This window comes from Camelus dromedarius, chromosome 3 (genome assembly GCF_036321535.1).
Source record: "Camelus dromedarius isolate mCamDro1 chromosome 3, mCamDro1.pat, whole genome shotgun sequence".
In the NCBI taxonomy this organism is placed as follows: Eukaryota; Metazoa; Chordata; class Mammalia; order Artiodactyla; family Camelidae; genus Camelus; species Camelus dromedarius.
The window spans coordinates 81,241,332-81,313,420 of NC_087438.1; positions in this window are offsets into that span (position 1 = coordinate 81,241,332).

Here is a 72,089-nt window from a genome sequence, read left to right on the forward strand (position 1 = left end):
TTTAGGAGGTGACAGTAATTTTCTGTTTCTTCACTGGGAGCTCTTCACAAGATCATGTTCACTTTGTCAAACCCTTTGAATTGTGCACTTAAGATTTGTGCATATTTTCTAAATATTCATATTTAGAAAAAGATTTAGGCAAAAGTCTTTCAGTATTTTAATATTATTGAATTATAAATATATCATTAATAACATTTAAATTATGGTCATGATATTTCAAATATACTGAATATGAAAAACTAAACCTCAATGACATATGTAATTAAATCACATATGTACTAAAAATGGTTCTAACAGTCATTTGTTAGAACCAGAAAGTAGGATATTTTCAAGAATTCTTGTGAATCACTTTAAACTGCAAGCCTGACTTTCTAAATTCACTAAATATGCTAATCTGATGTACAGGTTTTCTTTGTGCATGTATCCACTGTTTTTAAGGCTTTTAGAAATGCATGGTTAGCTCCTCAACCAGCTTCAGTAAGAGATTCCCCAAAGCTTTGCCTATCAGTGGGATATTCCAGATTATCCTTAAAAATAGGCAAGTGAGCATTCATGCTTGTGTGCACACAAACATACACATACTTCTCACTCAGTATATATATGTATTTTTAAAACATGCACGAGTTTGGATGTACGGGACACTTGGAACAGACAATTAATTAGATTTTAAGTGGGAATATCATCATTCTTATTAAACAACGGTATTTTTGATGTTTCAATGAGGCATGATACCCAAATCCTCCTTATCACGTGTTGAAGTTCTTGTAAGCAGTTTCACATGAAGTGTGTGTCATTTCATTTTCTCACAAGTCTAGGAGGTTGCTACTGTTTTACAGGAGAGGGAAATGTGGTAGACCAATGTTAAATACACTCTAAATCACAGAACTGATAAGTAAACCCCTTTCGTACATGCAGGTCATTCAACAAATACTTGTGATTTATTCCTAGGTATTTTATTACTTTGGGTGCTATTTTAAAGGGATTGTTTCTTTACTTTCTTTTCCTGTGGATTCATTGTTAGTGTAAAGAAATGCCACTGATTTTTGTATGTTAATCTTGTAACCTGCTACCTTGCTGAATTCTTCGATTATTTCTAGTAGTTTTTTTGTGGACCTTTTAGGGTTTTTTATATATAGTATCATGTCATCGGCATATAGTGACACTTTTACCTCTTCTTTTCCAATTTGGATCCCTTTTATTTCTCTCTCTTGCCTGACTGCTGTGGCTAGGACTTCCAGGACTATGTTGAATAGGAGTGGTGATAGTGGGCATCCTTGTCTTGTCCCAGATTTTAGTGGGAAGCTTTTGAGTTTTTCACCGTTGAGTTCTATGCTGGCTGTAGGTTTGTCATATATAGCTTTTATGATGTTGAGATATGTTCCCTCTATATCCACTTTGGTGAGAGTTTTTATCATAAATGGGTATTGAACATTATCAAATGCTTTTTCTGTTATCTATTGAGATGATCATGTGGTTTTTGTCCTTTCTCTTGTTGATGTGGTATATCACATTGATTGATTTGCGTATGTTGAACCACCTTGTGTCCCTGGGATGAATCCCACTTGATCATGATGCATAATCTTTTTCATGTGCTGTTAGATTCTATTTGCTAATATTTTGGTGAGGATTTTGGCATCTATGTTCATCAGTGATATTGGTCTGTAATTCTCTTTTTTGGTGGTGTCTTTGCCTGGTTTTGGTATCAGGGTGATGGTGGCTTCATAGAATGAGTTTGGGACTATTCCCTCCTTTTCAATCTTCTGGAAGACTTTGAGAAGGACTGGTATGAGTTCTTCTTTGTATGTTTGGTAGAATTCCCTGGTGAAGCCGTCTGGTCCTGGGCTTTTATTTGTAGGGAGGTTTTTTATTGCTATTTTTATTTCATTTCTAGTGATCAGTTTGTTCAATTGGTCAGTTTCTTCTTGATTCAGTCTTGGTGGACTGCATGTTTCCAGAAACTTGTCCATCTCCTCTGGGTTATCTATTTTGGTTCCATATTGCTTTTCATAATATTCTCATATGATATTCTATATTTCTATCTTATTAGTTGTATTTTCTCCATTTTCCTTTCTTATTTTGCTTATTTGTGGTCTTTTTTCTTCTCTGTGAGTTTGGCCAGAGGTTTGTCGATTTTACTTTTTAAAAAAACCAACTTTTGGTTTGATTAATTTTTTTGGATTTCTTTTAAATCTCCATTTTATTTACTTAATCTAACCAAAGAGGTGAAAGACTTACATACAGAGAACTATAAAACACTGATTAAGGAAATTAAAGAAGACTTTAAAAAATGGAAAGATATCCCATGCTCCTGGATTGGAAGAATCAATATTGTTAAAATGGTCATACTGCCCAAGGCAATCTACAGATTTAATGCAATTCCTATCAAATTACCCAGGACATATTTCACAGAACTAGAACAAATCATAATCAAATTTATATGGAACTACAAAAGACCTAGAGTTGCCAAAGCATTGATGAAGAAAAAGAAAGAGGCTGGAGGAATAACTCCCCCAGACTTCAGACAATACTATAGAGCTACAGTAATCAGCACAGCATGGTATTTGTACAAAAACAGACATACAGACCAATGGAACAGAATAAAGAGCCCAGAAATGAACCCACAGACTTTTGGTCAACTAATCTTCAACAAAGGAGGCAAGAATATACAATGGAATAAAGACAGTCTCTTCAGCAAATGGTGTTGGGAAAACTGTACAGCAGCATGTAAAACAATGAAACTAGAACACTCCCTTACACCATACACAAAAATAAACTCAAAATGGATCAGACTTAAACATAAGACAAGATACAATAAACCACCTAGAAGAAAACATAGGCAAAACATTATCTGACATACATCTCAAAAGTGTTCTCCTAGGGCAGTCTACCCAAGCAATAGTAATAAAAGCAAGAATAAACAAATGGGACCTAATGAAACTTACAAGCTTCTGCACAGCAAAGGAAACCATAAGTAAAACAAATAGACAACCTACAGAATGGGAGAAAACTTTTGCAAATGATGAAACCAACAAAGACTTGATCTCCAGAATACATAAGTAGCTCATATGACTTAATAAGAAAAAAACAAACAACCCAATCCAAAAATGGGCAAAAGACCTAAACAAGCAATTCTCCAAGGAAGACATACAAATGATCAATAGGCACATGAAAAAATGCTCAATATCACTAATCATCAGAGAAATGCAAATCAAAACTACAATGAGGTATCACTTCACACCAGTCAGAATGACCATCATTCAAAAGTCCATAAATGACAAATGCTGGAGAGGCTGTGGAGAAAAGGGAACCCTCCTACACTGCTGGTGGAAATACAATTTGGTGCAGCCACTGTGGAAAACAGTATGGAGATTCCTCAAAAGACTAGGAAGAGACTTACCGTATGACCGAGTCATCCTGCTCCTGGACATGTATCCAGAAGGAACCCTACTTCAAGATGACACCTGCACCCCAACGTTCATAGCAGCACTATTTACAATAGCCAAGACATGGAAACAGCCTAAATGTCCATCAACAGATGACTGGATAAAGAAAAAGTGGTATATTTATACAATGGAATACTATTCAGCCATAAAAACCAACAACATAACTCCATCTGCAGCAACATGGATGCTCCTGGAGAATGTCATTCTAAGTGAAGTAAGCCAGAAGGAGAAAGAAAAATACCATATGAGATTGCTCATATGTTGAATCTAAAAAAAAGAACATAAATACAAAACAGAAACAGACTCATAGACATAGAATACAAACTTGTGGTTGCCAAGGGGGAGGGGCTGGGAAGGGACAGACTGGGAGTTTGAAATTTGTAGATACTGACAGGCATATGCAGAATAGATAAACAAGATTATACTGTATAACACAGGGAAATACATACAAAATCTTGTGGCAGCTCACAGCAAAAAAAAAATGTGACAATGACTATATGAATGTTCATGAATAACTGAAAAATTGTGCTCTACACTGGAAATTGACACAACATTGTAAAATGACTATAACTCTATAAAAATGTCTGAGAAAATAAAACAAAACAAATACTTGTGAAATAAATGAATAATGGCAAAAAGAGGAAAGGTAATGAAGTTCGAGGAAGGAAGAAAGGCACATATACACGTGAACCACAAATTTATTACACAGTGTTAAAAGAATAGCTTCCTAATTTCTTTGTATCTACCTAAAGTTCTCAGAGCAAGTCAATGTTCTGTTAAATTCCACTAAAAATGACATTTTGTTTTCTTCTGCTTTAGCTTGATTTTGCTTTATATCAATGGTGCAAATACTCTGACACATTTTATATTCTGCTTAGCTCCTCTAATTGTATGTTTTGGTTAGGCTAGGTATTTAAATACTGAAGAACTTATCATGAAGACCAGCCCTAGAAACTCATTCTGAAAAGGGCACTGGGATAGGGCTGAATACAGTGAATGGGGAATAAGAGAGTCAAATATCCCTATAAGAACATCAGATGGAGTGCTTTTGAATGTTTCAATTGGGATACTCCCAATCTGAACGTACTGAAAACAGAAAACTACCAGCTTGACTCTATAACCTACTTTATATAAAATCTAATACATCATCCAGTTGAATAAATTAGGCTCAACAATACACTAGAAAATAGACTGCAAGAAATAATTTTGTTCCGACAAGTGAGTAGACTGGATGATACATGAGGTCTGATTTCCTTCCTTCATCTCTAATTTTTATTATTCTATGAGTCATTGTTTCCTTTTACTCTACAGCTCAAGAGAATGAAGACAATAATCATCTGTCCCTTACTTCAGCGGTCTAATTCACAGAAGAAAATTTAACAGCTGTCTAAGGACTTGGAGGGAATCACATGTTCAGTATTACTGAGGAAAGATTATGTGACGTTTATTCTCCTTCAGTCTTCTCTTTCTACCCTTTCACATTTTTTACAAACAATCCAAGGAAAGGACAAAGAAATTCACCCAGATTTGTATTTTGAGTGACTGAATTAATTGGAGGCAATTTAGTTAGTCTGATAAGTGAAATTATACCAAAGGGAGATGGCTTGCTTACAACTTAACTTACACTATTTGTACATTACCATAATAGTATCCTTGAGGCTAGAACAGTGTTTTTCACACCCGAGCACATAGTGCCATCACCTAGAAGAACTGTATAAACACAGATTCCTGGGACCCACCCTTAAAGTTTCTGATTGAATGAGGTAAGGTAAGGCCCCAGAATTTGCATTTCCAACAGTTTTCCAGGTGATGCTAATGCTGATGGCCCCACTGAGACTTTGAAAACCACTGAGCTAGTCCTTGAGAGCAGGAAATAGGTCTATATTCTATGGGAAAAAAAAGGTTTTCTACTAAAAGAGATTTCTTAATGCTGACTGAACAGCTAGGTTCATTTCCAGGAAATGTGAGTAGAATAAAAACATTATCTTTACTCCAGCAATGAACATTATAGTATTGATAAATTTGTACCAAAATAAATATCAAAGTCAACTTCATATGGAAAAATAAAGTACACATTCACATTAGTAAGTAAAAAGTAAGAACATTTCTCCCATGTTGGCATGGAGATGATGCTTGGGAAGAGGGAGTAGGTGGTAGTGTGGGATTTAGCAACCATGTGCTAAATCCATATAACAAGGTTCTATTTTTCACTGAATATTTATGAAGAAAGTATATTCTCTTACTACAGAGAAATGTAAAGAGTTAAGGCAAAGGATTCAAAGATAAATTTGATAATCAAAAGAAAAATAAGTGAGACGGTTCCAAGAAGGAAAACTGTGATAATGAGAAAAGATTAAAATATATGAAAACTGCTTGTTGGAATGGAGAATATGTTGGATTATTTAATAGGAGTTGGTCAATAGAATAACAAATGCTTTGGCTGGTTATCTGACCACTGGCATGCCAAACATTCTCAGTAAGAATATAGTTAGATAATTAGGCAATAAACTGTTAAACCTGGCCATGCCCACATATGTTAGATGCCAGAATTCCTGGTCCCATGTGTTTGCTTATTCAGTAAGAAGAGAAGTTGAAGCTAACATACTTGTAAATGTATTCAAGAAAAAGAAGCAAAGGTACATCAATTATGAAACATTATGACATGAAAGATACAAAAAGTCCTTGTACTAAAAAATAAAAAACAAAGGAACAAACAAAATAAAACAGAATAGAGTCATAGATAGAACAAGCTGGTGGTTGCCAGATGAGAGGGTGGTGGGGAAAAGAAAGAAATCACCGAAGGGGATTAAGAGGTTCAATCTTCCAGATGTAAGAAAAATAAGTCACAGAGACGTAATGTACACATCAGGAATATAGTCAATAATGTTGTAACAACTTTGTATGGTGGCAGATGGTAACTAATCTTACTAAGGTGATCATGTCATAACGTATAAAAATACTGAATCACTCTGTTGTACACCTGAAACATAGTGTTGTGTGTTAATTATGACCCAATAAAAATTTCTATAAAATGCACAGAAAATAAATCATCCATATATTTACCAAGTTAAAAAAGAAAAAACAAAAGAAGAAGCAGGGAAACTATCTATATAGCTGGAAAGGTTCTTATGTCTGAGACATGCCAGCAAGAAGAAGAGCTTGAGGTCTGTGTGAGCAAAGACTTAATGGGTCTTCTTTCTCAGTATACTTTCAATTCTGTGTGCAGTGTTTACTACAGAATAGACTCTCAGAAAATATAATATTTCATATGAGAATCTGATGAAATAAAATATTATAATGCTACATCCTCTATGAAACGTCCCTCTTGAAAATATTTAACCTGAACTACTCAATTCTCTAAATCTAATATTTGATGTAGATAAAATGCAGCATGGAGAGAAACAAACAAAAAGGCATTCAGAGATAATAATTGGAGAAATCCAAAAGGTAGAACATTCTCTAAGATAACTGGCTGAGTTTTTTTTTCTTCAAAAGTCAATAAAAGTCATTAAAAGAAACTATTATTTACAATTAAAAGAAACTTAATAAAAATTAAATATATCATGATATCCTTAATTGGGTCTGATCTGAGCCTTAATTTGATCTGTTCAAGATGTTTTTCATGAAACTGAATATGGGGTAACTGTTAAATGATATCAGGGAATCACTGGTAGGTATGACTGGTAGGTATTGAGTGGTATTTACCAAGCAAAGTGTGGGTCTAGCCCTGGGCTTCCTATTCTCTTCCATCAATGTGTGTACTCCTGTGCCAGTGCTATTCTTTTATTAGACATTGTTTTAAGTATTACAGTTATCAGACTGACAAACATCTTAAAATCCCAAAAGTGGCAAATGCATTAGAAGCTTTTATACGGTGCTAGTAGGGACATAAATCAATACAGTCACTTCAGGGGACAGTATCACTTTAGCATGTATGACATTGTTCCTTTTTATAGCTGAGGAGTATTCTGTAGTATATACAGTTTGTTAATGGATTTACTTTTGGATGTTTATTTGGTTTATTTCCAGTTTTTTGTTTTTTTGTTTTTTTGTTTTTTTTTGCTATTATGAGTAAAGCTACTCTGAGAAAATGAATAAATAAATACATGTATTGGGTGGCATTTACCATAAAGTCTTTATTTATTAGTAGTACCACACTGAAGTACATAGGGGTGAATGCCATGATTTCTATTTTTTACTATAAAATTACTTCAGCAGAAAATAGATGAAGCAAATATGCTAAATGTTAACAATTGTTAAATCCACTGATATGTGTATTGGTATTCGTTATGTAATTCTCTTTTTTGAATGTTTGAAAATTTTACAAGAAAAAATAAAATTATAGAAGAAAAAAAGAATTACTAATGGAGGGAGAAAGGTATTTCCTCTAACCACAACCAATTTATGAATTGACATAATGAGTTATCACCTCACACCAGTCAGAATGGCCATCATTCAAAAATCCACAAGTGACAAATGTTGGAGAGGCTGTGGAGAAAAGGGAACCCTCCTACACTGCTGGTGGAAATGCAATTTGGTGCAGCCACTGTGGAAAACAGTATGGAGATTCCTCAAAAGACTAGGAAGAGACTTACCGTATGACCCAGGAATCCCGCTCCTGGGCATATATCCAGAAGGAACCCTACTTCAAGATGACACCTGCACCCCAACGTTCATAGCAGCACTATTTACAATAGCCAAGACATAGAAACAGCCTAAATGTCCATCAACAGATGACTGGATAAAGAAAAAGTGGTATATTTATACAATGGAATACTATTCAGCCATAAAAACCGACAACATAACACCATTTGCAGCAACATGGATGTTCCTGAAGAATGTCATTCTAAGTGAAGTAAGCCAGAAGGAGAAAGAAAAATACCATATGAGATCACTCATATGTGGAATCTAAAAAAACAAACAAACAAAACAGAAACAGACTCATAGACATAGAATACAAACTTGTGGTTGCCAAGCGGGCGGAGGGTAGGAAGGGACAGACTGTAGATTTCAAATGGGGATTTCAAAATGTAGAATAGATAAACAAGATTATACTATATTGCACAGGGAAATATATACAAGATCTTATGGTAGCTCACAGAGAAACAAGTGTGACAATGAATATATATATATATATATGTTCATGTGTAACTGAAAAATCATGCTCTACACTGGAATTTGACACAACATTGTAAAATGATTATAAATCAATAAAAAATGTTAAAAAAAAAAAGAAAATGCACATCAAAACCACGATGAGATATCACCTCACACCTGTCAGAATAGTGATCATCAAAAAGAACACAAATAACAGACGCTGGCGAAGATAGGAAGAAAAGGGAAACTTCATACACTCTTGGTGGGAATGTAAACTGATGCAGCCACTGTGGAAAACTATGGAGGTTTCTCAAAAAGCTAAAAATAGAACTACCATATGACATGGCAATTCCACTCCTGGGTATATATCTGAAAAAAACCCAAAAACACTAACTTGAAAAGATACATGCAACCCAACGTTCACAGCAGCATTATTTACAATTGCTAAGATATGGAAGCAACCTAAGTGTCCATCAAGGTACAACTGGATAAAGAAGATGTGGTATACACACACACACACACACACACACACACACAATGGAACACTACTCAGCTTTAAAAAAAGAATGAAATCTTGCCATTTGTAGCAACATAGATGGACTTGGAGGGCATTTTGTTAAGTGAAATAAGTCAGATAGAGAAAGACATTGTATGATATCACATGTGGAATCTAAAAAACACAGCAAACTAGTGAATGTAACAGAAAAGAAGCAGACTCACAGATATAGAGAACAAACTCGTGGTTACCAGCTGGGAGAGGGAAGCGGAGGGGCAATATTAGAGTAAGGAAGTAAGAGGTACAAACTATTAGGTATAAAATAAGTTAAAAGGATGTATTGTACAACATAGGGAATATAGCCAATATTTTATAACTATAAATGGAGTATAATCTTTAAAAATTGTGTATCACTATACTGTACACCTGTAACATATAATATGGTACAGCAATGATACTACAATAAAGGAACTAAAAAAGTAAAAAAAAATTATGAATTGACATGTATATCTGTGCAGAATTCTCTAAAAGTCTTATCACCTTGATATATTACTTTCATTTTTGATGTATATGATTTATTCTAAGATGATTTTTTATTGTGTGCAATCATTACCCTCCTCCTCAATAACACCTTATAAGAATAAAGAAAGGGAAGAAGGAAGGAAGAGAGAAAGATGAACAGAGGGAAGGATGGAAGGACGAAATTATACTTGATTGTACGTAGCTAAAATTTCCCCCAGTTAAAAATCTCTTCACGGAGAAAGCATTTCCGAATCGCCCACCAGAGAGATGTAAGGGGCAAGTATTTTTCTGTTGGATCTTGTAGTCCCTATTAAATAAGGGTTGCCTGATAAGTTCTTAACTCTCTCACACTTGCAAGTTCATGAATGACTTAGAATAGCAGCCTAGGTCCCTATAGGTGTTGGACACCACGCGGTTTTGGCCATGTGTTAGCCCAGAAGATGTGGGGCAGAAGTCAAGATGGATCCCAGTTCAGTGAGCCTACTCCAACACTGACCTGGGCCTGGAGACTGAGACCGCTGAAGGAACAACAGAAAGGAACTCATAAAGAGAAGAGAGGTACTGAGTCATCTTTCCAGTTGTGCCAAAGAACTGAAGAAAGGGGGATGTATATTAGAGGAAACACATCAAGTAAACCATAAATAAGTTGGACAAACTGTCCTTGGGGAAAGGTGAATACATAGGACCAGGTGAACCCAGGCCATCTTCCTGGAAAGAAGATACAGTAAGCCCTCTCATGGCATCCTCACTACTCTTGTCCTTGGAGGGCCAGCTGTGTTGTTCATCTGCCTCCTAAGAAAGGACTTGCATTTCATTCTCCTACTACTGTAGCACCCAGGCGGCAAGACCTTCATAAAGCAAAGCAGTCCTGTCTGACAATTCCATGAGCAGGTGTTCACAGAGTTTACAGCAGCAGGGCTACCAGAGTCACTGGCACAGTGTATTTCCTCTGTGCATTGTCATCTGAAGAGCATGTCATCTCAGTACCTCTCACTGATGGCTTTCATCGTCCTGTATTCTTTTTATTGGCATCCAAGATTTCAGATCCATTATCCCTCGTCTCGTTTCATAGTGTCAGCCCACAGGCTCCTGCCAATTCTGTCATCTTGCTTGCCCTTCATGGTCTGTGCTGTTACAAAGCCTTTGCTCTTTGGAGCCACATGTCCAGGGTCCCAGCTGCCTGTTATATGAAGATGAATCCCTTGGGACCAGAAATAAGACTCCTGAAAATGTGTTTATATCATTTTGATTCCTGATAGTGACACCCTCTGGTTACAATTTGGAAAGGTTAACAGCCGAGGTGCATTGCCCATTCTAACAGTCTGGGCCTAAAGTCATTCTCAAGAGAAACCTGTCAAAGTGTTTTACTCCCCCATTCACATTCCTAGAAAAAACTTTCTGAATAATCAGAGACAAATTAACCCATCTTGGTTGCTTTTTTCTATCCCTTACCTTCTAATATTTACTTCAATGTTACAAAATGTTTCTATAATTTCGAAAAAAGAGAAAGACAAGAATGTATAGATATAAACTCCCAATTAGTTGCTGATGAAATCATGTTTCCCTCCACCCCATAGGCATTTTATTCAGCAAATAAAAAGTCTGAATTTGTACACTGAGTTCACTGAAGCTGAAACTGGATTTGAGCTTGAAAAGCTCATAGCATTCGGTTTTGCTTATAAATAGTGCCTGACACTTACCAAATTCAATTAGCTTCAATTCTTGCAAAGTCAAACTATAAGCAAAGCTTGAGTCTATAAGCCTATTTTAAAATTGCCTAAGTATATTCTGGTGTGTGAGATTTTATTTTTGCTTTACATTTTAAATTGTTACTACATTTCAAGGAACAGATTCATTCATTTTTTATCAGGCAAATAGCATTACTGGAAATTTGGGAGACTGGAGATTTTTGTTTGATCCTTTTCAGTCTTTGTACTCTTTAATAACTTGATTTCAGTGCTGAAATCAGGGAAAATATGATTCAGTTTTTCTTTCCATATGTTAAGCCAAAAAGTTTTGTTCAGTAGGCCTTACTTAGTATCTGGCAAGAAAATTCTGCAGAGAGATTTTCTCAGTGACTTTTTTCTCTTCAAGACTCACAACAGGTGTTTAGAATAAATATACTAAGCCAATGCCAAGTAAACTAAAAGCCAGGACTAGAGCTATTCAATGTTTCTGAAATGTTATTTTAAAATTTTTTTCCTAAATCAAACTTGGTCTTTATGAGAGATCCTGATTACAAGGAAAATAATTTAAAAGGAGAGCAAAAGGGGGAAGTAAAAAAAATCTTCTATTTATCTCTCATAATAAGATAGGTTCACAGCAGAACATTTAGAAAAGAGAGATAGGCAGGAAAACAAATAAACAAAAATACTGTATAACTGCAACACCCAAAGACAACTGTCATCACAAGTGTTGTGGGCACCCTTACTTACTCCTTTCCTCTGTATTTCTGAGACTACAAGAATATGAAAATGACTTAAAAAATGCCCAGCAGTGGCAGAAGTTGTCACTGTTGTTATGGCTATATTTAATCCACTCCATATTGAGTTAGTCATTCATAGATTCATTCAACATATATCTCTTCAGTATCTACTATGCTTCAGCAACTATTCTGGGAGATGAAGGAAAAGCAGTAGAAAAAGCAGATGACAATTGCTATCCTTCTGGAGTTAACACTCCAGTGGAAGAAGACACACCAGGGTGCGTGTGTGTGTGTGTGAGATAGACAGATGGACAGATAGAGCATCATAAAACTGCTCTATGCTGTGCAATCGTAAGTGCTATGAAGAATATAATGCACTGTAGAAGAACAGAGAGGCAACAAGAGACTGTGGGGAGGGGTTGCAATTTAAAATAAGTCCATCAGGGAAGCTACACTATCAAGGGCATGTTAGGAAAGTCTTAAAGAAAGCAAAGGAGAACATCACACAGAAGTTTGGGGGAAGAGCATTTCAGGAAGCAAGTGAATGCCATGAATATTTAGGAAGAAAGCCATTACAGCCAGTGGGACAGGAGCAGAATAGGTGAGGAAGAAAAGAGTAGGAGATTGAGTGGGGTGTGATAATGTTGGGTTTTACAGGCCACTAAAGGATGTGCACTTTGACAAATGAATGGAATGGTTTACCATGACAGACATTTCAACAGAAGAGTGGTAAGCTATGGTTTATAATGTCCAATGATCATCTTGTATGCTCTGTTGGGAATAGATTGTGTATGTGGGTCATGGGGGAAAAACTTGAGGGAAGAAATAAGGAAATTAGTAAAGAAGCTATTAGAATAACCCAGGTGAGAGAAAATGATGGCTTAAACCAGGGTGATAGCAGTACAGATAGTAGAAATGCATTGGGGCATGTAGAAATGCATTGGGGCATAGATAAGAGAAAGTATAATCAAGAATGAATCCAATCATTGGAAGGAAGATGTTACCATTTATGTTAACTACATCCAAATGTAGATATTGAGTAGGAAGGTGGATAAGTTTGGATTTCAGTGGAGCCTTTAGAATAAAGATGTACAATTGCCAATAATTAATTGACAGTCAAGTGGGTGAATACCATAGAAAAAAATAAGAAGAGGGAAAAAAAAAACAGGTTAGGGGCTGAGCCCAGGCAAACTCCACAATCTGGAGGTTGTGCATGTGAGGAAATACCTGCAAAGGAGACTGAAAAGGATCAGTGAGTGAGTTAAGAGCAAAACCAATATTGTTTGCTGACCTAGAAGTCATAAGTATTCAGTATTTCATACAGAAGGTACTAATGAATGCCACATAAAGGTCAAGGAAGACGAGACTTAAGGCTAGGCATCTGAATTCAGCTAACACACAACCACTGGCAGGAAGACCATGCGTCCAACTTGCCTGAGGCAGTCCTGCCTCATGCCCAGTGTCTCAGTCCTCAGTGTACTAGTCATCCCCGCTCCCTTTCACTCTCAGAGATACCCAGGCTCAGAACCGGGCCGCCAAGCTACTGAGGACCTTATGAGTTGTTTTATGGAACAGTGTGGCAAAAACCTGTTAGAATGGTATCCAGTAATAATGGAAAGCAGGACTTAGAGGAGTGAGGCAGGCTTCCTTTAGAAAGGTTTTGCTGTCAAGTAGAGCAGAGAATCAGGCTGGTAGCTGGAGGGGACTGTGAGATCAGTGGAGGATTCTTTCTTAGGTGGGAAAACGACAGCATTTTTCGCTAGGCTGCTAGGAATAATCTGATAGAGAGGGGGAAAATATGATGCAGAAGAGAAAGGAGAAATGCTGCAGTGAAAACGTGAGAGGGGCCGTATCTGGTGCACAAGTGGAGTGGTTGGCCTCAGATAGGAAAACAGAAAATTAATCCATACTAATAGGAAGAAAAGCAGAATATACAGATGCAGGTAGGTGGTGGGCAAAAGTAGAAGATCTCTTCTGATTCTGCTTTTTTCAGTTTTCTCCTCATGAGCCAGAGGGTGAGAGTGAGGAAGGTGCTGAGAATGTCTGAGAAGACAGAAAATAAATAGGAGTCGTCATCTAGGACAGCAGAGGGACGATGACTAGGGAGAGGTCTCCACACACTAATAAAAGCCCATTTAAGATTAACCATGAATTTAAAATGAAACAATATCAGCATTATTTTGTAGGGTTTGCTCTTCCAGACTGTTGCAGTTGGATTTAACTATAAGTGGACACTTGCTAGACAAATACAATAAAAGAGAAATGAGTAAGAAATTTTACTTTCATACAAGAAAGCAACTACAATGGAGAGTTACAGAATTTAAGCTGTGTAAGGAAAGAACTTGATGGAGAAATTACAGTTGTAATTTGTGTGGTCAACAAATTGATGGAATGGGGAAAAATAAGTGAGCTGGAAAAATTAGAAGTATCAGGCAGAGAGGCAGATTAAAACTAAGAATATCAAAGTGTTACATCAAAAGTTATATATCATCTATATTATGATCATAGGATTGGAGTGGCATTGGAGAGAGCCAGCAGATAAAATCTTCAAAGTCTGAGATGCGTATCACCTAGGGGTTGGTAGGTGATTGAGGTTTATTGGATTGTATGGTCTGGTGAATGATATTCAGAGCTGGTTTTTTGGAAGAAAGGAGGGAGGCAGGATACTCTGGAAATAGTAATGAAGAACAAGGAAGCTATCTGTTCTACTTCGAGTCCAGAAGTATGAGAGATGTGGGAGAAAAAAAAAAAGAGCCACCACTTGAGAGGGCATCAGCAAAAGAGTTCATTTAGGAAAAGTTGGGTTTTCATTAGAGAAAGAAGAGAAAACACTGAGATTAAGGAGGTGTTCACTAACAACTGACGGTTGCTTTTACCGAATACAGTAAAAGGACAGAAAGAATTAGAGAAAGGAGGGAGATGAGGAGCAGAAAAAAAGGACTATTCACAGCCTTACATAGAGTAGAATCCCGACTATAATGAAATACCTGGAAGTCTTGAGCTTCTTGCAACCACTGACATAACCAGCATCCTGTGGACATAATCAGTGAATCCTGTTGGTCTCAAGGCAGGGAGTGTGCTTGAGAATTAAGAATTAGATGTAGTAGGTGACCGGATAATTGCTTTTGGTTAGTTCTGTGTCAGGAACTATTTTTAAGTCATCAAATATGCTACGACAACATTGTAATGGATGGATTGTATTTATGGTATAGACACAAAATAATTCGTTAGTTAATTCAGTAAGAATTTATTAAGTGCCTAACAAATGCTAGTCACGATACGTATTAGGGATAGAGCAAAGTCTGATAGTCTTTGCCTTCATTGAATCTAAAATACAAGACAGCAAAACAGGGAACGGGAAGGGAAATGAGCATTCCTAAGTTACCATGGAAGCTCAGGAGAGACGGGCATGGGATAGACGGTGGTGAGAAGTGAATGAAGTGGAGTTTACTAGGCAAAGACATAAGAATGTCGGATTGAATGGAAAAAATAAACAGCACCTCAGGGGAAATAAAAGGACATAAAGTCTGACAGGATAGTGGAGAGTAGACAGTGGCATAAAGCAGAAGCAATCAACATGTGCGGAACACACGGCCTTGTAAACCTTGGTAAGAGGGGTTTGTCTTTGTTTTCATTTCACAACTATTACACACTTGGGTAGTTGCTACCCCTCCTCCGTTATACATATCATGGCTGTTGTTTATAACAACTGACTGTCTCTTAGACAAACCTTACTGTCAGATACATGATTTTCCCTTGGATACTCTCCCTAGAATTGAAATTGGTAAGACAAACAACAGGAACATTTGAATCTAATTTTGAAATATTGCCAAATTATGCTTAATCAATATTGCCTCTTCTTCCTCCTCACTTTTCCCCAAAATTTGTTTCATCATTTTAAAAAATTCTATATGGTAAATGAAACCTAAGATCTCATTTTATTTCTTTATTTGTGATATTAAACACTTCTTTTTCATTTAGGTTAGCTATTCTTATTTCCTCTTAACAGTCTAGTACATGTCCTTTAACTCTTTTTATTACAATATTTGTCTTTGTTTTTTTGATTTTGAGGGTTTATTTTTTACTAATACAGTTAGATTCTTACTTTTTGCTAGTAATTTCCCTGTTTATCTTTTTCTTGACTTTTGGTGTTTTTGCTATACAAAAATGTATTCATTTCTTTTTAAAAAGTATTACAGTCAAACTTTTATTAGTCTTTTCATTTATAATGAAATATTTTATGTTAGAAAAGATTTTCCCATTATAAGATTTGTGGGTTTTTCTAGTATATCTATTATTTCTTTGTTTTTATTTTTTATTATTATATTGTTTTTACTAATTTTTGTATAGCTAAAATAGGTGAATGGAGTCTGAGCAAGAAATAATTACAGATGTCCCTAGGATTGAAACCTATAGATTAAGAAGCTAAATATGCCATTTCCCAAGAGAAAATACGAAGATGGAGGTGTCGGGGAGTAGCCCACAGTAGAAGGGGCTTTGTTTGTGGGGCTACAAAGTTACTTACCTACCTGAATTCTCAATTTACAACTCCATAGAAAAGGACAAATGAATCAAACTGCCTTATAAGATTGTTGTGACTATGTTTGTAAAGTGCAAAACAAATGTTAACTATTTTTTTCATTATTATTTCAGCAGGAATGAATACATGTCTCTGAAATAATAATAGAAGAAAAACTTAAAAAAGAAAAGAGTAGAGTTATTTTATAATTTTAAATTCTCTATTTCTGTAATTTGGTCTATTAAAAAGTCTTGACAAAAATATATGACTTTGTTAGATAAAAGTCTGATTGACTAAAGAATCAAGATGTCTCAAAAAACAAAAAAAAATCATTTTAAAAAGAGTTCTGCTAAGACACCAGTTACATAAATTCTTTGTACAAATTGCTTCTAGGATTATCCAACCACACTCCTGGTAGAAGTCGGTGTAAATTATAAAGAAAATAATTTCTCCCATGCCCTCCATTAAAAGCAAGCTGGGGATATGCCCCAGAAAATGGCTGTGATACATCATAGCAGGCTGTAATTTAAGTTATATTTAAGGTAAGTGGTTCTGAAAGGAGATAAAATGAAAATTCATAAAGCCTTTCACAAAAGGCATCAAGCTGGTAATTGTAGTTATTAGTTCATATCCAAAATTTTTATGTGGACTTCTGTAGCTCTATTCTAGCTGCATATCTGAAAGTACAATAACCTTCATTTCCATACTGTAGTTCTCATTTCCATATTGTTCCATGTTTACTCGGACTCAAGAAGTGAATACTTTTGGGCAACACATGGACAAGATGCATCCAAATAATAATGGAAAGTCTGCATCTCATCACCATGATCAATACAACCTGGAACCTATGGAAAAAAAAAAAAAGCTGCTGTGCTTGATTAAATATTGGCATTAATATTTTAGTAATAGAAACTCTGAAGTGTCCTTTCTCTCCTTGAGTTCATTAAGCCCCCAGAGAAGCTTTATAGACTCATTATCTTACTCATGTTGGGCTTTTCATCTATGAATCTCAAAGAGCAGAAATGAGATTTAATGACTTTTGAGATCATGGTACTTTTCACACCTGTAGTATTACACAAAAGATATACATCATCTACTTCACTTTGACCTGCAATTTGACCCTGAACTTGCAAAATTTAAATTCCACAGAGTTCTTTTTTATTGAAGTATGATACAAATACAAAAAAGTGCACAAATCATAAAGAGATAGTACAATGCATTATCACAAATTGAGCACATCTGTGAAAGCCCACTCAATTCAAGAAACAGAACTTACCAGCACCTCAGAACACCACTTTCTTTTAACATAAAAGTAACAGAATCCTTTCTTCCATTCTCCCTCCCTGCCTCTCCTTCTTCCTTCTATTGTTTTAAATCTAAACTACAGTCTTCGTATTCACTGAATCTGGCCACATGCTCATAAACCTCAGGGAAAAGCATCTTGAAATCGTTGAGTTGGGGGAACTGATTATTTACATTTTCTATAAAATTCTAAATTCTGGCTTCAAATATTGCACAACTGAGTTGATTTCTTTTTCAGGAGGTATAAAGTTCTCCACTACTGGGATTCATTCAAATAGATGTATCTCATAGATTAAAAAAAACAAACAAGTTTCTGCAGTAAAGCACAGGGAACTATGTTCAGTATCTTGTAGTAACCTTTAATGAAAAAGAATATGAAAACGAATATATGTACATATATGCATGACTGGGACATTGTGCTGTACACCAGAAATTGACACATTGTAACTGACTGTACTTCAATTACAAAAAATAGATGTGTCTCCACATTATTAAGCAGTTGTTCCTTGAGGTTATAACTGTCTATAATAAACAATAAGCAATCCTCATATAATACTTTATAGCAACACAAAAATATTTCATTTGCATTTCAACAGCAGATATTTAAGCATTTGTGTTAAGTCTGAATTTCAAAACCCTAACTCTGAGGTGAGGGACAATCCCTGAGTTCTTTGACAGATCTTGTATGAAGTTTATTTTCTCCTATCTGACTGCTGGGCTGCTTTATTTACCTTCTCAAATGCTTTATAAATCCTTAATCTTACATACAAGGATAATTTATATTACACATTAATTAAGTCCCCAATTACTGAATGACAGTTTTAGTTTAAACTCATCTGTCTTCACCATAGGTAGTCACAGAGGCAAATTTGCGCATTTGATTAATACCTGTATTCGACTTACACAAATACATTTTTAATTATTTTTTAAATTTTAAGAAATTTCTAATTGAAAAATGGAATGTTTTTCATTTTTTGAACATTTTTTGAACAAAATGTTTGAATAAAAAAATTTCATTTTTTGAACAAAAATGCATGTTTCAGATGCAGCTATATCTCCACTCCTTATCATTTCTCCCTTTCTGCCAATTGGTACCTACACCCCTAAAGTTGTTCTCTAAAGTGTCTATATATTTTTATATTTTTTTCAATAGATGTTTATAGTAATCAATAAGATATTGGTTATATCATACTATATGTATTGTTTTACAATTTCGTTTTTTGTTTAATATACACACTTGTCAACTATTTTTCTGTAATAAATTCATCTTTATATTTCTATAACAATTCATCAAGTAAACAAACCACAGTTCCGCCATTCTCCTGTTATTAGGAAACAAAGTTATTTCCATTTCTTTGCTAATGTAACAGTGCTATAATGAACCATCTTAATTCCTATTTCCTTGTACACATGAAAGTTTATGCAAGATAGAATTCAAAAGTGTTGTCTTTAACTTTATTCGGAATTTCAAATTATTTTCAGGGTAGTTACATTAATTAGACTTAAAATAGCAATATGCAGTAGTTTTCCTCTCTTAAAACCTTATCAATAGTTGGCATTTTCAAACATCTTATTATCAAACCAGTAACTGGGAAATGTGTATTTCCATAGCACTGAGTAAGAGGTGGTCATGGAACTTGTTGTAGGCCCCCCAAAAAAGAGAAAACTTCTACATGCCTTAAACTTCTAAATTCAAGATTATGATTTAATGTCTTGAAAGGTGTTGTTATTAGGCCAATCACCAACACATAGAAGATTTCCCTTGTGTATTTATAACACAACATGCTACCTAAGTGCTCTGGAAATACTAATAAATATGAATGGATATTTTTCTTTAGGAGTATGAATATGAGTTTGTTTATTTGTAGCATCACAAATTAGTGGGAAGATGGTTTATCTTTTACACAAGGCTGCTACTCTTATTTCATAAAGAAAATCACAAATGTCAGAAACATATTCCCCCATATTTTGGCCCCAACCTCAATATTTATTCAAGTCTTTTTCTGTCTTTTATCCCTTCCTTCAGGAACTATGACACAGATATCCAAAATCTTATCTGATTCTTTCATCTGTATTCTGCATCCCAATTATTTTCTTCTTTTGCCTCAAGAACGTCATTTCATCCATCACTTGGCCTCTCCCCTGTTCTCTTCTCTTCTCCGCTTCCATGCGTCTTTGCATTGGTATTTCAACTACGCTCAAAACTCTTCTTTATTATCATCCTATGCTTCCCACCATTGCCCTAACATTCCTTTCCTTTACTGCTGAATTTCTTAAAAGAGTAGACTGCCGCCTTAATACTCACTCGCTGCTCACCTATTTACTGACATGTTATGTCTGCCAGAAGACTTCCATGTAAAAGGTATCTCCAGCCTTCTCTTCATTAAGTTCTAGTTGATATATTTCAAACTCTTCCTCACTAAAGTGTATGTAGCATTTGATATTATTGATTTATCATTCTATTGAATACAATACCATCTATTTGGTATATTTCTGAAAATACATTATACAGTTTATTTTAGCATGTTTCATACAGAAAGTTGTCTTTTAATCACCTGTAATACAACCATGCAGAGAGAACTACACTCAGTGTGTGTGTAGTTTGTTTTGTCCTTTCAGTTATATTTACTGTAATTACCTATAATATATTGATGTATACTGCCTTTTCACTCAGTATTTTGAAATTGCCATTAAGTCAACTTTGGAATTTTATTTTAAAAGGTAGTATCATTTAATGTTATATAAGCATGTAAGTTAATTTAGTAACCCTCATTTTTCCAACATAATGATATTACTATTGTAAGTAAAACTGTAATTAATATACATAAAATAAATCCTTGTGAACACCTCTCATTATTAATAGGAAACATCTGATAATAATATCATGAGGCAAAGAATAGAAAGTTTTTAAATCATTAGGTAAAACATTTAATTTTTTAAAATTTCACTATATAAAATTTAGAAAATATAAAAATATGCCTAAAGTTCTTTTTGAATGCACATATCATTTCTAAAGATAGTTAAATTAATACAATTCATACTAATTTCTCAACAAATACTATATGTAAACAATGGAAAAATATTGATCATTTCATAGCACATTAAATATTTTGCGAACAAAATATTTTTACTTGGCAAGTACTATTCTCTCATGTGTGCACAATTAGACTAGTCTTGCTCCAATCACAGACTGTTTTTAACTAGTATATTTTAAACTCTGGTATTGTATTTCCCATTATAAACTTTTTTTCAAAATGGCACTTATTCTAATAAATGAACTATATAAAGCAATATTGAGCAAAATTAATTTTTTGTTTTTAATTTAACTTACCAAAATGATTTCAAATTTAATGAGGAAGGATTTATAGTATTACAATACTGAGTCTTCAACTTTGACATAAATTTCATTTTCTTTTTTTTCTTACTAAGTTTTCAGTTTTTGTCATATTTATTTTGGTATAATTTATGTCTGTCTTCTTTGAAATACATATAATTTAGTTTTGCTATTGTGAATGGACTCTTTCTTTTCAATAATTTTCTAGGACGTTATTACTATTTTAACAAAGTCTGAAATATCTGTATAGTGTCTCTACTGCACTAGACACTTCAGTGGTTAATTCTTAATTATATTTAAATACTATTTGAAATCATGTATTTATTCTCATCTTCTACAACCTGTATACCTCTGTTACTGTTTCTTGGCTTACTGCTTTCTGTATAACTTCTAAAACAATGTTAGTTAATAATCTTGATAGCAGATGAACTTGGCTTATTACTGGTACCAATGGAAAGATGAGCTTTGGATCATTGTATATGATGGTGACAGTATTCTGGGATAAATGTCATTTATTATGTTAAAAGATACCCATCATTCCTAAATTATTAAGACTTTAAAAAGAAACAGAAATAGTTCAAGTGCCTTTTAAACATTCATTAATAAAGTCAATGTAGTAACATAACCAAAAACTGATACATATTAAAATATTCTTAAGCCAAGATTGGTTTAATAGACTAAACTTTACATTCTGGATTTCCAGATACTGGAAGGTAACAGTGGCCCTCCAAGATACTCATCTTTCAATAATCCCTTCAAAAAAAAAATCAAGAAAAAAATGCTATACAAAAGTAATGTCTTCAACATAACTGAATATAGAAAATACCTAAGCATCAAAATAAATATGAGTAAAAGAGAAAAATCAATACATCCCAGAGCATCATCTTACATATTCCTGCTCTATCTTGTCCCTGTCTTGAGCCTTTATAGCAGGCACAAGCTGATCTTTTGAGATCAAATAAATTAATAAATCCCTAGCCAGATTAACAATGAAAGAATAGAAAAGATCCCTGTTAGTAACATCAGGAGTGAGAGGAGTGACATCACTACAGATTCTAGTTATGGTCTTCAATGTGGAAGAAAGAGAGGAAAATATAAATTATGGAAAGGTAAGGAGAAGTCTACAGGGTTGGAATAAAACTGGAGTTATCAGTATGAAGTCATAGTTACGTTTCTCAGCTCTGTCCTCAACACCCCAGTATCAGTGAGCCCACCTAGCATCCAAATATTCCTTTCAAAATAAGTATTTCAAAGGCTGTTGCAGGATTTACAGTTACTGACAAACAGGTTGCGTAGAAAAAAATAACATAACTGAGACAAGACTGATGAATACAACACATATTTAGGCAAGTTCATTAAGCACAAAAATCAACTCTTAGAGTGTTTAGAATTCTCCCTCTCCAAGCCAGTTTTCAGTACTAGATTCCCAACCATGATGACTGGCCCAATGACTTAGAGTGAAAAAAACACAACAACAACAACACACACACACACACACACACACAAATGTCCACAGCCAACTCTCATAATCAAATCTCAAAAGCAGAGTTGGAAGTTATAATTCAGTCACAAGACTGAATAAACACCATACTGTTCCTTAACTTCTGAAGGAGATTCACATTTTTCTTTTATTTTTAAAACAAATGTTCATATCCACTTACTCTGTTCATGGTGATCCATTTATAGATATGTCCATTTGCCCTTGAATTTATCACTATTATCTATTTTAATTTGTCTGTTCCCATGAGTCAAAAGCCATGTTGTTAAATTGATCCATTTACTATTCAGCACCACAGATAATTTAATGAATTTTGCCTTAATGATAATGATGGTTTAAAAACACTACTAAATTGGAAGTTTACAGATTTGCCACCTATTACTTCTGATGGTCATTGCATTGATTGTGATGAACAGATGGTGTGTGGGGAATTGCAAGCTATTTCCTGCAGAGATGATACTCTTTCTCTGCTTACCTCAGCCTCAAATATCACATCACCTTATGGGTTTTTTTTCCTCTAATGATACATCTCGCCAAGCATTCCATTAAATTCTACCAGCTTTTAAAAATCTTATCAACAAAATACAAGAGGGATCAAGAACAAAATGTTGAAAGCATAACTGTCATATAAATTCACAGTGAGCATGTATCAAAGTTTTTGTTTGAGTCATTAACAGTGGAACCACGGAATGACAAAAATGGTTCAAGAGAGAATACAAAAAGACAGACATACAATAAGTGAAAACAAAAATTTGGAGAAACAGTTCAGCTAGATTTTTTAGAAATTATTATAAAATCATAACCTTGGAGATTATCTTCTCTGTAAGACAAAAATCAATAGCATTCCCACTGTACAAAAATAACTTGCACATTATCCATTTTCTTCAAGTTAATCTCTAACTTTATGGAATCTCGGTCCTGATTAATAGTAGACAGTAAGTCAAATAAGTCACATTCCTCTAGAAAGTCAGATGACCTAGTTTGATAGATAGCACCCTAGTATGACATTGAAAGAACATAAAGCCCTTTGTGCCTTATTTCCGGGTTTTCGCTAGGTTTCTATAACAAATTATTAAGTTTCTTTTTTAGAATTAAATACAACATAAATTAATGAATTGAATAATACACTACAAAATGCTTCTCTAAATTCTCATAAAAAGTAAATTACTTTCTAGTAGTTTGATTTTAAAAACTATATTTCTAACCTTTATACCCATAAGCCCTAGACATCTGAGGCCTAGGGTAAAGAGGCATAATTTTCTAGCTCAAAATATATGCATATAATACATATGTGTATATATATGTATATGTGTGCACACACATGCAAAAATACACAGATATGAATCTAAGTTTTCATTTTTGAGGGACACTATATAATCTTAATCTAGTCAAAAGAAGTGAAACAGTAAAAGTGAACATGAGAATAATGTTATTAATGTCCATTTGGCACTGTAAGATATAATACCTCTTTTATGAGCATTCAGGTACCACTAGGTAGTTCACAATTTCTTATCCTCTGAAGACTCACTGAAAAAAATTAGCATTTATACTTGGTCCACACTTTTAGAAAATACTTCTTGACACAGTGTTTTTGCATTTCAAATGCACTGTAGCTGAATTAATCTTTTATAGTTATTTTTAATTTTAAGAAAATTAATTTTTCAAATTGCTCTTGATGTTTCTGAAATATTGTCACCACCCTACTTTTCTAATATTATCGGTAGCTATGTTCTGTTTTCCTAGCCACGTTTGAATGCACATGTTTTTCCTCAATGATGTCAATTCATTTGTTATGATACTAACTTCACGTAAGGGTCACTGGCATGATTTGGTTCATTTATTTCCTTGATGGCTTAGATTTATGTTTGCATTTATTTGAAAAGAGAATACATGATTACAAATGTGTTACAAGGAGGAATATGTTAAAGTTTAGTTTAGGATACTAATCTTGAGTAAGTTCCTTTAAATTACTGTCATAATAAATCACTGCTGCTTTCTGAAACTGATCAGAACTAAACAGCGCAGCTATGGAGCAATTTCAAGCTTCAGACATTTCAGGGCATTTGAAAAGATGTCCTGTTTTTCTGTTTGGTCAGGTGATATGAAAATGCATTAACATCCATAAGATATATTTAATACATGATAAAGAAATATGTTTCAAGGCTTAAATAATTTTCCCTAGCTCTCAGAAAATTAAGAAGTTTTAAGTCATGTTACTGTTGATTAGACTAACATTTTAGAAAAAAGACCTGTCTTTTAGTTATCACTTGTTTTGTTAGCTAGGCACCTTCTGATTCTTTTTTCATGCCCTACCAAAACTATCTATAATAAAACACCCGTAAATGCACAATGTCTGTCTAGACTTTCCAACACAGCAGAACTAATCTGCAGTCTCTGAAATCACATCTACTCTGTTTTCAGCAGCTGAGCTATTGTTGACTGACATTACAAGACTATATACAGTGAGCTATATGCATCCAAAAAACATTTAGAAAACTAGAATTTACTTTAGGCTACAAATAAGGCATCCATTATTTAAAAAGTCAGAAATAATACACATCCCTTCTGAATCTACTTATTAGCAAAACCTGACATCAATGATAGATGGAGAAATTTTCTTCTTCAACCACTTGGAAACATAAACGTGTAAAATACGTATAAGCCACTGTTGTGCATGTGAATATTTAAATTTAAATCAATTAAAATTAAATAGCATTACTACATACAATAGCCAAGACGTGGAAGCAACCTAAATGTCCATCGACAGATGACAGGATAAAGAAGATGTAGTATATTTATATAATGGAATACTACTCAGCCATTAAAAGAATAAAATAATGCCATTTGCAGCAACATGGATGGACCTAGATATCATCATACTAAGTGAAGTAAGCCAGAAAGAGAAAGAAAAATACCAATTGATACCACTCATATGTGGAATCTAAGAAAAAAAAAAAAAAAAGACACCATGGACTCATCTACAAAACCAAAACAGACTCACAGACATAGTAAACAATCTTATGGTTACTGGTGAAAGCAGGTGGGAAGGGGTAAATTCGGGAGTTTGAGATCTACAAATGTTGGCCACCATATATAAAAATAGATTTTTAAAAATGTCTTCTGTATAGCACAGGGAACTATGTTCAATATCTTGTAATAACCTTTAATGAAAAAATATGAAAACAAATATATGTATATATACACATGACTGGGACACTGTGCTATACACCAGAAATGGACACATTGTAATTGACTGCACTTCAGTTAAAAAGATAGCACTAAAAACTGAGTTCCTCAGTCACACTAGCCACATTTGAAGTACGCAATAGTCACATATGTCTAGTAACTGCAATACTGTATAGACAGGTGATATGAAATAAACAAATGCAGAGCATTTCATCATTTCTGAATGTTTTGTTAGACAGTGCTGGCTAGAGCTGCCAGTATTCACTTCTCTGTTGGACTGACTTTAATAATGTGTTGACTAACTTTTATTCCAATTTTATCTGTATCAAGTGAATGATTCAACAGAGCCCTAATCAATGATGTTGAGATACATACATTCATTTTATTGATTAAAACCCTTCTAATACCACTTTTTTGCCTATTTTTTTTCCTGGCAAAAACTGAAAGTGATACATAAAAATTTACTACTAACTGGCTTCCTGTTCATTTCCATTTGAATGTTAACAATCTTTCCTTAAATGTTGTATTACTAATTTATTTACTGCATAGAGGCTGAAAGCTGTAGTAGCTTCTGACTGACTTGTAACTTTCATCAATCAAAAAAGTCAAATCTGCCCTCTCTCTAAAAAAAAATTCCAAAATGGTTATGATGCTCATCCTTGGTTGAGAACCACTGATATGTAGTAAAAGATATTGGAAAACAACGTCTCTTTTATTTCCTACTATGACTTGGAAGTTAGAATCTAGCTTTTAATTTTACTAGTGTATAGGGGAAAAAAATGTGTGCTTAATACTCCAAGCATCCATGCCAGCTTAATTCCTTGCTTCCACACCTGGAATCAGTGTTTAAACTAAACTGTATGATTCACTACTTCCCACTACATATACTGAATTCCCTGTCTATTTTCTTTCTTCAGCCTGTATCCTTTCCAGAATTTCCACCTCACTCTAGTCCACCTTTAAAATTACTCCAGATCTTAGCACTCTTAATACACATTGAGTCATTTTTATTCCTGTCATTTACTTACTTATTCTCCTATCCTGTAAACTTCTTGAACATGTGCTTTTTATAGATTACTGGTCTCTATATAGGTATTTACTAGGTGTTTAATATATATTAGGCAGATTTAATTGACCATTATCAAAGTGTCACTCAACAATGAGACACATTGATCTTTCAAAACAGGAAACTTAAAGAAAAGTAAGATACCAGTAACTTTTTACTTAATAAAAACTTAGAATAATATACAAAAAATACTAGGAATAATATAAGTTTCCATATCTGGCAATCAAATGCAAATTAAAGAACATTATTCTTTTACCATACTTGCTCCAGATCTTTTCTTTTTAAATAAATCATACATATCCAGTTGGATTACCCTTTAAAACCTTCATCAGTCTTATTTTCCTTCATCTTTTCCCCCAAGGAACTACTACCTGAAGTTGGTATGTCTTGTTATTCATGTTTTTCAATTTTCACAGCAGCTTGTTTTTCAGGTGAACTATTCTGCCAAAAACTCTCTTTTAGAGGTACTTTGCCCATGTGTACATACCATCATTCATGTTAATACTTTTCAAGATTCTAGTTCTCAGTGAACTGCTTTGCTTACCATTTAGAACCCTGAAGCATCAGAGAATGTTTCTTAAACAAGTAGATAATTATTTCTCTTATATTTTGTTTCTGAACTCTTTTAAGTTAAGGAGGAAACTTGCATTCCTTTGTGAGAGGTTTTTTTTGTTTGTTTAATTCCCTCTCATTGACTTCACAGATAAATAAACAGTGGCTGCCAATTTCACTTTCAGGATAATTGATCCAAATTACCTAAGCCAAAGCTCTTTGAAAAATGAAAACTGCAGTCAATCCTTAGAAATAGAATTGATTAAAGGTCTAAAAGGTTATGTGTTGATTTTAAAGCTATGTATTTAACTGGACCTGGACTGTGCCCTTTAAAGATACACAGAGTGCTCCTTTAGAAGCCTCATGACTGAATCAGTGTGTTAGGAGGGCATTTATTGAAGGTATTTTAATGGCAGAACACTTTGCCAGGTGTTGGGGATAGAGGAAGACAACTGAAACACTGGTGAACAATGCTTAACCTTGTGTGATTAAACCTAGAAGAGTCTTCTGCAAACTATAAATCCTGTTGGATTTGTGAGTTAAAAAAAGATCAATGAGACCTGAAATAACGGCAGAATATGTAATGAGAGAGTGTGGTTTGAAGAGTGAAGAGGATTTACAGATATTAAACCAAGAAGAGCATTCTGGGCAATGGAATGTCCTATCTGAAGTGGTTGCAGAGTACTGGAGAAGAGTGGAAATAAGTTTGGATTGAAACATAAAGGGGGAAGACAGTGGAATCCAATATAAACTCTATTTAATTTCTTTAAATGGGTTGAGTTTGATGATTTCTTTCTTTCTGGTCATGGTCTTGATGAAGTAATAATGATAAGCTCTCAATACCTTTGCATCCTTCTCTTTCACTTTTTAAAAAAGAGGCTTATAAAATTATAGAGATATTTTACTGTCAGGTGATAAAACTAACTTGACTCAAAACCGTAGGTGAAAATAATCTTGAGGGGTGGGTTTCCTTACAACCATTCTACCAGATGTGTTAGAAGAACATTCGCAAATTTATTAGGATGAGAAATGAGGCGTAGAGAAATAAAGCAGTTCAGCCATCAGCAAACAGTGCTTCTGGGACAGAGCGGAAGAGAATTCTAAGGTTGGAAGGAGCGCTCAGAGGTCATCAACTGCCTTTCTCATTTGACTTCTAACTGTGCTGTTCAGTGCCCCCTGGAGGAGAAATTTCTCTGTCCTTTTTCACTAACCTTTCAAAAGTGTACAAGCCTTTGTTAGTTATTTCTCCCTCAAACTACTCCTGCCTGACTTCAGCCCACTTAAACAGAGTGAACATCTCTCCAACAAACATGGTTCCTAGTATTTTCCATTGCTTGTACATAAAGCACAGAACTGCTACTTTTATTCATTTTCAAACAAATTTAACAAATCATCATTGAATGGGTGATTTAATTAATGAATCAACTTCTGAGAGTACAGTGTATCTTCTTGGGAATAATAACGGAGCAACTTTAGGTGTAAAACATATAGTAGCCCAGTATTTTACAACATGCTGGAAATTCACCGCAATGTCGTATAGCTCTGAGGTGAATGTATCTAGGACACTCACCTATTGTTTATTTGATATGCCTCCTGGGTAAATAAATGTCTGCAATGCTGGTGGGAACTAGCAGAAACACCATAAGGTTTTCGGAACCTTCTAAATTTCAGGGCTGTTCTGAATGCTTTCCTTACATATGGAAATGAAAGTAAAGTTTCAAAACTAGAATTCCATTTTAAGGAGGTTCAGTCATTATCATAATGATCCTGCCACATATTAGTTTGCAAGGAGGATAGACTGTAGTGCGATGTTCTTCTCAAAACACAACTGAGTTTTAAAGAAATTCCTGTTGACCTAAATAAGCAAAGACCTTATGCCAACATTAGGGTAAATGCCACTACATCAAGAATCCTAAGTAGCACTTAATCAGCCAGACTCTGTGACTAATGGGATGAGCTGGCCAAGGCCGCTAAGGATCCAGAGCTGCTTGCCAACCTGCTTCCCCTTGTCTAAATTTAGGGTGTGGTTGTCATCACAACAGAAAGTCATTGTGACTACACTGACCTCCTGGAGCAAGGTGGTTCAATTATAATTTTCCCCAAGGAGAAAAAGTAAAGAGAAGAAAACTGAAGAAACACATTTCAGATTCCCAGTTAAATGCTGATCATGCTGGCAGAAAAAATAAACATTTTGCTACTTCTACCTGTTCTTCATGAGAAAAGCACTTAAGCTTGGGGTAGGCACCTGCATAATGAACACAAGATTTTTCTCTCTAGAAATGTACAGGGGAAATATACAACCATGTCGTTAGCAATGAATAAAGCACTAAGAACAATATATTTGAAGAAAAATGTGTATATACAAACTATTATGGTTGGGACAACTTCTTTTCAAGTCTAAAGGAGAACCAAATTAAAAAAAAAATTCTAACAAATAAGTATTTACTACTGATAAATGTAAAATTTTTATATTTTAAATTTAAAACCATATGGAGAAATATACAGTTTAAGACTCCCAAATTTTAGATTTAAGTACTAACAGTGCATTTGTAATTATATATTCAATTGTGCCTATAACTTTAGGAAAATATTTTAAATTTTAAAAGTTAAAGCCTTCATCTTTGATCAGAACTGTAATCTCCTAAAAGGACTCAATTTTCTAACTATTAAAGTAAAGGTAACTAACTACTATATATAAAATAGATAAATGACAGGGTCCTACTGTATAGCACAGGGAAATATATTCAATGGCTTATAACAGCCTACAATGAAAAAGAGTATCACAAGGACAATATATATGTATATATATATGTACAACTGAATCACTATGCTGTATACCAGAAATTAACACAGCATTGTAAATGGACTATACTTCAAGTTAAAAAAAGAAACAAACCAACAAAAAAGAAAGTAAATACAAGCGGAATTAAAACATGATTGGTTAGAGAAAGGGTTTTTCACTAGATCTTATGTATGATTTTATCAAATTAAGAGCTATTAATAATATTTATAATAGTAAAACAATTCATAGTTAACATTTGTTAAGTGCTATGTTTTAAAACACGCAGTGTTTTAAGATTTTTCCAGATATATTCCCCTTTTATCTTTACTACCCACTCCCCCTCAGGAGTTAGTTACTATGATGATACTCATTTACGGGTAAGGAAACTGGGACTGAAAATTCAAATATTCTAGCCAAGGACACAGAACTAGTAGGTGATGGAGCCAGAATACTGACCCAGGTGGGTCCTCTGACCTCAAAGCCCATGTTTTCAATCCTACGGTGTTAACACGAACGATTAGCTTAGGGAATGAAAGGTTGAAAATCAGAGCTCCAGCAGTAAGTCTGTCTTGACGGTGCCAGGAGAGGCAGTTGTAAATTGTAAAATCCAGGCAATCTTCAGGTCATTTTCTCTCCCCAATGGCAAATAAACGGCTTGACTAGTAGTTTTGACAGAGCACATCACTTGATTTGGCATCAGCAGGCAAAGTCATTGTCTAGCTACTATATACTACACCGAGGTTCTTGGCCAGAGTCCTCGTCAGCATTGTTTCACAGCACTGTTAATCATGTACTCCCAGCAGAGGCTCAAGCCACAACAGAGTACATTGGATGCAGTCTCCACAGCTCAGCGGATTTAAGGAAAATTTAAAGGAGAGTGCTATGCCCTCTACATCATCTTATTGCCCTTTCAATGGATTTCCTCTTTAGGATTCTGGCTACCCAGAGAAATTCTTCAATATCCCAGGAAAGTAAATAGGCTAGTGGTAATAAAGCTTTCCTAAATCAAGTTTACATGCTGGTTGTTACAAATTAGATGGTGTTAGCAAATGTTACAGAACGGTTAGGTAACAAAAAGACTAGCTTTACAAAACTATTATAACTCCCTACCACGCACACACACACTACAGCAAATTTTTTTTTTTAGCCTCTGCATTCTCACATTTAGAGGGTTCACCTTCTCTTTCAGATTTAACTATCAGCTTTATGTGAATGACTCTCAAGTAAATTCTAATCCTGTAAACTTGAGTTGGCCTGAGCAACTCAACCTCTTGAAAGGAGACTACTATGTTGGCATCTTTCAAAAGTCTCTTGGGATATACTTAAATGTAGACATGTGATGTTGAATTTTAATGATATTCAGAAATGAGGTAAATAGCAGGATCATGTGCCCATCTACCCAGATCTCAAAGGTGAGAGATCAAGTATGCTCTCCAGGCTGATCTAATATAGGAATTAACCTGGCTGGAAATAGAAATTTGAGTCAAAGATGACTAGATGGTGATCAAACTTGTCATAGGGATACTGAAGAGGACATGACAGAAGAATCTGGGGAAATAACAATCTAAAGAGAGGAATATAAAGATAGCTGGAACCACAAGGATGCAAATGAACACTTCTATGTGTTTTATGCCTTAAAGGAGTATTAGTTATGTATTCTGTAGCAAATTACCCTGAAAGGTAGCAGCTTACAAGAACATGTATTGATTACGGCATAGTTTCTGTCGGTCAGGAATCAGGGCACAGGGCAGCTGGGGGCCTCTGGCTCAAGGTTCTCATGATGAGGTGGCAGTCAAACTCCCAGCAGGGGCTACCGTCATCTCAAGGCTCACCTAAGGCTGAAGAATCTTGTCCCAGGCCCACCCTCTTGGGCCTCTCCCTTGTCGGCCTCACAGCATGGCAGCTGGCCTCCTGCAGGGTGAGACATCTGAGGGAGAGAGACAGGGAACACACCCAGGCCCGAGCTACTGCCTCTTTGTAAACTAATTTCAGAAGTGAAGTCCCATCACTTTGTCACATCCCATCCAACAGAAGCAAGTCACTAGGTCCAGCTGATAGTGAATGGGAGGAGAATACACAGGGGAGTAAACACCAGGAGGGAAGATCAGCTGGGAACTACTATAGAAGCTGCCAACCCAAAAGGCTAAACAGAAAAGCTACAGCAAGTGTTACCCAGCCAGAAAAAAGCCCAGCGTCATTTAAATTTCATCCAAATAGTGGTCTTCACATTCCACTGTACATTAAAGTCACCTGGAGAGCATGTTAAACCCTTAGCCTTCCAGTCTCACCACCAGAAATCTCAATTCAAGAAGCTAGGGGCACCTGCATTTTTATCATTTCCCCTTGGAGATTAGAACATAAATGACATGGGATGTCAGACCACAATTTGGGAGACCACTGATCTAGATAAACATTATGTTCATGTCCTAAGCGCTGAAATTATGATAGTTCCTGCTCCCAAGACAGACACTCACTGAAATGTTTTTAAAAATAAAAATACTAGACTTTAAAATAAATGTAAAATTAAAACTAACAGAATTCCATTTTTTCCTTACAAATGCAATTTCAAATCTCTTTTTGAAATGTCACTCGAAAATATTCACCCCCTCAGTGTGAATGGAGTCTTGATTTCTTGCTACCTGCAGTCAGAGTTTGTCTATTGAATTGTCTCTAGGGAATTAGACATTGTCACTTAATGGGAAGGGTAGTCTGATGTTTCCGGGGATTGTTTTCTCAGGCTATCCAGTACTAGACAGGTGGACTGTTTCAAGTTGCCCAAGTACTGCTTCCTCATTTTAGAGGTCTGGGTAATAATATCCACATCCGTAAGACTATGTTATGAATTTAATGGGTTAGCCAATAGAAGTGGACCGATTAGTACAAAGTAGGTACCCAGTTTGCAACATCCAACAATAAATCTTAAACTCCATAAATGGTAACAATTATCATGATCATTGCGGCAGATGCTTTGTGGTTATAGATAATTATACTTCTCTTTTGGTTAATTTTCTGTTCTCATTTTAGTTAGGCAAGATCGTCACTGTTACATTATTGTGTTGCTTTATTTGCTTAATGTTTTATATATATCATTCAGCTTTAAATTTTTCAAAAGCATCCTTTAATCTAAATTTACCTGATTATCAAAGTCAAACTAACTGGTATCTGCTGAATCTCTTTTTTATATAAAACTAACAACTCAGCATGTTCTCACTGCCTTTTGATGACATGTCTGTTTTTTAACTTTTGTTAGTATGAGAGTTGGAGTTTGGGGTATGTGTTTGTGTTATTATTTCCTATTTTTGAAATTATTTTGACACTACTACTTACTGAAATAGCCATGTGTGCAATAATTATTCAGGCAATTCTATGTTTAAATGGCTTCAGTTCTCACCTCCATCCTATTAAGCAAAACATTCACTATTCATGAGCTTTACCTGAGTATAAAATGTATGTATACATATATATTTTTCAATAACATGTTGCTAATGTGTTTTTAAGGCTTTGTTTCCCCTACAAAATGTTGCATTCAGAAAAACAGTTTGAGTATAAACTTTGTAATTGTAAAACCTTCTCTTGAAACTTTGTAGTTACTTCTCCTTTATTGTCTCATATTTGTTGCTTAAGAGTAAAACTGAATTCATTCTGACCTCTCTTATTTGGTAGGTAAACTGTATTTTTAGTGCAGATGCTTGCAAAAATTTATTCTTGATCTTTGTAATTAATTGTTTTGCCAGAATGTGTCTAGACTCAGTGACCTCTTCAGATATATTCGCATTGTTATAAGCCATTTTAATGGGCTCTTACTGATTCTTTTTCTCTGCTGTAAAGCAGGGGTCATAAACTCCAGTAACTCCAATGTCTAGACAAGTAATGTAAACAGTGCAGTGGATCCTGAGAGAAAACACAGGCCCCACCTAACAGCAGCAGCTGCTCCTGAAACTTAAGAAATAGGTACCATTTGGAAATGGGGTCTAAGTGTGCCAAATAGTCTAATTTTTTCAAGAGAAGTTACAATTCTGAATGTTGTACGCATCTAAATAAGTCACACTATCTAAATGTTGGCTTAACTTTTTTTTTCTTTAAGTGACCTTGCACGGGCCAAAAAAAAAATATATCTGCCAGCCCTATTTGGTTACAGACTATCATTTGACAACATTTGGTTAGTTATCATTTATTAATTTTTCCTTGATTCATCCATTCAGCAAATATTCACTGAGTGACTAGGATGTGCCAGTCACGATCTAGGAACAAGGTACCTAGTCATTTCTCTCCCAGTGAATACTGTTGGTTTGAAATTTTCCCCATTGAAATTCCTCTGAACCTTTCAAGAAAAATCATGGTTTGGATACCATTATCTACCCTTTGCATTTTCATCTCCTTTCTTAGATATCTTTTATTTCTACTCTTAAGTTTATTTTCCTGTCCTGAATTCATTTTTTGCAATGTCAGATTCCCTTCTTTACCCACCATAAGGACTTTATTTATACCATGGTTTTGTCTCATTGCAATTCTTTATTTTACATGATCCCTTTTCAAAATCTTTGCTTCTACTTAGTAGAAGACATATCATCCTGATTATACTGAAAATCAGTTTTGAAATACTCTTCCTCGGAATATTTAGGGTTCTGTTCCCTATCTCTGTGCTATATTTGTTTGCAGGTTCTATGTTGGTTAGGTTGTTTTTGTTTTTTTCCTTTTTATTTAAATTTTTTTCCATTATTTGAATGAGAAAAACCTTTCTCTTGATCCTATGTTTGCAATATATTTCAAAACAATACTCTGCTAAGTGTTTACAGTTTTAGTGTGTATTTGGTGGCTGTGTTTGATCATGGTTGTCATGATTCTCATCACCATCAACATGAAATCATTTAAACCATGAATGGGTCACTAATAATTTTTTTCAATTAATTAATGTATCTTCACTATAATGGCAATAGGTACTTGGTTCATCTCTACTTAAGGCAGTGATGTGAAATTCCCTCCTTTTCTCCAAGCACACACTGATGAGAAAATGGGGCAAGAAAGTCCCCTGGAAGGCTGCTAAACTGGATGTTATTTTAAATCCAGAAGTCTGTATATTTATTTGTTCTAAAACACAGGAAAAAAATGGGGAAAATAAAAGAATTCTAGATTAAAAAAGACCAAGCAAAATAAAACAAAATCAGAAATATAAAGAATAATTAAGGGAAAAAATGAGAAAGGCAGTTTGGAGAAAAAGAGCTAAAGACTTGGAAGGACCTTTCGAGAGAGTGAGGGATGGTCCAGCTCAAACATTTTATCCCTCAGGCATTTATCAGCCACATGCTTACTCAGCATTGCATCTAAATGTGCCAAGAACTATACTGGGAATACAAAGATAGAACCCTGTCTTCCAAGGGTTTATAGTGCAGTGGACAAGATTAAACAAAATAAACAATCTTTCTCTTTTTCCATTTCAAAGTAAGCCTTCAGTATCCTGCACAACAGTATCTCAACTGACATATTCAGGAGGACTAAAAGTTCTGCGCCAACATGAACAGAGCAGCCAGATGGGATGAATACATAAAAAATAAAAGCACAAAGAAAGTCAAAAGTAGAAAAGGAGAACTCTACAATTAATCAGGCAAATAGCATGCTTCCTCATTTCCACCCCCTCCCTAAATCCACTAAGCAATTTACAGTACCATTTGGAAGTAAGTGTGAAATATTACAGGAAACAGAGAAGGAAGGAATTAATCATGTTTGAGCGAGGTCTTAAGGGAGTTAGTCAAAGTAAGCTTCAGACAAGAGGTGACACAAGAATTGTCCTCTTTAACTGTAAGATCCCCAGATGTATCCAAAGGAAAAGGCTATTCTAAAGACAGAAAAGAAATGCACAGGACTTGCTGCTGTATTCAGGAAGCATAAAATCACCAGTTTTGAATAGAACCTAAAGCCCACAGGGTACAAAGTTTGGGTGGCAGATAACACTGCCAAGAAACTGGCCACTAGGCAGCATCTGCACAGGGGTCTTAACTCAGCTCAGAGGGCAATGGGGAGCTACTGAAGCAAGGAGTGCCAGTAACTAACTCTCTTGCTCAGTTTTCTCATTTATAAAATGAGGTAAAGTACCAGTTTTTACTTGAGTTGACTATGTTGTTCTGGATTCTATTTTTGCTGATAATAAAAGGGGTAATGGTACAAGGCAGGTAAAAACTTAACCTGACCAATGAAGGAAAACTTGGTCTCTTGTGGTTTAAGACAGACTTTTTCAGGTTCATTTTTCAGACCGTTCAAAGCTCAAATTCAAAACTAAGATGACTGCTCCTTCTCAAAACATCTTTACCCCATCTCCTCTTCCTCAAAATTTTTCATGTACAGAGAGGAGAGCTCATCTCCTCTGACAGAACTAAGATGTGGGCTCCCTGGGTCACAAGCAAGCTATATTTTTAGGGTGTTGATGAATGTATTGTTTCTCAAACATTTTTTTCTCAGGATCCCTTTCACATTAAAAACTGTTAAGAAACAAACAAACAAAAAAAAGGTTTTTATTTATGTTGTTTATACTATTTATATGTTTATATGGGTCATCTTTTGATATTTACCAAATTAGACTTAAAAACAGAAAAAAATGTTAAATGTACATTATTTTTAAAATAAGAGTAAATACTGTTTATAGATTAACACATGTAATATTCTTATAAAAAAATGACTATATTTTCAAAAAAGTATTAGTGATAAGAATGGCATCTCTTTACATTTTGCAAATCTCTTTAATGTCTGGATGTCTGGCTTAATAGAAGATACTGGGATTCCTATAAATCCCTCAATCTGCTGAGATATGTTGTTTTAGTTGAAATATTTGAAGAAAATCCAGCTTCATACACATATTTTGTTGGAAAAGGAAGGAGTATTCCAACAGCCTTTTTGTGTAATTGTGGAAATTCTTTGATTTTGTAACAAAACCCAACTCAAGTGGCAGCATCTTAAAAGAAAGCAGTACCATAAGTGATCTGAAACCCTATCAATGAATATTTTGTGCTCTTCTTGTATCAAATTTATCTTGCAATTTGAATAGCTCTTCCACTCAATCACAGTTTTGTAACATCTCTTGAAAAATATTGGTTAAATAAATTATGCAGATCTTCCACGTGGTTAACACATTCACTACACAAGGTCAAAAATATTCATTAATACCACCACTGACCTCACGAGAAATATCTGTCAAACTTAAGGTAGCAAATAAGTTTTATCAGATGTGTGTAGTTTTCTATTGTTGTCATAATAAATTATCACCAGTTTATGACCTTACAGTTGTACAGTTTACAAGGCCCCTTGGACTTAGCTGGTTCAAGGTACTGGTCAGCCTGGTCTTTTCTCTGGACTCTTTGGGGAGAATCAGATTCCAGGATCATTCAGGTCAAGCTGTTGGCAGACTTTAGTTCCATGTGACTATAGGCCTGTCATCCCTGGCTCCTTATAGCCTGTCAGCCAGGAAGGCTGTCATCTCCTTAAGGACACCTGCATTGCTAGCCATTCTGCTCTCCCCATCTTCAGACATGCACTGCCTGTCATATATTCATACTTTGAACCCCTCTGACCTCCTCTTCTGCCACATCTCTTTTGCTTCTAGGTAGAAAAATTTCCCTGCATGAAAGGTTTGTGTGATTAGATTGGCCCCACCAGGAAAATCCAGGATAATCTCCCTATCTTAAGGTCGATAACTTTAATTATATTTGTAAAGTCCCTTTTGTCATGTAGCACAAAATATTCATGGAGTTTGGGTTTGGTGCCACAGGCTTGATTCACGCTAATGCACCAGCATTTTTGACCATCTGCACTTTTGCACCACTGATGTAAATATCAAAATGTATCTTAGAATTATATAAAAATAGTTTTGACCTTGTAGATTGCCTAAAAGGATCTCAGGGACTCCCCGTTCCACAGACCATACTTTGATAACTGCTGAGCTCAAAAACCTACATTTTTTTTTTGAGAAAACATGTTTGGCTGTAGGAAAATTAACTCTGAAATCTAAATGGCTTAATATATGAAAGGCTATTTCTCACTCAAAAAAATTCTACTCCTGGTATGGGTGATTCAACAGCAGAGCTCTTCTCTATGTAGTGATGAAGTGTTCTTGGTCTGTCTTTCAATTATCTATTGTATTGTACTGTCTCATATGGCTCTGTGGACTAGCTAGGCTCTGGTGGAGGGTTATCACTTGAGGTTTCTTATACAGAAGCAATCAGAAATCAGCTGAGTTTACAGGTGTCTCTAAGGGATTGACTGGGTTAGACGTCCTACCCTACCTGGCTCTCTCACATCACTGGATGAAGGCTCTTCTTGAGTGACAGCTCAGCTAAGCCTGTTGACCTGGGTGACTGGATTACCTTCCCCTTGTGGCTTGGGCTTCTCAAAACATGGAGACTTCCAGAGGGTGTGTCCCAAGAGTAAGCGTTTCAAGAGACAGGAAGAAAAATCTGTCTGCCCCGGAAGGCCTGGGTATGAACACTAGCAGTGTTATTTCCATCACATTATGTTGGTCAAAGCATTCACAGAATCTGACCTGATTCAAGGGGAGGGTGATATAATCCCCACCTTAGGGTGAAAGGAGTATTAGAAAATTGGGGCCATGTGTATTCCATTATAATGCTTGGCTGAATCTTGAGAAGTAGTCATGCCCACCACACTGTTCTATGGATACTCACTGGGAGACAGTCACTCTGGCCTGGTCCCTGGATGCCCTACTGCTAAATTTGTCTATCAGGGCATCAAAATTATGCCTGCTTTTGAAGTCCATAGTCCCTTACAGATTCCACTGTTATGATGCTTTGAAGCCCCCTTGTCTCAGACACCAGACCTTTTCTTACTCATCAATTCTTTCAGTACTTTAGCTTCTTGCCTCCAGGACATGAGGGTCCTTGTAAATCTCCTACAAGACTCTCAGCAGCTGCATATGTCAGAAAGGGTATCTCAGGCCATATCTACTGCCACCTTCTGCCTAAGTTGCTCTACAGCATTTTTAGAACTTTTAGGATGACGAGGTACCTCTTGGGATAAATATTTTGGGATAAGGTACCTCTTTAATGAGCTGTAATCTTCTTGGACTATTGGGAGACTATAACAACTCTTGTCTTCTGAAATCTTCCCCTCCAAGGCTTTCTAGATGTTTCTGTCACCCCTACCCTTGTGATTCCAGCTGAAATTAAAAAAAAAAAAAAAAAAAAAAAAAGGAAGAGCACTTTATGTCCAACTCCTTGCATTTGTATTTCTTTCCTTTCCTCTGGCTTCACCTCTCAGCTCCAGAAGGTCTTTCTACTTCCCCTTCTTGTCTTTTAGGAGTATCTCTTAAATCTGTTCTTCTACGCCATAGCTAATAGTAAAAACAATCTGTTTCTCCAGAACCAATTCTCGATAAATGAAATGAAGTATTTATAATTTAGAAGGGGAAAAAAACACTCTTATTTCTCAACTAAGTCTGAGCTGCAGAGGGTATTTTGTCACTGTGATAAAATTCAGCAACACCCTATTCGTTGGAGGTGGCAAACTATGGTGAGCAAGCCAAATCCCGTCTGTGGGCCAACTCGAGTCTAGTTTTGAATGGCCCATGAGCTAAGAATAGATTTTAATTTAAAAGGTGTTGTTAAAAAAAATGCCCACAGAAACCAAAAAACCAAAGAAGAACATGAGAAAGAGACGATATTTGTCTTAAAAAGCTTAATTGGTCCTCTACAGATAAAAGTTTGCCAATCCCTGTTCTACGTGGCATCTTCTCTCCTCCAGAAATGATGAATAACTTCGCTTAAATGCTTGGAAAAGCACAGTGAAGCTTGGTAAATGAGTTTAACATTTTAAAAAATCCCCATTTCAAGTATAAGAAAAAATCTGTTTCAATATCTGACATACGCTGAGTGTTTAATAAATGTTAATTTCCTTTCCAGCTCTCTTCTTCTCAGTGAGGAGGATGAGAAAAGAATAGATGTATGCAATCTAACTATCCAAAAGATTTAAGCATTGATGTTTTAGATGCTTAAAAGGCATTTAATTGTTTAAATGGAATTTAAATGTTTAAAAGGAATTTGGGGGGAAAGGAAAACAAGGTAAATTATTTTACAGACAAACTGAGCTTCTAATGGAGCTAGAGAGTCATTTGGAGACACAGAAGTTAATTTGAAAAAAGATTGTGTGTGGAGTAGATAAACGTGCTTCTCATTTAGGAAAACATGTACCAATTGGAACTACCAGAGTATAAGAGTCAAATTATTAAAAAGGACATCAGAAATGAGGAAGTCAGAAAGCTGAAGACCATGAGCAACTTAAGAGTAGTCAAGAGATAGAAAGGAGAATCCAGGGAAAGACCAGTCAGAGAGGCAACAATATAACCAAGAACAGGTCTTGCTGGATGCCAAGGGAATAATTAGTAAGGAAACTCACACCCAAAGAATTTAAGCAACTTCCCCAAGACTCCCCAGCTGGATGATCACAACAGAGTCATTATTCCAAATACCACTACTAAACCCTGACACATCTTCCCCTGACAACTTCAATTAGTCTCCTGTTGCTACTGTAACATATAAAGTGTATTTCCTCATAATTCTAGAGGTCAGAAGTCTGAAAGGGGTCTCCCTGGGCTAAAACCAACATGTCAGCAGGGCTGGTTCACTTCTGGAGGCTTTAGGGTAGAACTTGTTTCTCTGCTATTTGCAGCTTCTAAAAACTGCACACACTTCTTGGCTCATGGCCTCTTTCCATTTTCAAAGCCAGTAACAGCCAGTCATGTCCATCTTACATGGCATCACTGACATGGAAACTGCTTCTCTCTACCACATTATAAGGACACTTGTGAGTACTTTAGGCCGACCAAGATTCTCCAAAAGAAACTCCCTATTTTACAGCCAGCGGATTAGCAACCTAAATTCCACATGCAGCCTTAATTCTCTCTTGCTATATACAGTGACATAGTCAGAGGTTCCAGGACAAGTAAATAGACGACTTTGAAGATCATTATTCTTCCCACCACACTACTCCATTTCAAATACTTCCTATTCTTTAGTCATTCCATCTCAACACTTGGCAGCCACTTTTGTTTGAATTCTACTTTAATCAGTTACTAATGAAAAGGCTTCTTTCATTCATTTACCATTCACAAGTATGAAACAGAGTGACTTCAAGGTTCAAAGCATTATTTGTGATTTTCAAAAAGGAATAAGCTAGAGCACTTGTCTTCAAGGACCCAAAATATGCTTACTCCATTGCTGTGCTTGGGTTTTCCGTCCTCTATCCCTATCTTCATGTCTGAACTAGATCTTTATAAAATAGTACCTTGTTCTTCCTGTTTTCTCCTTTATCACCTTTTCCTTTAACTTTGCACACATCTAGTGGCTCAGTTTATTTGAATGTCCAGCCCACAGTCATGGTTTTACGTACTTGCCCCTTGAATACTTCAACATTTACAGTGTTTCCGACCAAGGGTTTATGCCACATGTGCCTACTATTCAAAAGTTATCTGACCTGAGACAGACCTTATAGCTATGTATGTATGAAGCCTGAAGGAGGGTATAATTCAAGTGATAGAGTGCATGCTTAGCATGCATGAGGTCTTGGGTTCAATCCCCAGCACCTCCTCTAAATAAATAAATAAATACACCTAATTACCTCCCCCCTCAAAACAAACAAACAAATGATCAAATGTGTGTATGAACCCAAATATATCTTCTTTCTCTTACTTTTTCTTGTGTCCAGATACTTCTCCAAGAAACTTCTGCCTAACTTTCAAGTGACCAAGAGAAGCAGAAACACTGCTTAGGAGTACTGCTTCCCCATTCAGAGGTCTGTGAAGAGATTTCTCTTAACACATCGAACTTTTCCAACACCCAATCCTATACCCCCAGCCCATATTCCATTATCAGGACCTGCTTTGCCTATGACCTCCATGACTCCTGTGGAATCACCTTCTACTGCAGGTAATCCATCTCCACACCTTCCAATCGTATCATGTTCATTCCAACAATCAAGGCTTTTGTTCCTGCTCCTATTCCTGTCTGGAGTAGTTATTTCCTACTTCTCCGCCCTGTCACAACCATCTCTGTATCTGAGGCGCAGGGTTCTTCTGCAAACCCTCCTTCAGTATTTTCAGCCTAAAGATGATGTAGTGTTTGCTTTTTGAGCTTCCACAGAATTTTTCTGTCATGATCATCAGCATGTTACATGACACCAACGGTTAGAAAATAAACCATAAATTTTAAAACAGTTGGTCAGTGGTTAGGAACAGGGATGGAAAGGGAGATGTTAGGACATTACACATGTACAACAAATACACACTGCAACATGGTCTCAGAAAATGTGCAAAAATTAGAATCAACAAACATGTTATTTTGATAACTAATACTACTCTCTATTATGTACTCTTCTAATCATTAAGGATATGTAACGTTAGGCATACCAACCGTATACACGGTTTTTCCAAAGTAATTCATGCCTCTCACACCTATGCTAAACTTGAAAGTTCATACAAGTTGGGCACATAATTGCCTATCATACAGTCAATTTAGTTGAACAGAATTAAACATTTTATTGATAGTTTTATACCTTTAGTATTTCATGGTAGAACAAAAGTTTTCTAAAATAATGTGAAATTCATACTTGGGCCAATTCACAGCCAAGCCATATTTATATCCAAAAACAATTTTTCTTGGTGAGTCAACTCCCAGCTAAAGCCAATTTACATCCCAACGTACTTTTTACTGATGAGACAGTGAAAAACTGCAACAAAAATCTGCCACCTTAGTAGAACAAAACAAGGCACTAATAAATTCAGAGGAAACAAACTGAATTAACAAAGCCAATGCCTACTTTAATAAACCGACAAGCAAGACAGGCAGAAGGAAGTATCAGCTCCAAGAACTAAATCAGACTATACAGAAGAAGTGGCCCATTCTGTCTTCTTCATGGTTCTGTGACCCAAAAAAGTCAGAATTAAGCAGATACAATGTTTTCACAACACTTCTAATCCTGACATCTTAGACCATTAATGGCCTTCCCAACTTCTGCTCTTAAAGAAAAGTCATTAGCACATTCACCTAAAGAGGAACAGGGGGGCAACAAGAGGTTCCCTGGGGGACGGTGCCTGTGGTCGTCCTTTTCCTCTCCCAAGGACCAACAATGGTAGCATTTCAAAAGCACTTGAGGGCTTGGGATCGAATAACGCAGTCTCTCTCCAGAAAAGCCATCTTATGTTCCAACATGTGAGAAGAATAAAAAAAGTCACAGTACCTCATGCTGCGCAGTACTGCTGAGTCATTGAGGAAGTGACGGTGCATCGCTGCAAGCAACAACAGGTTCCTCAGCCCCAGATCTAAAACAAAACAAGACAAAAGAAAACACTGAAAGAGAGCCTTTGTGCATGTAATCATGCTTCCGGTGTTCAGAGGGTGCCTGTGCAGCACACAGGTGAGAGGCACCAACAAGCCTGTCAGCTTTCAAAGGGTAAGACTTCTCTGATTCTCCACATCACGAAAAATTATTGAGCATATACGTGAATTCTGTGCCAGACAACTAAACCAGGAGCTCGTATATGTACCACGTAAACATAATTACCTTGCAGAATTGTGTTGCATATCATAAATCACACTATTTGAGATGTACCAAAATAAAATGCAAAGAATGGCAATAAAAATGTTTCCATTTTAAGTGCTGTTTAAAATTGCAAGACATGGAAACTATCCTGTGTTGATAAAGCACAAGCTCCTCTGGAAAGACTTCCCTGTTCTGCGTATTACGGAGCATCTCACTGGGAGATGCCAAATTTTCATTACTAGTAGCCAGATTGTTGTGCAGACATTTTCTCTTGAGCACCTTCCCAGAACTCTCCTCTAATTCCTTCCCAAAATAAGAACACTCAAAAGGACTGAGAGAGAAAAAAAATTGAAGGAAGAAAGACGGTCTTTGAGGCTAAGTATTCAAATATAGGTGCTTCATTTAGTTGTAGATTACTGTATTTTGAAATATGACAACCATCTCCAGCCAGCCCACCTTGAAAGTTCTTTGTGTATAAGGCACCGTTTATGTGAGTAGTTTTTAGTTTTTTCTATTCAAGCCTCCTATGCATCCCTAACAAAAATCAAACATCAGTGGAGAATGTGAGGTTTGACACTGACTACTAGAAAATGTAGGAAAGAGGAATGTTACTCTAGAAGTCACCTCAAACAAATACTGTACTGTGCTGATGGACTCCAACAGCGCATTAAGTCAAATGTTTCCATTGTGTGAGAATCATGATAATTTGGAAGTGATAACCCACTTAATCTGAGATCACCTGAAATGATTCTTTCTGGTATCATGTAAGAAAACAATGTTGAAATTTCCACTTTAGTGTTTTTTTGCTGAGATAAACTGTCTTGCTTCCTTCATTCAAGCCACGGGCTCACAGTACCGTATGTGATTGCCCCACCTATATGAATTAGGGCAAAATAGAAGATAAGTATGAAAAAGACGGTCCAAGATCCATACTGTTATTTGGATCACCACTACTGAGCAGACACATATGCATACACACAACCACACACAACATCTATATTCGCAATAAATACATTTTTTATATTCCCTGTATAACCTCTCCATCATTTAGAAAGTTTACCTGATAAGGTAAAGGAAGTAAGAATTAAATGATATCAGAGTAAACTACGTTTTTATGTAATTTGTAAAAATTAACAAAAACAGTACAGTGTTCAAAAATACATGTTCCTTAACTTTATAACTTGAGAGACACCAATCAACTCACCACAGATATTTAATTTCTATTGGGTTAGGTCATTTGTGTTAAAAACACTAAGCCACCTCAATAATATAGATTACAAATTCTCTCCCAATAGTTTTGTTATGAAAGGTCCTCTTTCATTAGTCATCTAAGACCAGGGCAACCTAGGTATGCAAGTCATTTCATGTAAACATCACTGAATTGTTGTTTGTTCTGGTGGCATTCTGTCAGGTTAAATCTTTATCACCAAGGGAGAATAAAGCAAATTGGAGAATGTTTTAGAGAAATTGCTGAAAGTTAGCATGGGTAACTCCCATTTGATTCATGGTGTCTATGCTTTTATTAGACATGTTGAAAAAAAGCAAAAAAGAAAACTAAGTATCTTTTCACATGGGAACGTCTTCAGGCTTCATGTTATTTTCATCTTAGAGAGTGATTTAATAATTCATAAATACTAATGAAACTAACCAGAGAGTCTAAGAAGACACCAACAGTTTATTTAAATATTCCATTAGGCACAGAGAAAAGATTCAGACACGTATGTTCAAATGCTGGCTTGAGCACTTACTAGCTGTGGGACCTTCAAACAGTGATTTGACCTCTATGAATTTCAGTTTCTGCATCTACCAATATATCTAGGTTTCACAGCAGTCATGAAAACGATGTAAGTTTACATATAAAAAACCAAGCATAATTAACATAATATCTAGCATGAGGCAGACAATAAATGAAGCACTTTTCATCCTTATTGCATGAAAAACACTACATATGATCCCAGTCCACCCTAGTTGAGCTATAATGAGCGTCATTTACACAGCGTCAGTGAGAAATACTGTGAACAGTCACAATAACAGCACGATTCAGAACTTTCAGATAGCTACTGATCAAATAAACCCAATTAAATAACACTGGAAGGAATGTTTAAATGTCTTGAAATTTGCAAGAATATTACCTTTAGTGACATCCTATTTGCCATGTAAAACTTTCACAGCCCCATGCATTCTCACATCCACTTAGATGCTGGCTATAAAATAAATGTTGACTTGGCTTAGTAAGACATAACTGAGGCATGAAAGAGCTATCACAAATTAAAGAATAAATCATGTCCATAAAAGATATATATATCATATATTGACTTTTTTTGGAATTACTCATAAGTAATATCAACTAAAAGGTTTTAAATGAAACAAATAAATGTTAAATATTAGGTACGTATTTATACTATTGTGTAAGAAAGCATAGTATATATTGAGATACTTCATAATGGATCATATATGATAAGAGAAAAAAGAATTTTCTCATTGGATTGAAGATGGAGATGTACATATATTCAGTATACTTCATGGAATCATCACAAATCAGTAGAGAATTTGCTATTAAGAGTCAATAGAGTGAGATTCTCTTTTAACATAATACATTATTTCCAAATGGATAAGACTTATAAACAAAAGCAGCAAAGAAACAAAATAAAACAGAACAAAAATACTGGGATAATATACAAATAAATAATTGTATAAACTTAACCTTTCAATGAACTTGATGGTATAATGATTGAACTTACAAAATAAATGTATTGATCAAACTAGCAAAAGATAATTTGTATAACATGCAATCATTTGTCTTGCATTCATCTATCTGGCTAATATTCTTAATATGTAAAGAGTTTATACAAATCAGTAAGAAAAATATCTTATTATGTCTTATTAGATAACATCAGAAATCATCCCAGCTCTCTATTTCCTTCATCTGTAAAATGGGCATTGTAGGAGTAGCACATTATTGTTGTGAAGATCAACTATATCAATACATGTAAAACTTTCAAACGAGTGTTCAGTAAGTGTTAGAAAAAAAATCTTGTCAATAGGTTCACACAGAATACCCACAAAAAATAAAAGTGCTGGTAAAATGAAACTGTTTAGCCTTATTACTAAAAAAAAAATTTTTGTTGAAATAATATAAAATGACTTTTCTATGAAATTCACATTTTAAAACAATAAAGTTTAATGTAACAATGGTACTATGCAACATATTCTCAGCAATTTTGCTGGCAGTATGAATTAAATACAGTCAATCTGAAGAGCAATTTGATAATATTTATCAACAACTTTTTAAAAGATATAAATAACACATATCAGACGAGGAAATCACTATTAAAAAGTGCAGGTAAAATGTTTACTCAAGGTATTTCATATTTGCATTTATTTATAATAAGGAATTATTTGGATGCCTAATCATAGAAAAAATGTTGCCTATAGAAAATGATTGCTTATATAATGGACAGTACACTTTTGTTGATGTCGTATTAAGGGACTACTTTAAGACATGAGAAAGTACTATTTTTTTTTTACTTATATACATTGCTCCATTAATTCATCAACTATTCATTATACTTATGGAATACATATCATGTGACAGAAACTGTATATAACTAAAAGACAGCACTAAAAAAGTTAACAGGCCTTACCCTTAACACATAGAGCATGTAAAATTTCAATATTAGTTAATTTTTTTTGGTATTTTCTACTTTCCATAGTGAGGAGAAATGACTTCTAAAACATTTTTTAACACTATAAACTAGCAGAATATCATTATATCAGGCTATTAAAAGCAAAAGTTAAAGCTTAGCGATATCTGAGTCACACTATGGCTCTATGCATTGTTTATAGGATCAGCTACTTAATTTGTAAATCAATAAGTGAAAGCTGAGTTGTTTTGAGCTTTTCCTTGGGCTTTGCTATTGCACTGGAGTGTAACTAGAATTGTTTAAAAACATTGATTTAAAACCCTGAGTTTTAAGAGTAAACAAAAAATCAGTCTTAAAAGATATGTTTTTAGCTTGTCACCACACATTCAACTGCAGCTATACAAATCTGAAAAATATAAACATACAGATTTGCCTTTTAAAGATCAGATTATGTAGCCCCCCTCCAAAATAGTCATCATTTGGTGATTCTCACTGCAAGTAAAAATGAGTCCATACATTCCTACTTGGAGAAGGATAAAGAGAATGGATTGACATCATCCTAGGGTCCTAATGTGTCCTGTCAATGGACAGGTAACCTCCAGAAACAGACCGGCTTTAGTCTGTAAAGAGAAACAAGGCAAAGAAAAGTCTAGTAAAGAGAAACAAGGCAAAGAAAAGTCTAGTGTGGCACACGCTGCTATCATTCAGCAAAATGTAGTCAAGAGCTGCCTCTCAGAGAATAACAGAAGGTTGCAGGTTCAAAAGCGGTATTTAATCAAAATAAATGGCACTCTAAAGTTAGCAGGTAGGACTCTTAAGAGATGTTTTGTCAAAGTTCAAATGATTTTGGTCTCATTTTAAATGTGGTGTAGCTTGAGGTTTGCCCAGCATGTCACAGAAAAGCAGTCTATGAAAAAAGGTGATCTAGCCCTCTGCCATTTATCACAGCGACTTGAGCTGTGAGCTGGTGTTTTCCAGTGATGATAGAAAAGGAATCTGAATGGCACCTGTGCAAAGTCTACAATCCATGAAAAGTGAGCAGGTACAAAAGAGCTCTAGGAAGCAGAAAATGTGAAAGATCCTAAGTCCAAACGTGGCATAGGTGTTATGGAAGATTTTTACAAATGAGGATAGCATGGTCAGATTAGCATTTTAGAAAAAATCATTTTGACTGGAATATAAAGAATAGATTGGAGTGGTCAACAGAAGAGTCAGAGGGATAGGGTAAGAGATATCAAGTTATGACTGCCTAAGCTAGGGTTGTAACAGTGAAATTGGAAATAAGTGGACAGAATTGGGTGAGTATAAAGGAGTGGGGGGAAAAAAAACTCTTGGTGAATGATTGAACTTGGGAGATGTAACAGAGACACAAAAATCAAACTTGATTCCTGGTTATTCTTGGACAAATGAACATGTTGATACTCACTGAGACTGGAAACAAAGGATAGAATAGGTTGGTCGCAAATGGACAAGAGGAAAATGACAGTTTCAATACGAGAAAGGTGGAGATATCTAACAGGAAAGTAAGTAAAAAAGGTTTTGAACTCAACAGGGATTTCTGACACAAAGAGGAATTTTTGCCATTGGTGTGAAAAGGGATTGTCTAGAAAGAAAAAAATAAAAGAATCTGATGTGAATAAAGAGAGGCTTAAGAAGGAGCAATCACAGAGATGGAAGAAAACATGATGATGGTAGTGTCACAGACATCAAGGAAATAATATCTTAAGAAGAGACAAATGGTCATCAATGTTAACTGTTATGCAGAAGATAATACTGGGTTTAAAAAGTCCTTTAAGTTCAGAATATAAAGGGTCATTGGTGACCTCATTGAGAGTTGTATCAGTGAAACAGTGAGTGAAATAAGGTAGGTAGATCAAGAGTAACAATTACTCTTAAAATTTTGGATAAAAATATGAAAAGATGACTATGCTGAGGGATGAAGTAATTTATTTAAAATAAGGTAAAGAATGTAAACATCAGTAGACAGAGAAGTTGGAGAAAAAATAATAATTCAAAGAGAATCTGTAAGAGGTTAAGATCCAGAGGACAGGTGTAGAGATGAGTCCTATTAATTCACTTAGAGTATTATCATTATAGTAATGTATGCATGTAACTGTGATTTTTTAAAGTGAGATGTGTTGCATTTTATAGAAACAGTCAAGGTGATATAGTTGATCAATCAAGATGGTGGAATAAGAGGACATGAAGCTCATCTCCCCCCATGAACACATCAAAAATATACCTACATATGGAACAATTCTCACTGAAAACTGGACTCCTTCCAGAAGGACTCCTATACAACCAAGGCTGTAAGAAATACACACATGTAATCAAGCGGATAAGAAGGAAAGAAAACCAATCAGGTTGGGAACTACACCCCTGGCAGGGGAACCACAGGAAAAGGGAGAATACTTGGGCAGACACTCGCCCTGGGGAGTAAGTGGTGAGAGCCATTGTTTGAGTACCACAGCCCTGGGGTCCTATGAGGGGAGACAAGCCCCTTGGCCATTTGGAGGGCTTCCAGGACTAACAGGAGGGCTACAGGATACTTGGAATCTGCCACTGAGGAGATGTACAGGGGTGCTGGCTTACCACCAGGAAGGGCAGAGGGAGGTCTGCTCTAGTGGCTGCCAGGTTTCTAGTAGCTCAAGCCAAGCAAACAATCCAGCTTCACTTACTCCATGTTACAGTGCAGCACTGCTTCTGGGGCACCCATGATCAGCAAGAATACTCAGCTATGGGACACAGATGTGACCTGTTCTGGAGTGGAACCTGGGTAGGGAAGTGGCAGCCAATGTTGATGTTAAAGCAAGCAGCTCATCAGAAGCATCCCAGATCTCTGACAGCAGCTGCACCAGCATAGCTCACCCACCAGTTCATACCAAGAGTCTTTGTGGGTGCCCACAGCCCTGCAGTGTAGCTCCACAATAGGGCAGGGGTAGCAGAGGCTGGGGGCAATGATGGGCTGTGAGGGACAAAAGGAACTTGCACCTGAGGCTGAGTCTGAGCAGAGCAAAGGAAACAACTGCAGTTGCCTACACAGGCAGCATTATCAGAGACAGCTTGGACCTGTGTCTGGAGCCAACACAGGACAATAGCCCACATGGGCCTCACTTGCTCCTGCACCTCCCCCAACCTGAGGCAGGAGTGCCAGTACAGGGAGAGAAAACACACTTGAAGAGAACAGAGCCAGCTAAGGCCATACCCAGCCCTGTTGGGCTTCTCCTCCAACAACTTGGGATCAGGCTCCTGACAGAGTGGTGATGGTCACTGAACAGAGGGGAAACCTCACCTCACACCCAGTTGAAGCTCTAGCCTGTCCATCTCCAGCTACACCCACTACCAAGGTGACAGCTACCAATACACTCTGAGGAAAGACATGACTTGCATCCATGTCCAAATCAAGCTCTCCTACCAAGGGTACTGAGCACAAAGAGTCAGTGTAGGGACATAAAAAAAAATCTTCAAAACCACAATAGGTAAGTGTTTCATCAAGGCAAAAAGAGTTGAGCAAAATGAAAAGGAAGAGAAGCTGGTTTCCATTGAAAAAGCAAGAGAAAGCATCTAATGAATAAATAATAAAACAGAAAAAACAATTTAGTAGATTAAGAATTCAAAGCACTGATAATAAAAATATTGACTGAATTAGCATGAAGAATAGATGTACACAGTGAATATTTAACAAGGAACTGGAAAATATAAAAAGACAAATCAGATATGAAGAATTTATCACTTGAAGTAAAAAATACACAAGAAGAAACGAATAGAAAACTGATACAGAAGAATGCATAAGTGCTCTGGAAGATAGAAAAATAGAAATCACACAATCAGAAGAGCAAAAAGAAAACCAAACTTAAAAAAAAGTAGTATAAGAAATCCACATTACAGAGGTCCCAGAAGGACAAGAGAGAGACAGGGGAATCTAAAATGAATTTCAGGAAATTATGGTTCAAAAATTCCCAAACCTGAAGAAGGAAACAGGTATCTAGGTATAGGAAGCACAGAGGGTTCCAAACAAGATGAAACCAAACAAATCCACACTAAGACACATTATAATTAAAGTGGCAAAAGTTAAAACGACAATTCTAAAAGTAGCAAGAAAACAGAGTCATATACAAGGGAACACCCATAAGCTGAATCCTCTGCAGAAAATCTTCAGGCCAGAAGGGAGTGGCATGAAATATTCAAAGTGCTGAAAGGGAATACCTACAACCTAGAATGCTTTACCCAGCAAGGTTATCTTTTAGAATCAAAGACAGATAAAGAACTTCTCAGAAAACAAAACGAAAAAGAGTCCCTTAATACAAAACCTAGCCTAAAAGAAATGCTAAAGGGTCTTCTATAAGTGGAAGAGAAGTCAGAATCAACAGGAAAGGTAAAATCCCACTAGGGAAGACTGATATATAGTTAAGGGCTCAGGATCAACCATTACAAAAGCCAGTACAAAGATTACAAAAATTTTAAGCAACTATAACTACAATAAATAATTAAAGGATAAACATGAAGATATAAAATACAACATCAGAAACACAAAATATGGGGGAAGAGAGTAAAAATGTAGATTTTTTTAAAATGTGTTTGTAATAAATGACTACCAGTTTAAAAGAAAAGATACCATTATATGCCAACATACATGACCTCCATGGTAACCACAATTCAAAATCTACAATAGATATACAAAAACTAAAAAGAAACATAAGCATACTACTAAAGAAAATCATCAAACGAAGATGGAAGGAACAAAAAAAGAGATAAACAGAGGGAAACTACAAAAACAACCAGAAAATAAACAATAAAATGGCAATAAGCAAACACTTAATACTTATATTTTAAATGTCAGTGAACTAAATATTCCAATGAAAAGATGTAGTGTGGCTAATTGGATTTAAAAAAAAACAAAACAGACATGTAAATGCTGCCTACAAGAGACTCACTCTAGAGCTAAAGACACACAGACTAAAAATGAGGAGATGGAAAAAGAATCCATGTAAATGGAAATGAGGAGAAAGCAGGGACAGCAATATTCATATAAGACAAAAGAGACTTTAAAAGAAAGGCTACAACAAAAGACAAAGATGGACACTATATAATGATAAAACCATAGGAGAGGATGTTACACTCATCAGCATATATGCACCCAATACAGAAGCACCAAAATGGATACAGCAAATACTGGCAAATATGAAGAAAGAAACTGACAACAATACAACTGTAGGGAATTTTAACACCCCTACATCAACGGCCAGATCATAGAGACAGAACATAAATAAGGCAACAGCAGTCTTAAGTGACACAATAGGCCAGTTGGAATTAACAGATATCTACAGGGCATTCCATCCAATAACAGCAAACTACACATTCTTTTCAAGTGTACATGAAACATTCTCCAGGATAGATCACATGCTAGGCTACAAAACAAGCCTCAAGAAATTTAAGGAAACAAAATTATGTCAAGCATTTTTTTTCTGAGGACAGAGGTATGAAACTAGAAATCAACTACAGAAAGAAAAATAGGAAAGAGTAAACATATGGAGACTAAACAACATGCTACTGAAAAAACAATGGGTCAATAAAGAAATCAAAACGGGAATCAGAAAATACCTTGAGTCAAATAAAACTGGAAACACAGCACTCCAAAGTCTATGGAATGCAACAAAAGCAGTTCTAAGAGGAAAGTTTATAGTGGTAAAGGCCTTCCTCAATAAACAAGAAAAATATCAAATAACCAAACCTACCACCTAAACAAATTAGAAAAAGAAGAAACAACACCCAAGTCAGCAGAAGAAAGGAAATAATAAAGATCAGAGAGGAAAGAAATAAAATAGAGATAAAATAGAAATAGAAAGCATCAATGAAACAAAGAATTGTTTTTTTGAAGACATAATAAGAAATGAAGGCGGAGAAAAAACTATTGATACCACAGATATAAAAAATTGTAAGAGAATAATACAACCAGTTGTATGTCTACAAGTTGAATAACCTTGAATAAATGGATACATTTCTAGAAATATACAACCTGCCAAAAGTGAATCCAGAAGAAACAGACAATTTGAGCAAACTGATCACAAGTACTAAATTTAACTTGTAATAATAAAAACAAAACAAAACAAACAAACAAACAAACAAAAATTCCCAGCAAACAAAAGTCTAGGACTGGATGGCTTCACAGGGGAATTCTACCAAACATATAAAGAAGAGCTAATACTGATCCTTCTCAAATTACTCCAGAAAATTAAAAAGGATATAATATTCCTAAATCCACTCTATGAGGCCACCATTGCCCTGGTAACAAAACCAGACAAAGACATTACAAGAAATGAAAATTACAGGCCAGTATCTTTGATGAATAAAGATGAAGGAATTCTCAATAAGATAATAGCAAAACAAATTCAACAATATGTAAAAAGTATCATACAATATGATCAAGTTGGATTTCTTCCAAGGACTCTTGGATGGTTCAATGTTCACAAATCAATGTGATACACCACATTAATAAAAATAAGAATAATATGATTATCTCAATAGACACAGAAAGGCATTTTAAAAAATTAAACATCTATGCATGATAAATACTCTCATCAAAGTGGGTATCATGGAAACATACCTCAACATGATAAAAGGCATTTATGACAAACCCACAGCTAATTTCTTCCTCATTGGTGAAAGACTGAAATCCTTTCCTCTAAATTGAGGAACAAGACAAGGGGCTCACTCTCCTCACTTCTACTTAACATAGTATTGGAAGTCCTAGCCACAACAATCAGGCAAGAAATATAAATAAAAGGCAACCAATTTGGAAGGAAAGAAGTAAAACTGTCACTATTTGCAGATGACATAATATTGTATATAGAAAACCTTAAAGTCTCCACCAAAACACTATTAGAACTAATAAATGAATGCAGCAGAGCTGCAGGATACAAAATGAATATACAGAAATCTCTTGCTTTTCTATACATTAATAATGAACTATCTGAAAGAGAAACAAAGAAAACAATCCAGTCTAAAACTGCATCAAAAAGAGTTACATATCTAGGAATAAATATAACCAAGGAGCTGAAAGTCTTATACTCTGAAAACTGTAAAACACTGATGAAGAAAATTGAAGATGGTACAAAGAATTGGAAAGATATCCCATTCTCTTGGATTAAAAGTATTAATATTGTTACAATGGCTGTAGTACTCAGAGCAATCTACAGATTTAATGCACTCCCTATCAAAATACCCATTACATTTGCAAAGAACTAGAACAATAATCCTAAAATTCATATGGAACCACTGAACACCCCTAATTGCCAAAGCAATCTTGAGGAAAAAAAGAAAAAGCTGGAGGTATAACCCTCCCAGACTTCATACTATACTACAAAGCTACAGTAATCAAAACAGCATGGTACTGTCACAAAAACAGACACGTAGATCAATGGAATAGAATAGAGAGCCCAGAAGTAAACCTACACATGTCTGGTCAATAATCTACAGCAAAGGAGACAAGAATACACAAAAGAGAAAAGACAGTCTCTTCAACAAGTGGTGTTGGGAAAACTAGACAATGACATATCAAAGAGTGAGATTGGAACATTCCTTCACAACATATATAAAAATAAATTCACAATAATTTAAAGACCGAAACGTAAGACCTAGAAGAGTACTTAGGCAGAACACACTTTGACCTAAATTGTAGCAGAATTTTTTGGAGCTATCTCCTAAGCCAAAGTAAGTTAAAGCAAAAATAAACAAATGGGACCTAATTAAACAAAAACTTTTGCACAGCAAAGGAAGCTATCAACAACATGAAAAGACAACCTATGGAATGGGAGAAAATATTTGCAAATCATGTGCCTGACAAGGGGTTAATAACCAACATAGACAAACAGCTCATACAACTCAACATTAAAAGAAAAAAAAAAAATCAAAAAACGAGCAGAAGACCTGAATAGATATTTGTCCACAGAAGACATACAGATGACCAACAGGCACATGAAAAGATGTTCATCATCACTAATCATCAGAGAAATGCAAATCAAAAATTTCACTGAGATATTACCTCACACCTATCAGAATGGCTATCATCAAAAAGACCACAAATACCAAATGTTTGTAAGGATGTGGAGAAAAGGGAACCCTCATACACTGCTGATGGGAATCTAAATTGGTGCAGTCACTATGGAAAACAATATGGAAGTTACTCAAAAAACTAAAAATAGAACTACTGTACGAACTACTCAAGAAGATCAACAGATGAATGTATAAAGAAGTGGCATGTGTGCGTGTGTGTGTGTGTGTGTGTAATATTACTCAGCCATGAAAATGAATGAAAATTCTGCCATTTGCAGCAATGTTGATGCACCTAGAGAATATTATGCTTGTTGAAATAAGTCACACAGAGAAAGACAAATACTGTATAATATCACTCATATATGGGATTTAAAAAATAAAACGAATGTACGTAGCAGAACAGACTCACAGATATGGAAAACAAGCCAGTGGTACCAATGGGGAGAGGGGAAGAAACAGGGGCAACACAGGGGCATGAAATTAAGAGATACTAACTACTAGGTATAAAATACATGAGCAGCAAAGTACAGGGAACTACAACCATCATCTTGTAATAACTTTATAATGGAGTATAATCTGTAGAAATTCTGAATCACTGTGCTGTTCACCTGAAATAATACAACATTGTAAACTGACTATACTTCAGTAAAAAAAGAAAAACACAAAGAAAAATACTAGAATTACTATTAACATATTAAAGTCCTCTATTTCTTGTAAGGAGCCCCTTTTCACCTCCACATTCTTTGTGATCATGAGCTAAGGTACGGCCAGCAGTCTTCTTTACACAGGATTTCAGAAAACCACAGAAAGGGCTATTTATACCTAGAGAGTAAAGAGCAACAGATGAATTAGAGATCTAACAAGTCTGGAATCCAGTTTTACAAACAGAGTCTAAACTATCGATTAGGAACACTGACGTAGAGAAAAGAAGAGCAGCTCAGTACTGTATTGGGGGAAATGGGTTTTCAAATCAAGGAAGACAATAGAAATTGTAAAGTAGAAGAAAATACCAGCTTGTTGGTGTATTTGCTTAGCTATAGATGAGCATTGCAATTATCTAACATCACCTTAGCAAACTGCTCCCAAACCTAGTGGCCTAAAATGACAACATTCAATAATTTGAGTCAAAAATAATGCAAGTTGGGTCAGACGGCAATGGAGACAGTTCATCTCAACTCCACGCAGAACCAGCCAGGGCAGCTGGACTCTGGTAGGAAGACCTGCAAAGGTAACCATTCAGTGCTGGCGGCTAGCTGTAAACTCACCTAGACTTGTGATGTGGGGGCTCCGTTTCATTCCACAGGGGCCTCTGCGCTTCCTGAAACCTGGGTTCCAAAAGCCACTGTCCTGAGACACAGAACATGGAAACTTTCTATGTCTGTGGACTAGGTCTGGAAAGGGACACAAAATCACTGGGCAATGTTTTATTGGCCAATGTAGTCACAGAGTCTGCTCATTTTTAAGGGAAAGAAACACAGATCTCCCTTTTTCGATGAGAGAAGAATCAAAGAACTACAACCATCTTTAATCCACCATCATACATATATTTTAAAAATTCTCTACCAGTAGCAGATCGGGAAATTTCCATTCCTTCACATTACTACCTTTTAGGAAGCTATCATTTTGTCTGACCAATATTTTAGTATATATGTAAATTTAAGATCATCATATGTATGTTTCCCTTTCAAATGGGTGCAGGGGGGTTCTATTTTTAAACAAATCTGCCAAAGGATCATTTAGGAGGTACAGATTTCTGAAGAACTCTACCAGATGTTCAGTCTAATGAATATTTCCCCCAGGAAATCCTGATGGGTCTATAACCCCTCTTGTGTGTACATCTGGCTTCATTTGCAGCTTCTTGGTCCCATCTCCAGCATAACTGTTAATTTTAGTGATGCTGCCCATCGAGCTGATGTCTATTAAGGCCAGCCAATTACATTACTTTGCTAATTGTATTAGAATAGTTAACCAAGCAGAGCCTCTTGCTGTTTTGACAGATAGATTGTACACCATAAATAAAAGTGTTTATTCAAAGTGGCAAATCTGTTTTCCGATTTTCCTAGGAGATGGCAGTTAGCATATGACCCTCCGCTATTTTTTTTAGGATTCACATTCTGCATTTTCTAAACGCTTTCAAAGTTCCAAAGCAGGAAACAATAAATCCTTTGCCAAGAAATTCTTTAGCAGAATCAGCAAATCCGCCTCCTCCCAATGGCAGAAGGATGCAGATCCTGGTCATGTTTTTATTATCCTGCTCTAATGAACCGAGTCCAAATTTCTAAAATGTAAGTCATCTGTTTCAAACTTTGGTCCCTGAGATTTGTAATCCTAAATGGGTGCCAGGGACTGTTTTCCTATCAGCAAAACAAGGGAAACCATATTTGCAAATTCTTCAAGATCTCCCAAGCCAATCTGTTATAAAAATGAAAACTATGATTATGACAGGACTTAGCCCATAATTTATTTGTTGTGCCACAGTAATCTTCTTATTTATTCTGATTGAAGGCAATCACAAGCCTGCTCAACACTCAGAGTGAGTGGAAGTAAGCCAAATCCAGGCTGAACACTGAGAACGGAAAGCACAGGCGCCTGGGTGATTTCAGGGTAAATGCCTGAGTGTGCAAGATGACACAGGATGCTGACCTTGAGTGTACAGACACAGCTGATTCTTGTACTAGAATCCAGAAACTGAAACTTCATCCCACCCCAAAGAAAGGAGTTCAACTTCATCTGCTGTAAAGAGTAGAGGTCAGTTAACATGATCAAAAATGTCCTGGGTTACAATGTTAGTTTCAGGTGTACAGCAAAGCAATTCATTTGTAAATGTAAAGGTAAATACACACACACACACACACACACACACACACACATTAAGTCAACTCCACTTGAATAAAAAAATTTAACTGTTTATTTTTAAAATATTAAAACATTAATTAAATGTTTCTATACCCTTCATATCTCTTTCTCCCTCACCCCCACTTCATCCCCCAAAACAAGAGAACCCACTGAGCTGTGAATGAAGGTCTTCAACTTCTAGAAAGCTGATAAACAAATGAATGCTTCTTGTTTATGGTTTCCAATGGCATGCTACCTAAACCAGTCAAAAACTCATATTCATATATCTGCTTTGATCTTTTCTTCATTTAATCCAAAGTTCATCCAATTCAACAGCTCAAACTTTGTGATCTATTTCATGTTATTTTAGGACAACCTCTTGAGGACAAATGTACAAATTTGGAGACCAAAATAACTTTAATGGATGGAGGCTACTGAAAACCTGACCTGTTAAAACATTTAAGCTAATTATCACTTGGCATGAAGCCATTGCTCTCCTTCTAGGTTGAGTTTGGGGCAACTAAGGAGCAAACATACCCATCCTCACAGACTGTAATCTCTCTTTTTATAATTTCTACAAATACTCAAGTTTTCTTAGAAAAACCTTTTTTCTAATATGAAAACTTACGCCTTTGGAGGAAGGACGACTCTCAAGAATAAGTACAGTGTTAACATCATTACGCAGGCAGAGCAGTGAGAAGCCAGAAACAGTGAGGGAGACCCCCTCAGATATTTAGGTTGTCAGATGTTGGAGCCATCTTGATTGAGAAACTATTCTGAAGAGTATCTTTGTGCGGCTTTTTCTTTTTATAAGCCTATCTGCTTGAGGGTCACCTGCAATCCTCTTTATAAATGCTTTTAAAAAGGCATCTGATGACATAAACTGCCCATCCTACCCTGACTCTGACACAGACAATAAAAATGTAATAGATGCATATTTCATTCCTTTCTTCCTTCCTTCTGTCTATTTACCTAAAGTATATTTTTAAATTAGAAATGATTAAAATTGAAATTAATAAAATATAAGATGCCAGCTGTCAAAAGATTTATATTGTTCTCAATATTTCTGTTAATGTGGTTTCAGAACTTGGTCACAAAGCTTCAGCCAATTGCAATGGAGATTTTTTTTCTAAAAGAAGCTCTGTACCCAACGCCCTCATTTACTCTCTCATTTCCCGCCTGCAACATACCTCATTCAAACTAAAATCACTGTTGTCTATCAATCAGCAGCAGCTATTTTAATGGCTGCACCATTAAATCTCAGACCATCATTTGCCTTGTCCCAGTGCTCAGAAGAACCGTGTGTGTCTCCACATTTTAGATCAAGCTCACTCTCCAGGCTGTAACTGAGGGTCAACTCCTTAAATTTGTAACTGAGTACAGACAATCCCAGTGGCTTCTCTCCTGCCTTCTTCAAATCTTGTGGGTCTCCATTGCTTGATACTGCCTTCACTTGACTTAACAAGGAAGATGTCTCTGAGCACACCCCTTGACTCCTGTCTCCCTCCCTCCATTCAAATGCCTGAACTTCTGGAGAACCTTCCCACTAACCACTGTCTTTACAGTCCTTAAGAAACTATCTACTTGCTCCTCGGTGTCACCCATAACCTGGAGGGGCAGCAAACATCATAAGAAACAGAACCCAAAGGATTCCGGCCAGTTTACAATGTTGACGGCTAGTTAAGGAAAGCACTAATTAAGGGAATGTGAGGCTGAATTACATAGAACCAGAGCCAAAATGAGAAACTGAAACAGATTCCCTAGGGATATAGAGAATTAAGAACAGGTCCTCAATTTCAAGATAAAAGAAACATAAAATCCTCCGATAGGGCAGGGAAATTAATACCCCAGAGACTGTTAGACCGGCACCAAGACTCTCACTTGTCAGGACTTGTGTTTTTATAGATGCATTAGGGATAAAAGAGAAAAAAATAAATGCACTTAGTTTCAGTCTCCCCCCCCCCTTCACCTTCTTTGATTATGTAACCAGTTTATTCTTGAATTTCAACTTGTTGAAAGAAAACCTAAAGCAAATTTTTTCAAACTTCTGCCACCTGTATTATATTCAATCTCTCTTCCTATAGGATAGTGATTTTGTTCATAAGTGTTGAGTTTTTTAATGCTCTCCCTTTTTTGGCTATTCATAATCTCAATCCATTTTTACTGAGACTCAGTTCCATAATTTTTTATACTGTAATGTTACTTTCAATTAAACAACAGAACTTTTTCATATCTTTTTTCATTCTCCATCACTCCTACCCCTACCGAAAATACTCTCATATGGAGAATTCGGAGACTGAAGGGGCAGTTTCCAGGAGGCCAAGGAGAGGAAGGCAAGGTTTCTTTTCACACACACCCTGTCTGCTGTTGGGGCAGGTGTGGGTAGGGGAGGCAGAGCTTTTCTGTGTGAAGACCCAGGGCTGCTATGCAACATACTCTCTGTTAGTTGCTTTTTGTGAGAGTTGCCTTTCTCTGACAATATATAGATGCCTGCTTCTGCTTGAGGTGTGTTGTGTTTGTGGGTTCTTAGAAGAGCACCCCACACACACCCCCGCTGTGAAATCTGGCTTGGGTTTGATCTTCTTCCCCCACATTCAGCCTGGGCCCCTGGCAGTACAACCCATTAGGATCTCACGGCGGCCTTAGGATTCTGGAGTACACAGAGGAGAAACAGGACACTGTGAGGACCCTTTACAGTGTCCACTTGACCTAATTTAAATTTGCCCTGTAAATATGTGCATGGGTAATAATTAATCAAAATGAGAATCTTAGAAATCTGAAGACACATGTGCACGTCAACAGATTTTTTGGTGTCTAACAATTGCTCTTTTAATGCCAACTGCCTCTTCTACTGAAGATGGAGAATTAAATTTCCACTTGTAAGATCTTGATATCTTGTTTAGGAGATAAAGAAAAGCAAACAAAACCATTCTCCAGACCCTCCTTTTATGCACAGAGCAGCACAGATCCTGTTCTGCAGGTGAGTAGCTGAACTGCTCTCCCTGAGAAGGTTGGGAATTGTCATGATTTGGGAAAGTGGATGATTTCTGGTGAAAGATATAAAATTTATGAGATTCCAGGAAATCTGAAGTTTGCCGTTCTCACTAGAGGCTTAGGAGAGTGAAAAATAGAGACACGGGAGATCGTAAACTTTTGATGGAGAGCCACAAAAATCCTGAAATCATGATAACCCCTAACATTTCTCTAGTCATACTTGTATATAAATGCCTTATGATGGCTGTTTATTGAAAGGAAAAAAAAAAAAAGGCTAATGGATTGGAAACAAATATCAACAACAGAAGTTCAAGATACTCACTTTCCCTTGATCAGCCTACACATCGCAGTAAAGAACAAAAACAAACAGACAAAAAGCAGTGCAAAAAATTTTTTCTATTGTCATTTCACTGATGTGGAAACAGAGGGAGATTTCTTTTCTCTTTGTAATAATACAGAGTTTCTAATGGAACCAAGAATAGTTAAACTACCATGTGGTATACATTAGGTTAAATTCTTAAATCTTATTTAAAAAGTGATAATTAAACCTAAAGTGCATATAGTGAACCCTTATGCTATAAAAACATTTTGAAGTCCACTATGAAAGTCTCCAAGTACATTTTCCATCATCTGGTCAGTTACTGTTTCAAAATGTTTTACTGCACACCTTTACAGTCAAGTAATAGACTGGCAAAGGCAGTGTCACAGTGGAAGACAGTAGAATATACAATCTGAACTGCTCTGAATACAAAACAAGTTTGTAGACTAAAATGAGACAGTATCAGAAAATTTTTGGTGAACTATCTGAAGCTTTTCAAATATAAAATCTCATTACCTTGTATACTACCCATTTTTCTTTTGCTTGGGATAGTCTTTGATGCACCCAGACATGAGCAGGGACAAGAGAAGAGGAAATTCTAGTTGAAGAAGCTGGTAACACTTGAAACTTGATTTCCAATTGTTGTCAGAGTGGTAAGACCAAATATTTTTAAATGTTCAACTTGTTTTGAAACAAGCCTCCCTCTTACCCTCTGCCATTAGCTTAAAGAAAAATGGTCTTTGAATTAATTGTTTAAGACATGCTATCTATTTCTGAAATTAGCAGAAAGGACCAGCCTGGGAATTCAATTACATGATCTGTTTTAATGCCACAGAAAATAACAGAACTCGGCATTATAGCTCTTCTTAAACATGGAAAGTCTGTGGATAAGACTGTCAGACTTTGCTGTGCTCAGTCCCATGATTAAATCCTTATAACTCTATATGCAAATGCCATGCTTATAAGGGATCTTCATCTGTAATCGAACATTTTCATTTTAAAATGAGCTGGCTAAGGGCTCTCTGAGTTCATTTTTCCTATCTCTTTATTCTCATTCACATTATTATATTAACATTATTCTATTTATGAGAACACCTTTCAGCTAAGGATATTAAAGAGCTTTGACAAGAACAAACAAAATCTCCCCTAAAAACTAGATTGGCACAAAGCTAAGACAGAATGATAGGTGGATAAGACAAAAACAATGTAGACTTTAAGTTCCCCCAATCAAGGTCAATCAATGAAATACTCAGTGTCTACTCTATCCAACAGTTTACCCTTTGCAAATGAAGGCCACAAGTGTTCAAGTGACACTATTCAGACAAATTGCTTGCAAGGCTAAACTCTGAAGTATGAGAAATAGTCTTAAACCGAAGAGTTTCTAAAAAGGCAATGTAACAAGCACAAACCGAACTGCCTCTTAAGTGCAGTCAATGAATGGTCTTCATAAGTGTGTATTTTTAAGATTGTTATTGGCATACATACAGGGCTGAGAATCCTTAAAATGATCACTATGCTCTCTTCAGTTTTGGGAGCCAAGAAACTAGTAAAAAGCCCGTGTAGTCTAAGTTTGACCAATCCATAGGCAAGTTATTGTTCTCATTCTAGTATGTGGTACGTCTCTGACATCAAAGAAAGATATATATGAGAGAACAACCTAGTATACGTCAACAATTTCATTCAACTGAATGCAACAAACACATATACCTCAATTATGAAATAAGTATGTTACATCAATGAGTTAGAACTATTTTATGTGTTTCTTTAAGTTTGCAGTAGCAGAATGTCCATTAATAGATGAATGGTTAAATAAGTTTACAGTTTACTGACATTTGGAACGCTCAGAAATATTTAAAAACATTAGGCATATCTAAGTTCATGGACATGAGGATTTCTAATATATACTTTCATATTTTAAATTCTGGAACACCATTATGCCATAATCTTAATTGATTGTAGAATACAACTTATGCTATATGGGAGTACCTGCTTGTATGATAAATAAATATATAAGGATACATGTGCAAGTGTTACCATTGCTTGCTTCTACCAAGGGAAGTGAGATTGGTAAGCAAAGGAGGAGAGTTTCAGCTTTTACTCTCTTTCACAAGCATTGGTTGTATCACAAGAGAGAAACCCTGAGCGTAGAGAACTCATGACGTTTATAATGGGCAGTGGTCTGGATGATCTCTGTCCCAGAGGGAGATACTATTTGTATTATACTGAGCAACAAACAAACTACCCTTTGCCCTGGAGTTAGAAATTCTCTTTGTCTCCCAAGATTGCTCCCTATACAAACATTCCTGAAAAGGTAGTCAAGAATAAAGGCAGACAAAGCCTCTGCTCAAAAGACATGCAGAAATACAAAAGACTCAGGGAGAATTTTCTCCCAATGCATTGATGAACTACTGAGAGACAGACCCACCCTAGAGCCAGTTTATGTCCCGCTGAATAAAGACAAACTGGAAGGGGTGGACAGTCAACCCTGGAAAACCAGAAGCTGCCAAGAGAAGCTATTAGCAAAAAGGAAAGCATAATCTTGTTCACGGGAGTTGGAGCCCAAGAGATCTAGCAAAGGAGGAGTTACAAATTATTTACTGGTCTCCAAAGATAACAGGAAAAAGACAGCATTTAAATTGAGAATGATTTGATCACTCAAGAGTTGGGATTGAAGGTATTCAGTTGGAAGGGAACACAGAGAGTCAAAAATAAGAATCAAGGTATGATTCAGGGAATAGAAAGGAGTCCAATGTTACTGAAAGAAAACTTCAAGAATTTATTTGGTGAACATTATAAATGATCATTTTTCAAAATACTATTCTTGTTCCCCTCTCTGGTTATATACTAACTTGCAAATGCGCAGCAGTGCCACTGTCAGTTAACGGAACTAATGGTCATTTCATATACAGAAGAGGAGGACTAGAGTCTGCAAAGAACTAAGTTGAATACAATCCACACTACAAAGACATTTACTATTTCCACTGGCTAAAAGAAAAAGCCTTTAATATAAATCTACTTGGAGTTTCAAAAAGTGAACACAAAACTAACAAAGATAAGACATTTGCAAGCAAAGTCCTCATAACAGCTAGGCAAATGTACATTCTCTTTGTTATTGCTTTAGGTTCTAGAAAAATCTAATTGTGATTTTTTTCAGCTTTCCATCCCTCTTTCATAACTATACAAAATTGCAACTTATTTTCATGAATGATAATAGATTCCAATCTAATACAACATGTCTTGCTCTGACATTTACAAACACACAGCTGTGGGAAAAGATAAATCCGGCACAATGTTTATTTTCTAACAGTATGAAAGGAAACAGGACACTTCTGCTTAATAAAGCTCATCTAGCATTATAAATCTTAACAATATTATAAAACTGTCCTTGAGATGGAAAAAAGAAGTGACAGCATAATCTGAAACATCCATTACATTATCTAAGATTATGTTGTGCTACTGCCTCATGCGACACAATATACAGCTGCTCAGAATCAGGTAACACTGAATAGCACATATTTGGAAAATGAGAAAAGGATTCCTAATATATGCATAACATTCAAAACTTCTATTAACAATTCAGATGAAGAATGAAATGACTGAACTCTTATCATGTAGTTCAAGAAAGACTTGATTATCATATATGCCTTTAAAATAAGACTAGTGGATCTTTTCAGTGATAAAACACTCCTGAAATACTTTAAAAATCTCCTGAGGATTACATTAAACAGCCAACTACTTTCTCCATTATGTTTTTCATTCTTTCTATACCCAATTTCCATCTTTTCCAATTATACTGTTTCTACTGCACACACAGCTACCTTGACCTAGAGGATGATAAATAAAACTAAGGAACGCATTCATGAGATGAACAGAGGGTATTATTATCCAACAACAACACAAAATAGAATTCTAAAAACATGTTTATAATTAAAATATAATTCCTCTCTAGACTTATACAGCCCTTCACAGCACATACATTAATATTCCTGGCTATTCCTGAAAGTCCATTACTTATAGAGCAGTTGTTCTTTGTGGAGGATGAGTGTGGAAGGCAATTTTGCTCCCAGGGGACAACTGACAATATCTGGAAACATTTTTCACCACTATGATTTGAGGTGGGGGTTACTACTGGCATCTAGTGTGTATCTACTGGAAGCAAATGCACAATGTAAGAGCTTTGAGTTTCAGTTTTATTCAGGGACTTTACTGAAGGCTATAGTCTGGGGAACAGCCTCTCAGTACCACTCGTGAAATAACTGTTCCAAAGAGATCAGGGAGAAACCAGTATGTGTGTATGTGTGTGTGTGTGTGTACAGAGAGAGAGAGAGTTATAGAGTTATATATTATATATATAATTCAGGGCTAGGGAATAGGTGAGATAAAGCATACGTCTTAGTAAAAGATTACTTCTACTCAAAAGGACCACATACCTCAAGCTAATGATTTTAGTGCTTTCTACATATGGGAAAATGCAAGAATCTGGGTTCATTCTTCCTGAGATATACATCTAACTATATAAGGGGTTGTTTCCCAAAGCACAAGAGTGCCTCCTCCTGTTTTCTTGTCCTGAGTTCCCTTCAGGGTACCCTGTTGGTCAGCGACTGCAGTGACTAATGACTTAATCCTTGCAGAAGTGGGTAATGGGCAACATTCTTTGTTCTACATGGATATCGCCCAGGAATAATGCTTAACATCCTGCAATGCACAGGAGAGCCCCACAACAAAAATTCATCCAGCTCAAAATGTCAAAAGCAATGGGGTGGAGAAGGCCTGCCCTAGAAGAGACACCTCACCCCAGATCACTCCTGTCCATCTCTCTCTGTGTCTTTCCTCTGAGCAAACATTTGTTTCCTGTAATAGAACTTTTTTTCTGAAGCACCAGTTGCCTGAGTCAACTAATTTAAATCAGCTCTTCTAACTCCTCTAACCTGTTCTTAAATTTACAAACTATCTTTCTTTACTTACTATCTCCAGTTTAATTTAGTGGAAAAGCACTGAGGGTCTCTTTATTTTCTAATCATACAACCAGAATTTGTGGTCTGTGGAAACTTAGCTATTTCTGGATTATCCCTTGAACGACGACAACAAAGTCCTGGGGGAAGTGATGACATCGGTGGCTCCCCATTCTCTGTGCCTAAACCTGCCCTTTGCTCCTGAGGATGCTGTTGAAAATCTCTCAGCATGTTAATTAGTTAACCCAACAGGCAAAATTGGTGATACATCTTTGTGGTCTCAAACCACCCTCATCTCAACCAAAGTGTGCTTGGAGCATTGAAACAGTCAGAAATCCAACAGCGAGATATTTGTGTTCAAGGAGTTTCACTAGCATTTATTTTGGGAAGAAATATAATAGTCAATTTACTTGGATTTCCCCTGAGCCTTTTACAATGCCTGCATCTGTCTGGATGTTTAACCTGGACTGTTACAGCTGTCAGTTACCTGGCAGTGAACACTGTGCTGTGCAGCCCAGATTCCCCTTCAGAAGTCACAGACCTGTTCTCTTGGCTGCTGGGAGAGCTCTCACCTAAGTCTCATCCAGAACTTAAGGAGAGCCACTTTGGCCCAAGGTCGTGCCCCCTCCCCTGAGCATCCTGCATCCAGTGAATGATCAAGGGTGTCCCAAAGTACCTAACCTCAAATCTGGACATCATGGGTTGGCAACCCAAGCATCAGGCTCCTCATGGGGTACATTGAAAGCACTGCTGTTACTACATAGGAGCCCAGCTTCTTCCTCAGCATGATCCAGCTTCCTTCCCTTCCTGGGACATTCGCTAGTAAACTTTCTGCATACTAATCTTCGTTTCAAAATCTCTGGCAACTGACCTGCAGCCTTGTATTTGTTAGATCCCCTTGTTCTTATATTGTAAGGGGCATGTGTTTTGTACAACAACAATACCTATTATATATAAAAATAAGTAATGCTCATGACAAGTGAAGATGAAATTGGGATTTAGACATTCATTGTTAAGTAGAATGTGTTCAACCCAAATGAGTGCCTTCCTTTCCTTCTGTGTGCTAAAGATTTTAATAGAAGGCTATATTTATTCCACTTCCCAACACAGATTGAGTGTACTATGATTATTTGCTTGTGGAGTACAAATGTGGAAGGGTGCAATTTTGCTAACAGTTCTGTCTTTCCCACTTTCCTTTTTTTTTTTTTCCCACTTCTTTATTTTTTTTTTCCTTTTTTCTTTCTTTTTTTTTTTTTTTTTTGACAGAGCCTGGATTGATGGACTAACTAAACTAATTTATAGGTCCCGCAGTGAGAGATAAGCCTCAGTTTGATTATCAGGACTGTCTCAGGTGGAAAACTGAAATCACTGTGTATTCAATTAGTTACTGAAGCTTGACACACCAGGTGCAGGGGTCACGCCACAGAGTGGTTGCTTTTGAGTAAGAAAACACATTCAGAAAGGGGTTTAAAGAAACTTGGCACTGTTGAGCCATTTCATGATAGATTACCTGAAATGGCCCATGTTCAACATCAGAACTGGGCTGCTTTGACAGTAGGTAAGAGGATAAATCAATGCATTTGGCAGTGCTATAAACAAATCAATATAAAAAAAGGAAGAAAAATTGGGCTTTCAAGAAAGTTTCAGAAGTAGTCTTTGGATTTAGATAAAATAGCCTTGATACTGTGAGGCCCTCACATTTAAGGAGAGAATGGGCCAGTTTTAAATAACACAGTCTTTTCCACCCCTGCTTCCCACTCTCCTGCACCAGTGCCTTGCCTTGTCATTTGTGAATTTGAAAGCTTATTAGAAATTAACAGATGAGAGGAAAAAAGTATGCATCAAAAATTCCAACTTTTACATAAACGTTGATTAAGGAAAGGGGCCCACTTGGTCCTCGGTTTATAAGTAGAATGACTTAGCCTTACCAGCCAGCATCCACCCAACGTACTCTGCGGACAAATCCACAAGTCAGGGAAGATGCATTATAAAATTTGTGTCTCTCTAACTTCTTCAGCTGCTTTGTTCCTCCTTCTGCCAGGGAAAAAGGTGGGAGACAGGATGAGGGGAGTCCCCCCTCCCATTCATACCCCCAATTCTGGGAAGACAGGTGAAAATCAGGTAAGTCAGCTGGTGACACCAGTTTCCATTGTGTTCTCTACAAAGAAGCTAGCCACCACTCTGCAGGTCTGGCCGGCTCTTGGAGCTCAATCAACCCCTTGACAGGTTTTGAAGGGCTTGTCCCAGAAGCCTGTCATTATCAAGACCACTCTCCTCGGATCTCACTGTCTTTGTGTACATGCTAAGTCACTGATCTCTTCCCCTTCCTTCCTTCTCCTGCATCAAGGGAGAGTAACTTTATTTGAGACAAGTCATGAATCCCTCCCAGGAAATCTTTAAACCAAATCCACACAGACAGGATTCTCACAAAAACATGGCATTACCCTCCTCAGATTCTTCCCAAGAGCAGGAGTTATCCTTGGCTTTAACTTCCATGGGGGAGAAGAAAGATGTTTCAACATACCATCTCTGACTTATTTCTAACACCTTATCCTACCTCTCAGTGATATAAATGTTTACCCACGTTTGCAGAGTTTCTCCTCTCTAGACCACAGTGCCCAGAAACACCTGTTCCATCCATAATACAGGTTCTGTACCCTGTACAATTGTTGTTGGTTGTTTTTTTTTTTTTTTCATTCTCCTTGGACCAAAATCACTGAGTGGATTTGACTCTTTGACTATGAATAGGCCCCTTGGCTATACTTCAGATTTTTAAAAATTTACTTTTAAGGTTAAGGAATTTGAACATTTACTTTCTGAAAAACGCCTACTTTCTGTCTTGTCCCATTTTATTCTGTCAAGTTGCGTTCTCACTCGTCCTGCGACATCAAACGTGGGATATGAGACAGAGAAGCCGAGACAGTTTTCACGCATTAGAAGTATGTCCTTGAAACTTCACACTAAAACACTTATCTCTACAATCACCTGTGCTATATTCTAATTTAGTGTATTATTAAAGTCCAAATCAAGGAAATTAACATAATTGTATGGAAAAAAAAAAAACTTAGAGGGAAAAAGTCTCAATTTTGATCTTGAAGGAGAGCAGAATTTGTCACCCCAAAATATGCCACTTTGGCATGAGCATTATTTTGAGCTAAAGGCAATCAAAACCCAGCCAATTCAGGAAAAGCTCTTTACCTCTCTTTCAACTGCCTACATTTACTTTGGAAAAGGCACCTGTATGGTCAGGTCACCCGAGATGGCTATTCTCTTGCTCTCTGTCCATCCCCAGCTTGATCAGGGCCTGCTTCACCCACACCCTACTCAACACCACTGACCTTCCTACATACTTGTCCCACCCTAGCTAGTGACAGTTCTTATCAAAGGGGCTGTGAGGGGCGTGCCCCTCTGCTGGTTTCCCTGGTAACAAATGAGCTAACCTGATGTCAATTCCCCCATAACTTCTAACCTCCCCCTGCCCACCGGGAGTGAAGACTGCCACTGTGACCCACCCACCATCTGCAGCATATGATGGGGTGTCACTCCAGGACCTTGCATCAGACATTTAAACTCCCTCACCCATTAAACCATGGATGTCTCTGTCGCTGACTTCAGGCTCTTTTTTCAGTCTTGAAGCCGGGCAAGTAAAGGCCTTGCAGGCCTACGAGGTGCAGCCCAACAGACCTGTACCAAGAGGAGAACTATTACGGAGACACCTTTTGACCTAAGAAATATATCTGTCTAGCAGTGTAACCTTTGTTTTTTAAGCATCCCCTCTGCCCTCCTGAAATGGCCTTTCTCCTCTTTGTATACCAGACCCCTACCTTTTTCTTAGTTCATGATGTTATATAAGCCTCCATTACCAGGTTGCCTTTTTAGTCATCATATCTTTATGAGGCTCCTGTATGAACATAATTTTGTTTTACTCTCCTGTTAAACTGTCTCATGTCAATTTAATTATTAGACCAGCCAAAGAGCCCACAAAGGTAGCAGAGACAATTTTTCCACCCCTACGATCTCTACTCGCATGACTTAGATAATACTATGAACAACAACAAAAACAGGGCGAAAGCCTCTCCCATCACCACTTATATCAGGGTAATGTTGCAACGCAGTGAGAGGGCACTCTGAGAGGAGCTCAGGATGAAAAACAGAAGGAGACACTCTGTGCTCTGCTTAAACAGGCCCCTAGATAGATGCACAACTCAGGAAGAATGTCAATGACCCCAGATGCTTGCATCTTCCCATACACAGGCAAGCATTAAAACATTAACTTGAGATGTCTGTTCTTGGTGCTTAGCGATAATCTTGGACCAAGATGTGTGTTTGAACTCACATATTTCCTGGCCAAAACATTCATTACATACTGGCTCCTTCTCCATGTCTTCCCAGCAGTTCCTCAGAGCTGTCCTCCAGGCTGTAGCCCTCAAAAAGATCCTGACTAAAACTTAAACTCACAATTCTTATGCTGCGTGCCTTTCTTTAAGTCAACAACACCCTGCTCCCCCAATTCATATATTTATTCACTTTTATTTTATGTCAGGCAAACCTGGTGAAGTGTCTTGACATTTGATTTCAGATGTAAAGCAAAAAATTTTCATGGTCTGCAACCTCAACTTATTTCCAGACTTTCTGAGATGCTGTTCTCTGTAAACGTTCTTACGTGTTAAGTACAAACAGAGTTTTACAGAGTAAATATTACTTCTCCAAGCAGGCTTCTTAAAATTTTTTGTGTGTACCTCATTTACCATGCACAGTTTGTAAGACTTACTAAGTCAAACTTGTAATATGAAACATATGAAGGTAGCTACCACATTTATTAGTATAAGTAAAAAAATTAAATAATGACAAACTGGTGACAGATTGAACTTAGACTGGAAACCAAGATAATACGAATTTTAGATCTAGTTTGGCTTTCAGATAGGATGGCCAATTTTATCAATTTGCTCAGGACTGTCCATATTTTAAAGCTGGGAAATCTCCCATTCTGGGAAGCCCTCAGTTCTGGGAAAACCTCAGTTCTAGACCATTGTTTACCTTATTTCCAGAAGAGCTCACAAAACATCAAAAGCAATTTATAGCAGAGGTTCTTAATCATCTACCTTGAAAGCAACAGAAGAAAAACATCAATATGGATAAAACAGACAAACCATTTGAGGCCTACCATAATAAAATACCTTGTATAGTTTGATTATTCAGAAATGTTTATTGTGTCCAAGGATCTCAGGCTTCAAGTTGGAAATCATTGATTTTGTAACACGTGTTTACGAGTGGATATTGTTTCAATCAGCAGCATGTATATTTATGTCAAGAAAAAGGCAAGAAGAAAGAATTTTTTAAATATACAAATTTAAGCAGCTATGGTTCTAAACAGTTGCATGAACACAAAATGAATATGACATTTGGGGCAACAATAAGACCAACAGTGATTTAAAAATAGAAATAGCATTTAGTTTCAAAAATGAGACCTATGTAATACACAGGCTAAATGAACAATTTTAATCCTAAATTAAATCTCAGAAATGGAATGCCTTG